The 72,089-nt window shown below is 36.4% G+C and overlaps 1 protein-coding gene across 1 annotated transcript; it reads right to left on the bottom strand.

Annotated features, from left to right (window-relative positions):
• Nucleotides 1-28,450: 28,450 nt before the first annotated feature.
• NAA11 (N-alpha-acetyltransferase 11, NatA catalytic subunit) lies at nt 28,451-29,155 on the bottom strand. The gene has a single exon (XM_059924012.1). It carries the CDS (start codon nt 29,138-29,140, stop codon nt 28,451-28,453), a length of 690 nt encoding a protein of 229 aa, XP_059779995.1. The 5' UTR covers nt 29,141-29,155.
• Between the last annotated feature and the right edge of the window lie 42,934 nt (nt 29,156-72,089).

The following is a 72,089-nucleotide window of genomic DNA, read 5'->3' as shown; positions in this document are numbered from 1 at the left end:
CCATTATTTTTTCCCTAGTAATTTACACATATCTCTTCTTTATACCCACTTTGAAATCAATTAGCAGATACTGCTTAATGTCTCCTTCAGTTAACTCATTTGTAACAGATTTTTCTATGTAGAATATGGTTTCATGCTTTCTGTACGCAGCTCTGGCAAGCCCCTTTCCAACTAGTTATGCGACATTTCACTCTTCTTAATAGAGAGAGTGTGATGGGAGAATATTCACAGCCAAAGTTTAAGCAATTAAGGGAACATTGATTTCCATATGTAACCACTGAAAAACTGGATGTTTATACCAAGTGTCAGGATTTTGTCTGAGCACGGTAGAGATGGCTTAACTTTGGGCCTATCTTCATTTCCTTATTTACCTTTAAAAGAGAAAGAGAAGTGTGTTTGCTAGGGCTGCCACACCAAAGTACCACTGACTGGGTAGCTTAAACAAGGGAAATTTATTTTCTCTGGAGCTAGAAGTCTGAAATGAAGGTGTCTTAATAAGTTTAGGTTTCTTCTAAGGTCTCTCTTCATGGCTTGCAGATAGCCATCTTCTCCCTGTGTATTCACGCGGCCTTCCCTCTATATGTGTCTGTGTTCTAATCTCATTTTCTCATAAGGATTAGGGCTCAATCATATTGATTAGGGCCAATTTTAATGACCTAATTTTAACTTAATTACCTCTTTAAAGAGCCTGTGTCTAAATAGAGTCTTATCCTGAGGTACTATCGGTTAGAACTTCAACATATGAATTGCGTGGGGCCAGGGGGGTTGCATAATTCAGCCCATAATAGGAACCATGCCTATTACTTTTATATTTCAATAACAGTACTTTAAAAAATGACATTGTTTCTCCTTCTTGCACTTTAAAAGTAATGGAACATGTCTACGATTGTAGGACATCTACATAGGTAAGTATAAATCTTGTTGGCATTTTAATTTTCTCACTGGAAATCTTGTTTCCATGTGCAAGTACTAAAGGTTCTGGGAGATTTTTTTCATTATTGCTCTCCTTATGAAAGCAGCTGTTCAATGAACACGGCATATTTTGTTACCTCATCAAGAAGCAGAGGAAGATTATGTTGTGATCAGGTTTTGTATGGCTATAGTCAATGCTTTTCTGATTGTCTGAGCCCCAGTGATTGATTTAATAGGTCTACTCCAGGGCAGTTACTCATCCCTGGTATTTGTCCAACTCAAAGCTCCACGTTATTTATGTAAACGATGCTTTATATGCCTTCCATGAAGATAAATCCAAGTTGACAGAACTGTTTAAGAGATGAGTGTGCCTCCCAATTGGGATTACAGTCACAGAATTTATCTTTAACTTTTATGTCACTTCACTGGCAAATTGGGAGCTTTGGAGGATAAGAGGATAAGATATGACTGGGAGAATCTATTTTCTGCCCTGAAGGTAGTATTTTGACATTCCAGGAGACTGTGCATCTAGGAAGATCTTGGAACACAAATAAAGAAAAACAGGCTTAGGAACAGATGACTTATCTTTGAAAAATGAAAACACCTCTAAACCACGGGAGAAATCTTAAACCAGAGTCATTTAGATATACTCGGCACTTGGAAAATGTTCTATGTTTAATGAGTGATACATTTTTAGCTTTGGCTAGGGATTTTTTCTTTTACATGGTAGAACATGAGCCTCATGTGTTCTTTACATATGTGTTTGTTGGAAGATCAAAGGGGTACGTGTGATTTCTGGTTTGAAAATGATGGAGTGAGTCTATGAATTCTTTTATAAGAAATCCTCCAAAAGCCAAAAAAGAAAGAAGAGAAAAATTAATGCAAACTTGACCTCTGATGGGACTGGGAAATATATGAAACCTCCAAACAATCATAGCAAAGTAAGAAAAAAAGGAGCTGCCAAGAGCAATAAAGGCCAACTGGGACAGATGAATATGTAAAGAGAGGACATGTATAGTGACAGAGCTCAGCAAAAGCTCTACACAAATCTCTCAAAAAAGTATGCTACAGTGAAATATAAAATAATTCATATTTTATTTACAACATTGGGAATAGGGAACATCTCTGGATACTTGGAAGTCAGAGTCAACTGAGGAATCACCTGAACAATCCATATTTGCAGAAAGTAACCTCTGGTTGTGGGAAAAAGGAGGAGAGACACTTTATATCGTTAACAGTGCTGCAGTGTGTCAGCAGGGAAGATATAATAGCTAAAATCACTCAGGCGCACAGGCAATTCTGTCATTAGCAGAATTGCTGGGAGCCTGCAACACAGTCTTATCCACTCTGCCACCCAAACCGTCTTCAAATGGCTGATGGGGAGGTTGCTCATTTAAAAGATGAGTGATCATAACAGGAACAAGCAGAGGCTTTAAACAAAGCGATTACAGGGGAAAAAGAGAGGTAAAGAAATAGGAAAAGCAAATATCAGATGATGAACAGTCACCAAGAAAAATATAGCACGGAGGAGATAAAAATTATAACCACATATGTCATCAAGAATTCCGAAAAACCCTTAATGAGACAATTATAACTGAAACAGAAATGGCCACAGTAGAGCAGAAGAGCTCAGGAAAGATGCCCCTCTAGATACACTCCTTACTCTTCTCTATCCTGATCTGTTCCCCAGGAGGCTGACCTCTAAACTATTCTAAAGGTTTTCTAGCTTCTAGTTGGCCTTGGCCAACTGAGAGTACTAGCAGAAGAATGGAGGGGGAGAAGAGGTCAAGTTATTCCCTTGGGTCCCCCTCTGGGGTCATGCTGGGCTGGCAACATCCCTTGACTAAGGAAGGGGAGGCTTTTTTTTTTTATTGAAGGGTGTTACTTTTTATTCCTTCTGGTTTACAAAAAGAAAGCTCAAGGTGCTGCTGGAGGCCACAGTTCAAATCACCTCTGCAATCTGCCTTAACCCTGAGTGTCCTGTTCCCAGGGGCCCTGCCCAGGAAGGCAGCAGCTCCCCTGCATCTCCATCTGGGCAGCTGAACTTCGTGTGGAGCAGTGCTGTGGCCGCGGGGCCCAGGCTGGGCGTGAGCCACAGAAGCAGCATTAGAAAATGCCAATGCACACGAGATTGCGGTCCTAGTTATGGACCTGTCGTGGGGCCCCATTCTCCACCATGGAAATACCAAGAAAAGCAGAGGTTCAGGAAGGAGAGGCTTTTAAACGGCTCTCTCTTTGGATTCTAGTTACCACTCCCTCCCTTTGCCCCTTCAGACCTACAGTCAGTAACAGTGGCCCCCAAGGAGGTACTGCACTAACCCTTGTGAGTTCCCTACATCTGCTTTCACCTTTGTATTCAATCCCTTTATTAATTCTCTTCAGTTTGAGTGTGCCGTCTGTTTTCTGCAAAGATCCTAACTAAGATGATGAAACTGGCAAAACCCAGAAATGAAGTAGAAGGAAGAAAATTAAATACTATAGACATGAGCCAGATTGGAAGAAGCACTAAGGAGGATAGGTTCTTCTGAAAACACAGGCACAATTAATGGTAGGAATTAGAAAAGATGTAATATGAGATCAGAATAAATATAGTTTAAAAAGGCAAGAGAGAAAAGAATAGATATGGAAGACAGGCAAATCAGTGTCATGGTCAAAGAGAACCAAAATAATGTAACCAAACACATATTTAAAGATATAACCCAAGATAACTTACCAACAATAAAAGACTTGAATCTATAGATGGGATACATATGCTATATCCAAGAGAAAAAGTGAGACAATGATCAACACCAAAATCCATCCTAGAAAAGTTTCATAGTTTCAATATATATTGACATGTAGTCTGCATCCAGATAAAAAGATCAAGAGACTTAAAGGGGAAAAAAATGCAGGATAACCTCAGACTTCTCTATATCAATACTCAAAACTGTGGAACAATCAATGCCAATTAAGGCTTGAAAAAAGAGTGACTCAAGAATCTTTATAACTAGACCAACTGCAGTTCAACATCGAAGCAACAATTTTGAACATATAAGAATTCAAGGAATATAGTTTTTCGAGTTCTTTTTAACTTCAGCCTTCCTTTGATGAATGGAGAAACTACAACAAAAGGACTGATGATGAGAATTGAATCCTTTGTCCCTGGAACTAAGATCATAATGTGAGAATTATGGTAAAGATTAGAATGTAAATGTTAAAAATTGGACAATATAGAAATTATATATCCAACAAAAGTGAGGAGATGAGAGGGAAAGCAGTAAGAGGTGGAATAAATATGCTGATCTCTTTGTATCATAAGATGGATAGCAATATTATTTAAAGCTGATAAAGTAATGGAAATATAAGGCTATGTAGAGATATAAAGATGGATTGATTTTGGTGGTGTCAGGGAACAGATGACACACTCAAAAGGGTGACTGAAGACAGAGAAAGACAAATATCATATGATATCCCTTACACGTGGAACCTAAAACAATCGTACAAATGAACTTATTTACAAAACAGAAACAGACTCACAGACTTTGAAAACAAACTTATGGTTACCAAAGGGAGGGAGGGATAAATTAGGAGTTTGGGGTTAACGTATACACACTATTATATATAAAACAGATAATCAACAAGGACCTACTGTATAGCACTGGGAACTCTACTCAATATTCTGTAATAACCTATATGGGAGAAGAATCTGAGAAAGAATGGATATATGTATATGTTTAACTGATTCACTTTGCTGTACACCTGAAACTAACACAACACTGTAAATCAACTCTGCTCCAAAATAAAGTTAAAATTTTTTTAAAAAGGGGGTGACTGAAGAGAGTTAAATGAGGGTCTGATTATAAAAACCTGAGAAGAACAAAAGAGATGAACAAGGGATGATGTAGCAACATCAGGAAGCTGCTACCATTCCTGGGACAGAAGGGACAAGGGGAGGAAGGTACTACCAGAATATGAAGAAAGAAGCACTCATGGGAGATTATCTGCTGGACAAGAGCTGTTGCCATAGGTAGAGGAAATAAATCAACACTCCAAATTGTGGCTGGGGAAGAAGAGCTGGGGGGTAGATATCCTGTTCTCTTTTTCTCTTTCTACTTGGTCGCATTGACCCATCCCAGCTGGAAACTAAGGGGCAAAGGAATCCAGTCAAGGTGATCAATAGGGGTCAGCCTTCCACGGTATAGAGCAGTATATCTTAGCCACACTAAGTCACACCCTTACACTATGCTCCCCTTTCCCTCTGCTGATCCTCAGCTAGTTGAGTGCTTTACCTGAAGATGACCCAAACCTTTATGCCCATAGGATCTAAGTCATTCAGTTACCACAGTTTGGGGAAGGTACTTTTAAGCAAGAGAGTACTAAGATGTGTCTCAGTGAAACTCCTAGGTTCTAGACATAGTCTTCTTTGCCTGAGTATGTGACAACAACCCAATTTTCCTTCTGGAAAGTAGCATCAATCATCCTGTTCAAAATGGTTTGCTGGTTTAGAAGCATGAGGAACCCAAAACGGCCAGGGACAGTCACAGGTTCCAATTTAATACACCTGGTATAAATATTCCTCTCTAGAACACTAGGACCACTAAACCCACTGAGCCAAGACATCAGGGGTGACAAGCAGAAATTGCTTAAGTGGGTTATTAGGCACAGTATGAGAGGGCTTACTACCACCCCACCTCCTGGCTCCCAAACCTGTACATGCTGACAGTTGGAGACATAACACTATACACTGACTCCTGGTTTAAGGCATATAGAAAGTTTCCCAAATTCTCAAGGTTGAATACCACTGAGCTTTCAGTTCAGTTATTGTTGTTTTATAGCAGCCATTTCTAGAAGATGAGGCATAGCGTAAGACGAGTGATTCCACAGGCATGAGCCCACTGCTACATTTCCTTTGTTGTAAAATGGGTTCCTTGTTTGTGTAGCTTTATATGGCAATGAATAAGGCATTCTTTAAGTTCGCAAATAATGGTATTGGCAGAAGTGCTGTAGACTAGAACAGAAATTCATATATTTCTATAAAGGCAAATTGCTATACCCTCCATGAGAGAAGGGATACAATGTGATCAACTTGCTACACTTGGCACTTGGCGGTGGTGGTAGTCATATCAGCTTCGGTGATAGGTATATGTAATATGTTTTCTAGTTCTAAAAAATTAGAAAATTTAGGAATATCCTAAATATTAGAATTTTGAAAATAAATTCAGCTGTCTTTCATTGTAATGAATTTCCAGTCATTGAAGTTGTTCAGGTAAATGCTAATGGATGCGATATTAGAGATTCACACCTTCAACTGAAGATTGTATCTTTTCCTTTGAGGCTCTTACCATTTACCAAGTTATACCTCACTAGTCTCATTCATTTTTGTAAATGCTTGTGAACTCCATTCCTGCGTTATGTGTCAAAGTCCCTCTCATTTGCTCTGCCTTTACAAATGTTGTACTATCCCATTTTATCCGTCACTATCTTTGCTTTGCTAACCTCTTCATATCTTTAAATCTCAGCCCCAGTGTCACTTCTTCCTGGAAGCCTTCTCTGTTTTTTTGGTTGTTTGTTTGTTTGTTTTTGTTACAAGTCTTGTTTGTTTTTGTTACAAGTCTATCTCCCTACTAAGTCATGAATTCCTTAAAATACTGTATATCCTGAGTATATCTATCACTCTGTACAGTGCTTGACACAGTGGATGGATGGATGGATGGATTAATTCGTTGATTAAGACTTGTATCATTCTAGCCTAATCAGAGACAAGACGTATAGCAGCATTTCTGCAAAAGGAGGCAAGGCATGTAGAAAGAAAGTGGTCAATGTTAAGGCATATTAATTTTGCTCCAGGAAGTAAAGTAGCTGTAGGACAATAACAAAGTAACAACAGGACAAGTTACAATTTTTAGATTGAAAAGCTGTAGAAACATTACTTGAAAGGAGAGAAAAAATATGTGCTTGTGAACAAATAATTTCCCCTCTTATTTTCTATGGTCAATTCAACTCAAATAGTCTCCGATTATAACAATTTTGCATGAAGATTCAATTTTACTTATGATGTAAAAGACCAGAACAGTCTAGAGAGAAAATTCTATTTTATTGATATATTTCTAAAATATTCTATTCAATAGTACTTTACTTCTTTTACAATGTGAAAGGCGTCTGCATTCCATATTGGAAATATATGGGCCCAGTTTCTGTGTGACCAAATAAATCACTACTATGTTCTAGTTTGATAACTTTGCCCCTGTGTAATCCTATGGATGTGAAAGTATATATGAGAAGCATCAAGATAATTGTTTTGTGAAGGGAGACCAGTGTTCTCTCATGCCCTATAGCCTTTAAAAAAGATAAAAAGAAGGAAAAAACCTTATTAATGCATGCTTGGAAAACAACTGCAGTCATTTTCCTGGCTGAAGATTAAATTATTGTACATTATAGTGTGCATGTCTGTGATAAGTAGATTACTATAGATCATTCCAAGAGAAGGTGGAGGGAAGATTGCACTAACATTAGCTTCTCTGGTATTTGCAGGCTGTAAATTTCTTTAAATGATAGATGTAAAGATGGAAGACAGATGGATAGAGGAAAAGACAGACTCAGATACTGGATGAGTTAGTACTGCAGCCCGCGCTCCAGCGCTGTCTTATTACCACAAGGCTAGCAAGCATCAAAGTCCCCCACATCCCCCCGCTCCCTCCCCCTGAAATGTACCGATTTATATGAAAATTAAGATTACAAATTAAAGCTTGGCTATCCTGGAGTTTTCCAGTTCATCAGCCATCCAATAAAAATGATGTCAAGCCTGTATGCATAATTCCCAGAAGATTACTTTGTCCTTACAGCTAAGCCCTGTCCCTGATATGAAAGATCTCTATCCACTTTTATTGAAATAAAGAACTAACATTCATAATCCCAATATTGATGTATAATCTTCATTATCTCCTGACCCTCTTGAGGTTCCCCCAATCTATATTACTTCAGATTTGTTTATTTATAATCCTTATGTATTTACCTTTACTGAGATAGGATTAAAAACTGAAAAAAAAAAAAGCTCCAAAAAATCCTTATGATCTCATGATTGAGTTTCAGTTCACCAACAATCAACTAATGTGTTAGACTGAGTTTGTTTGTTTGTTTTTTTAAGTGGCTCTTATAGTTGTCTAGTCTAAGCTTGAAAAGGCATTAATTGGTCCCCTGAGTGTCCCTGTTTCATTAAATGAATTATTGCCAATCCAACCTGGTTTGTGAAATGATGGCAGCATCCTCTTTTCCTATTTGCTAAAAAAGGTGGGGGAGGGGTGCATGAAAAGAGAGACACAGATAGAATAATCCAGATTAACTTTTATCTCTTCGGAAGTTTTGATTCATAACTATGGTTAATTACTGGTAAACCACAATCCACCAACTTTTTCCCCCCCCAAGAGCCTTAATGGCCTCTGGCTATGCCTCGGGCTCTTAACTATCACACTAGTCATTAATGCTGGTCAAGATGATTTCTTGGAGATTATTGCTCATTTTTTTTTGTAATAGACAAATCAGACTGTTCCGCACAAAGAATGAAATGGTAGTCATTTTTTCCCCTTTCAAAAAGCATAAACACCTATGACAACCACATTTTACTGTACTCTTAAAACATTTCAAACATTATTTTAGTTTTATTTCTAAAGTGAAAACCAGGTTTGCAATGTCCTGGTTTTCACTGGTCATCATACTTTCTTACTTTAAATGAATTTTTGTTATTATATTTGGAGAAACACATCTTGATTAAGAGATTTGCTAAGTGTTCTTAGTTATTTGTACTTCTTAGTTTACCTTTTGTGCAAGGAAATATTAGGATAATATTATTTGGCTTTTAGATTTGAAAACAGGGAAAATAGAAGTACTTTACTATTGGCGCAGAACTGCTCTGGAGTGTTTCTTCTTAAAATAACATTTATTCTTTGATCGTAAAGGATTCTTGCTTTACCATTATTTGATATAAAGTGGGATTTTGTATAATCTTCATTGGTTCAATTTTTCCTCATCTGTGAATCCTTTCATTTCATTCATTCGTGCTTTTACTTGAGCACCTGTTATTGCTTGGGCATACTCAGAGATAAATCTGAAGAGAATGGAGAAGACACTGAGAAGACAGAAACAGCTTATGATCACTAAATAATTTTTTGCATAACAAGATATTCAAATGTAAAGTTCTGTATTAGAATTATTAGCTTTATTAAAATGTTTACTCACCAATTAGAAGGGAAGTAACTGGAACCAATATTTATTGTGCACCTACTATTTTCTGGATGGGTGCATAATTTACATGAATTATCTTACTTAACCCTTGCAACAGCTTTATAGTCCTTAGAGCAACCCTACAATTATTCCAGTTTTATAGGTGTATAAATTGGGACATTAATATTGTTGAAGATGTGGGAGAAAGAATAAAAAAGAATTGGAGGAAAGATGAAGAAAAGAAAGTTTCAAGTCTTAAAAGCAAACATTGCTTCGTAGTACTCTATGCCTTCATTTGCTCATAGATAAGAAATGCATTTACTCTTTCCTTTGAAAACTGTGGCCCAAGGTGGCAGGACACCTCATGGAGCCCTAGTTTAGATCTTCCAATAGACAGGATAAGAATATTGACGAAGCAGGTTTATCCTACCAGAGATTCATTTGAGTTAAATATAAATATTCTTTAGAGGAGCAAGCCTTCCAGTTATGAATAATTTTGTGTGAATTTTAAAAAATGCTTATTACCAGCTATGATGTAGGATCGCTCTATCTACCTATCTATCTATCCATCCATCCATCTATCTACGGGAAGTGGGGACAGAAGGGGAAAAGGTATTAAAAAAGTGATCTGAGTGTAGGTTATTTTGAAGGAATTCTGGTGCAGGTTAGAGGTGTACAACTTAAGCCAGAAAAGAGTAATAGAATACTGGGTATCAGGGATGGAAGAAGAATTCAGGGTGAAAAAGTGAAAATTCATTTATGCCCTTGGCTTAACCTTGCCCCGTCTGACATAAGACAGTGTGTACCCTGTCCTGGAAAATGTTTATAATTTATAAAGCTCTGAATTCTCAGGGATAAGCCATGAATTACAGAGTGATTCTAAAAGCTTTACATTCTATGATAAGCCACTATAATGTTTTTTCCTCATCAAAGACAGGAACTTGTTTTTTAACATAAGTGACCAAAATGTTTTCCAATTAGAATTGTACTGGTATACATAATTTTAAAGTACAAATACCGCTTACTTTTTTTATTCAGGATGTCCAATTATTCTGAAACTACTTCCTTTCAATGCCCAAATAAAATTCTAATCAGTGATCAACAAAATGATCTGTATTTTTTCTGGACAAGGATAAGAGCGGACCTAATAGAAATTTCATAAACAATATTTGACTTTGTAACAGCTGACACTTTCACTCCTAAACTGATTTTCTAACTCTGACTCTGGATTTCTACCATCAGCTGACAAATGGCTATCAGGTTATTTCATGAATGTATCATTTCGACATGGTTGTCATCCTTATAAAGCAGGGTATATGCAATTATTTAAATATTTCTAAAGCAGGTGCTTCAGAGACTCCAGGTATAACCTAGAATGTACGGGCTTAACCCCTATGTAATATTACCACCCATTAACTTGAAACAGTTGAGACAAAGATGCTAATCAATTAGGCACACAAAAGCTGTGATACTTGAGCCTTAGATGCTTACTGGATATAAAGTAATCTACCCACCCTGTCCCCTCTGATTCTCCCAATTATAAGGAAGAGAATAAAATTAAAGAACATGTATGAAGTGGTAGAAAATATATCATGGATCTTTGTTTTTCATACTTCAGTACTTTACAAGGGATATACAGTAGGGGCAAATTTTAAGGGGCTCAAAATCTGTATCTTCAGCTTCCAAATGTACGTCTTCCTAGACTGATGTGCCTTAGAGCCCTTCTGTGGTGTTGGTTCTTCTTTCTCAACTTTCCTTCGCACTAATCATTCTGCCACTTTTTAAAGAAAGGCGTATCTCTCACTCACTGGGAATCTCACTAAGTAGGGCACACTTATTTACCAAGACACAAAACTGTCTTGGATGCCAAAGGAACAATTAGAAATATTTATTTCCTAGAAGCCTCTTCATATAAGGGAGTCCGTAACTTTTCAGAATTCTTTATAACATCTATTATTTAACAAAGTTTAACTTATGTACCTCCTTTAAGCAATAAAAGTAGGGACTGTGGGACTTAACACTACTTAGGGCTCTGGTGATGGAAAATCAGCCAGATGCTAATGTACTACTATAGTTTACTAAAGTTTTTGAGTATGTGAAAACTTTCATCACTTTCTTTTTTTTTTTTTTTTTTTTTTTGGTGAATCTCTTTTACCTAAACCATGCAAATGGGAGAACAAGTACAATTTGATTCACATGAATAATCTTATTACATATGAATGCCTAGGTCATAGAGAGCAAGAGATAAACTTTTATTAAGCCTCTTTTCTTTTTAAATGAATATATAGACAGTTGATTTGCTACATTTACAGGAATTCACTCCCTTCTTCATACGTCATCCCTTAAAATATTCACACACGCACACATTCGTCATTGCTGAAAAGCTGATTTTTTTTTCTGGATGGCTAGAGACGAAAAAGAAAATGATCAGTTATTTTGCACCAGTTTGAATTTGGGGACAAAAATCTCTGAAAGTAAAAATGTTAGCAAAGTAAAAACGTTAGCAATAACATTTACACGTCTTCTTACAAATTACAGTGCAGTTTTTCTTATACTGTCTCATTACACAATAACCCAGAGGGCATGGAAGTTATTTTTCCCTAATTTATATATGAGAAAATTGACATGCCAGAGGATATCCAGGTAGTAATAAGCCAAACTGGGACTAAAATTTAAGCCTTTGGAGTCAGGTCTGTGATCCCACTCTATTAAACCACCTCTTGTGAAAATTGCTCAATTTGCTAAGGACTGTATTCTCTAAGTAAGCTTTTATAATATGTAGTTGAGGTGATGACCTTATACCAAAAGTGCAAAATCTATCTTAATTTTGGTTAGGAAAGCAATATATGTATGATTTATAATGAAAGGACTTTTTTTTTTTCCAGAACTTCACAAAATTCAATTCTTATATCCATATAAGGAAACAAGCTGTTGAAATAACCCTTCAAGTGTGCCTCAAGGAAATGATCTGTGTCCTTTAAGATTTCAAAGAAGCATTCATGTCTAGGAAAAAGTATAAAGAAGGGCTGTGATAAGTCACTTGGTCTGTTTCATCAGTTTTTTGGCTGAGTACTGTTAATAAAAGTTCTAACTCAGAACACCCAGATGATGAAGGGATATGAGAAGCTAATGACACATGAGTAGAAAGGCATGTGATTCCAGACTGGCCTGTTGTCTGATTCTTAACTGAACATTGAAATGTTTGAGCTTTTTGTTCTGGAAACAAATTAAGAAAAATTCAGTGTGATTTGTGAGTGTTCTCACTCTTCAAGCTTGTGCTATATGCCACTACTGCCAAATTGTAGCTATTGTTTGCTTGACTAGAACTTGGAGGAAAAAAAGGATAAAACTAGGAAATGGGGAGTGGGGCATTGATGTGGGAGGACTGGGGAAAAAATGGGCAGGCAAGTAATGACAAAAAAAAAAAATGCTTCTTTGGACAAATAAATTTAAATCTGGAGAGCATCACCATGGAAAAAGTGCCCTTCAAATTACCTTCACGAGGAATTCAACACCTTACTAGTCTGTGATTTTCAGATGGCAGCATGTAAAACAATCACCTGGAGGCTTGTTAAAAATAGAGGATCTGTTTTGTAAACAGATCTCTGAGCTGGAGTCAAAGAAACTATAATTTTAACATACCACCTGGGTGACTTTGATGCAATAGGTCCATGAACTATACTTTGAGAAAACCTGGGCTAGAAATTCTTACCCCTGGATAGAAATTTTCTCTTGAAATTGTTTCCCACACCACTTTAATCCACATACAGATCTCATACTCCAGTTTTTAAAATGCGATCATTTTCAATTTCTATGTCAAATGTCAGCATGGGAAAAATTCATAGTGTCTAGGGTAATCTATGGACCAACGAACACAACAAATTAATAGTTCAAAAATTTCATATACTGTTAACTTGTTTGGAAGTCAAAGATGAGGAAATATTAACATATCAAGGCATTCTAATAATAATAGATGATGTAATGTCAATTATTATCAATGTATCTCATATATTGTATATACAGTATTTTTGTTTTACACATTTTGATGAAATATATTTGGAATTTTTATTAAAATTATTAGGCCATCAACCTTATACGACAAAATTCCAAAGACAAACAGGATTTGTATGTGTATTTAAGAATGGGACTCCGAATTATTTAGGTTCTAATCCAAACTGACCTAAAGGCTAGTCACAGATATTTTCGACTAGGTCCAGGGTTGCAGATGAGTGTTAAGACCCTTACTAGTCAAAGTGTGGTTCCTAGCCCAGCAACATCAGTGTTGTCCAGGAACTAGTTAGACATGTAGACACTCAGGCCCCACCCCCGACCTACTGAAACAAAATCTGCATTTTAACATGATCCCCCAGATGACTCATCTGCATGTGAAAACTGGAGAAAACTTCCTTTGAGCTATTTCAGAGTCCTTATCCTTTCCAAATTTTCCCAGCTTTGGACTAACTTCCAGCACCACTCCCCACTTTTCCCACACATCCACATACCCCATTATTTTTAGACAATCACCTCTTGTTTGTCCCTTGTTCTTATCTCTAAAGGGAAAAATCACACCGATTCTAACTAGGTAACTCACAGACTTCATTCACAAGTTTCTCTCTATTAGCCAAAGAAAACTTTGCATCTTGATAATATTTCTGAACAATTTGCTAACAGACCTGAGCCCACCCAGGTAGTTTCTTTAAAGCAGCAAGTAAAGGAGAGGGTGTGGGTCGTTTTCTACAGCTAGTCCAATGGTATTCACCATTAACTATCCTATATCCTTGCTTCAAAGCCCTGCTTTGGCCTCTCTAGGTTTGTACTTAAGGAAAAAGTGGTCAGTCCATTAAAAAGTAATAAAAATAATTTGCCCCATGTAAAAAGAACAACGCTATTACATAAAGCAGTATCATAGGCTCCCACAATTTCAGTGCTGCAGAAGCTGTTGCCGCTGCTAAATCACCGTGATCACCCTGGAACCACTGAGAACATGCTAATTTATGCCCAAAGTATTATTGTTTATTTTACTTCCATTATCTAAGTAGGCACAGTCCAAATTAGGTAGGTTGCTATAACTCTGTCTTCTCCTGGTATGAGACTGGGAAAAGGGATATAACAGTAACAAAGAAAAGCAGCCAACGGTTTTAGTAAATAACACTGCAAAAGTCAGGTATCATTTCTTATTTTCCAATTACTCCAGTTCCTATCATCAAGTTGAGTAGAGACAGTAATGTGCTTGGCGCTAGAGAGAAATCATTCAGGTAAGCTGAGGCTACTCCTTCTGTTTCTCCATCTGCTAAGCTGTTCACACGAAGACATATTGACAAGGGCTCAAGGAAAACATGGAATATTTCATCAGTAAGATTATGCTGCCCTAGAGACAGATGTTAGAAAGCTGTTATATTTAAAAATAAAGAGATAAGCAGATGCTTGAGGGGAAGGAATAAAATAGTTTTAGAATTGGGAAAGAAAATTAAAAAGAAAAAAAGGAAAGATGGAAAGATAGATGAGAGGTTTGTATTGGCATAGGAAATGGCAAATCCTTATTGTGTAGGAAAAAAACTTCTATGTCTGCCTCAGGCAATCATTTACTATTAGGTAGGCATTCTTAGAGTGCATTCTTAGAGAAGATTTGTAAGAAGAGCTTAGCAGGGCTGATCATGATTACAGAGAACAGATTTATCTGTTGTCATAAGATGGTTAATGTCAGGGCTTTGACTTAAAACCATATACACTAGTTTTCATAAAAATATAAACATGAGAAATGTTATATACTATGGTAATTCACATTCAGTGAATATAAAAACATTAATAATAACTCTGGATTTATCTGGTGACTTTCACTGCACTTTGTCAAAAGCGGTCAAAACACTTTGTCTTCACTTATTTTTACTGGGGAAAATAGTAAATAGGATTATAATAGAGGGTTATCTAAATATTTACAAATGACATATAGTTGTCATGTATTAAGTCAACACAACATTTTAAAACAGTAGATTCTCCTTTTTTTGCTATGGTTTTCACACTTTTATAAATAAAATGCAAAAAGTAGCAATAGGAAAGTGAAAGGAACTTTGGCTTTGAATTCAAATAACTTGGGCTCAGATCCTAGATATTTACTTCGCCTCTTTGAGCTTCAGGTTCCCCATCTATAAAACAGGGATAATAATACCTACCTCCTAGGGTTGCTGAGAGGATTAAATATATTGTTAATAAAGGCCCTAGCATTGTGCCTGAACATTATAGGTCCTCAATAAATGGCAAGTTATGTCACTAACAAAAAAACAAATTGATACAAACAAGCAGATTAGATATTCCAATTTAATTACTGGTTGTCCTTTTCTTGAAATCTCCAAGTTCTGATTGCATAGTAGAAGCCCTTACTCACCACTTCCTCCCGCTGGGAAGGAGAATGAGAATACCTCCTCAAGAAAGGGGAGGACATGACAGAGGACAGGTTCCCAGAGAATGGAAGAGGAAACAGAAAACTTCTACCAGAAAAGATGAAGAAGAAAGAGGAAGGGGGCATGAGGTCTGACTTGATGGTCCTGACTACCCCCTCAAGAATGAAAACCCAGATAAATAATGGCAAAAACAGAAAGCAGAGGAGATTCAGAAGTTTGCCCTGCTTTCTGTTCTGCATTCTCGGAAGAGACAACCTTGCAAGACAAACTACTACAAACAGAATAAAACGGCAGCGTGGTGTGAGTAGGCCAAGGAAGGTTCTGTGATGGAAGGCCTCAAACTTCCTTGGCTCTTGTGCAGCAGGCTCTTGTGTCCACGTAATCCTTCACTCCCAGCAGGGCATGTGGAAGGTTGAGAGCTGACAGTGAGAAACCATTGGGGTCTCCTTGAGACGACCCCAGAGCAGATGCTGCAGAGCTCACAGGCTAAGCCAGGGCTCAGAGGGCAGACGTGGCCGAGACATGAAGACCTGCAATGCTGTTGAGAAGTGAAAAGAGAGCAAGTGAGCAAAGGAGGGCTACAGGCTCCGACAGAATAAAATACTGGTTTAACCAATGACAGACTTTGGCAGCAGATCAGCAAGGCATTAATAGCCACTTTAGACTAGATATATCTCCATGGAAGCCAGTGAGAATTGAGTGGACAACACAAAGATCCACATGTGGATCTGGGGCTCTTCTCCTCTCCCTGCCGTGAGGACACATGAACTTTTTCTAACACCTAAAAGCCGTTTCTGCCAGGAGAAAGGGGAGGAGGGAGGACAATGAAAGGCTGAGATCTACCCCAAAGATCCTATTTTTTTTTTTTTTTTCACACACACACACTGTATTTTATTTTTACAAGAGATAGACTGACACCAAGCATTGTACATGGATGACCACAACAAAAGCAACAATGGTTGCAATTACCAAACATGAAACACACTCATACTATGTCATAATATTGACATTCAGTCCAGTAATCCTCCACTGTAACAGCTCCTTTACTTTGCAGTGAAAATTGATTTGTATATTCTTTGCCTCTGAGTCCTTGTGGGATTTTTTTTTAATTCAGACAGAAAGTCACAAAAATTATAATCATCCTCATCAGTTCACTCAGTCCCATGTAATTAATTTTTTTTTTCATCTTGATCTTTTGTTAGCACTTTTATGAGTTCATCAGTTTTTCATTAGAGTTCTGAAAATGCTTCTTCATTCAGTTCAGCAGTACAGTCAGTTACCAGAAACCTGTACTTGTCAGAGTCTTTTCCATGAATTTCTTGAAGATGAAACCCTTTTATACGAACATATTTGCAAAAGCATCGGAGTACACCCAGAACTGTCTGTAAATGACAAAAGACTTAAAAATGACCACTGTTAAAGATTTGATGAAAGCTCATAATAATGCAGTTGACAAGAAAATTAGTTATTTCTGAGATATACATTTTAAAGTAATAACTAGGATTATTATAACATTATACCAGAACATATAAGATTTTTAGAAATTTCATGTAATGTCTGAAACATTTATATTAACATATTTCCATACAAATACAAGATTTTTAGAAATTTCATGTAATGTCTGAAACATTTATATTAACATATTTCCATACAAATAACCCAATAAAAGTTTAGTATTAGTTGTTTTGTTTGTTTTTTTATACTGCAGGTTCTTATTAGGCATCAATTTCATACACATCAGTGTATACATGTCAATCCCAGTCGCCCAATTCAGCACACCACCATCCCTACCCCACCGCAGTTTTCCCCCCTTGGTGTCCATATGTCCATTCTCTACATCTGTGTCTCAACTTCTGCCCTGCAAACCGGCTCATCTGTACCATTTTTCTAGGTTCCACATACATGCATTAATATACGATATTTGTTTTTCTCTTTCTGACTTACTTCACTCTGTATGACAGTCTCTAGATCCATCCACTTCTCAACAAATGACTCAATTTCGTTCCTTTTTATGGCTGAGTAATATTCCATTGTATATATGTACCAACACTTCTTTATCCATTCGTCTGTTGATGGGCATTTAGGTTGCTTCCATGACCTGGCTATTGTAAATAGTGCTGCAATGAACATTCGGGTGCATGTGTCTTTTTGAATTACGGTTTTCTCTGGGTATATGCCCAGTAGTGGGATTTCTGGGTCATATGGTAATTCTATTTTTAGTTTTTTAAGGAACCTCCATATTGTTCTCCATAGTGGCTGTATCAATTTACATTCCCACCAACAGCGCAAGAGGGTTCCCTTTTCTCCACACCCTCTCCAGCATTTGTTGTTTGTAGATTTTCTGATGATGCCCATTCTAACAGGAGTGAGGTGATACCTCATTGTAGTTTTGATTTGCATTTCTCTAATAATTAGTGATGTTGAGCATCTTTTCATGTGCTTTGTGGCCATCTGTATGTCTTCTTTGGAGAAATGTCTATTTAGGTCTTCTGCCCATTTTTGGATTGGGGTGTTTGTTTCTTTAATATTGAGCTGAATGAGCTGTTTATATATTTTGGAGATTAATCCTTTGTCCGTTGATTCGTTTGCAAATATTTTCTCCCATTCTGAGGGTTGTCTTTTCGTCTTGTTTATGGTTTCCTTTGCTGTGCAAAAGCTTTGAAGTTTCATTAGGTCCCATTTGTTTATTTTTGTTTTTATTCCCATTACTCTAGGAGGTGGATCAAAAAAGATCTTGCTGTGATTTATGTCAAAGAGTGTTCTTCCTATGTTTTCCTCTACGAGTTTTATAGTGTCCAGTCTTATATTTAGGTCTCTAATCCATTTTGAGTTTATTTTTGTGTATGGTGTTAGGGAGTATTCTAATTTCATTCTTTTACATGTAGCTGTCCAGTTTTCCCAGCACCACTTATTGAAGAGACTGTCTTTTCTCCATTGTATATCTTTGCCTCCTTTGTCATAGATTAGTTGACCATAGGTGCGTGGGTTAATCTCTGGGCTTTCTATCTTGTTCCATTGATCTATGTTTCTGTTTTTGTGCCAGTACCATATTGTCTTGATTACTGTAGCTTTGTAGTAGAGTCTGAAGTCAGGGAGTCTGATTCCTCCAGCTCCATTTTTTTGCCTCAAGACTGCTTTGGCTATTCGGGGTCTTTTGTGTCTCCATACAAATTTTAAGATGATTTGTTCTAGCTCCGTAAAAAATGCCATTGGTAATTTGATAGGGATTGCATTGAATCTGTAGATTGCTTTGGGTAGTATACTCATTTTCACAATGTTGATTCTTCTAATCCAAGAACATGGTATATCTCTCCATCTGTTGGTATCATCTTTAATTTCTTTCATCAGTGTCTTATAGTTTTCTGCATACAGGTCTTTTGTCTCCCTAGGTAGGTTTATTCCTAGGTATTTTATTCTTTTTGTTGCAATGGTAAATGGGAGGGTTTCCATAATTTCTCTTTCAGATTTTTCATCATTAGTGTATAGGAATGCAAGAGATTTCTGTGCATTAATTTTGTATCCTGCAACTTTACCATATTCATTAATTAGCTCTAGCAGTTTTCTGGTGGCAGTTTTAGGATTCTCTATGTATAGTATCATGTCATCCGCAAACAGTGACAGTTTTACTTCTTCTTTTCCAATTTGTATTCCTTTTATTTCTTTTTTTTTTTTTTTTTAAATTAATTTATTTATTTATGGCTGTGTTGGGTCTTCGTTTCTGTGCGAGGGCTTTCTCCAGCTGTGGCAAGTGGGGGCCACTCTTCATCGCGGTGCGCGGGCCTCTCACTATCGCGGCCTCTCTTGTTGCGGAGCACAGGCTCCAGACGCGCAGGCTCAGCAATTGTGGCTCACGGGCCTAGTTGCTCCGCGGCATGTGGGATCTTCCCAGACCAGGGCTCGAACCCGTGTCGCCTGCATTAGCAGGCAGATTCTCAACCACTGCGCCACCAGGGAAGCCCCCTTTTATTTCTTTTTCTTCTCTGATTGCCGTGGCTAGGACTTCCAGAACTATGTTGAATAATAGTGGTGAGAGTGGACATCCTTGTCTCGTTCCTGATCTTAGAGGAAATGCTTTCAGTTTTTCACCATTGAGAATGATGTTTGCTGTGGGTTTGTCATATATGGCCTTTATTATGTTGAGGTAGGTTCCCTCTATGCCCACTTTCTGGAGAGTTTTTATCAGAAATGGGTGTTGAATTTTGTCAAAAGCTTTTTCTGTATCTATTGAGATGATCATATGGTTTTTCTTCTTCAATTTGTTAATATGGTGTATCACATTGATTGATTTGCGTATATTGAAGAATCCTTGCATCCCTGGGATAAATCCCACTTGATCGTGGTGTATGATCCTTTTAATGTGTTGTTGGATTCTGTTTGCTAGTATTTTGTTGAGGATTTTTGCATCTATATTCATCAGTGATATTGGTCTGTAATTTTCTTTTTTTGTAGTGTCTTTGTCTGGTTTTGGTATCAGGGTGATGGTGGCCTCATAGAATGAGTTTGGGAGTGTTCCTTCCTCTGCAATTTTTTGGAAGAGTTTGAGAAGGATAGGTGTTACCTCTTCTCTAAATGTGTGATAGAATTCACCTGTGAAGCCATCTGGTCCTGGACTTTTGTTTGTTGGAAGATTTTTAATCACAGTTTCAATTTCATTACTTGTGATTGGTCTGTTCATATTTTCTGTTTCTTCCTGGTTCAGTCTTGGAAGGTTATACCTTTCTAAAAATTTGTCCATTTCTTCCAGGTTGTCCATTTTATTGGCATAAAGTTGCTTGTAGTAGTCTCTTAGGATGCTTTGTATTTCTGAGGTGTCTGTTGTAACTTCTCCTTTTCATTTCTGATTTTATTGATTTGAGTCCTCTCCCTCTTTTTCTTGATGAGTCTGGCTAATGGCTTATCAATTTTGTTTATCTTCTCAAAGAACCAACTTTTAGTTTTATTGATCTTTGCTATTGTTTTCTTTGTTTCTATTTCATTTATTTCTGCTCTGATCTTTATGATTTCTTTCCTTCTGCTAACTTTGGGTTTTGTTTGTTCTTCTTTCTCTAGTTTCTTTAGGTGTAAGGTTAGATTGTTTACTTGAGATTTTTCTTGTTTCTTTAGGTAGGCTTGTATAGCTATAAACTTCCCTCTTAGAACTGCTTTCGCTGCATCCCATAGGTTTTGGGTCGTCGTGTTTTCATTGTCATTTGTCTCTAGGTATTTTTTGATTTCCTCTTTGATTTCTTCAGTGATCTCTTGGTTATTTAGTAACGTATTGTTTAGCCTCCATGTGTTTGTCTTTTTACATTTTTTTCCCTGTAATTCATTTCTAATCTCATAGCGTTGTGGTCAGAAAGGATGCTTGATATGATTTCAATTTTCTTAAATTTACTGAGGCTTGATTTGTGACCCAAGATGTGATCTAACCTGGAGAATGTTCCGTGCGCACTTGAGAAGAACGTGTAATCTGCTGTTTTTGGATGGAATGTCCTATATATATCAATTAAATCTATCTGGTCTATTGTGTCATTTAAAGCTTCTGTTTCCTTATTTATTTTTATTTCGGATGATCTGTCCATTGGTGTAAGTGAGGTGTTAAAGTCCCCCACTATGATTGTGTTACTGTCAATTTCCTCTTTTATAGCTGTTAGCAGTTGCCTTATGTATTGAGGTGCTCCTATGTTGGGTGCATATATATTTATAATTGTTATATCTTCTTCTTGGATTGATCCCTTGATCATTATGTAGTGTCCTTCCTTGTCTCTTGTAACATTCTTTATTTTAAAGTCTATTTTATCTGATATGAGTATAGCTACTCCAGCTTTCTTTTGATTTCCATTTGCATGGAATATCTTTTTCCATCCCCTCACTTTCAGTCTGTATGTGTCCCTAGGTCTAAAGTGGGTCTCTTGTAGACAGCATATATATGGGTCTTGTTTTTGTATCCATTCAGCCAGTCTATGTCTTTTGGTTGGGGCATTTAATCCATTCACGTTTAAGGTAATTATCGATATGTATGTTCCTATGACCATTTTCTTAATTGTTTTGGGTTTGTTTTTGTAGGTCCTTTTCTTCTCTTGTGTTTCCCACTTAGAGAAGTTCCTTTAGCATTTGTTGTAGAGCTGGTTTGGTGGTGCTGAATTCTCTTAGCTTTTGCTTGTCTGTAAAGCTTTTGATTTCTCCATCAAATCTAAATGAGATCCTTGCTGGGTAGAGTAATCTTGGTTGTAGGTTCTTCCCTTTCATCACTTTAAGTATATCATGCCACTCCCTTCTGGCTTGCAGAGTTTCTGCTGAGAAATCAGCTGTTAACCTTATGGGAGTTCCCTTGTATGTTATTTGTCGTTTTTCCCTTGCTGCTTTCAATTATTTTTCTTTGTCTTTAATTTTTACCACTTTGATTACTATGTGTCTCGGTGTGTTTCTCCTTGGGTTTATCCTGTATGGGACTCTCTGCGCTTCCTGGACTTGGGTGGCTATTTCCTTTCCCATGTTAGGGAAGTTTTCGACTATAATCTCTTCAAATATTTTCTCTGGTCCTTTCTCTCTCTCTTCACCTTCTGGGACCCCTATAATGCGAATGTTGTTGCGTTTAATGTTGTCCCAGAGGTCTCTTAGGCTGTCTTCATTTCTTTTCATTCTTTTTTCTTTATTCTGTTCCACAGCAGTGAATTCCACCATTCTGTCTTCCAGGTCACTTATCCGTTCTTCTGCCTCAGTTATTCTGCTATTGATTCCTTCTAGTGTAGTTTTCATTTCAGTTATTGTATTGGTCATCTCTGTTTGTTTGTTCTTTAATTCTTCTAGGTCTTTGTTAATCATTTCTTGCATCTTCTCAATCTTTGCCTCCATTCTTATTCCGAGGTCCTGGATCATCTTCACTATCATTATTCTGAATTCTTTTTCTGGAAGGTTGCCTATCTCCACTTCATTTAGTTGTTTATCTGGGGTTTTTCCTTGTTCCTTCATCTGGTACATAGCCCTCTGCCTTTTCATCTTGTCTATCTTTCTGTAACTGTGGTTTTTGGTCCACAGGCTGCAGGATTGTAGTTTTTCTTGCTTCTGCTGTCTGCCCACTGGTGGTTGAGGCTATCTAAACAAAGATCCTATTTTAAACCTAAAGACGCCACGATACTTTTGCTTGTCATCTTCAAATTCTATCCCATCCTACTCCACTCAAAAAGAAATTTATCTCAATTCTAATGAAATGAAAGGCCTTTTTAGCTCTTGATAAGCTAGACGCAATGTGTCTAATTCTATAAGTCATATTTTCTTTCTGTGAGACCTGGAGATGAAACCAAAATACCAACTGTCTCTTTATTCATAACTTAAAAGTGTCCTTATTACATTAGGTAATAGGAAGTAGTACCTTATGTACATTTTCTCTCCTTTCCATTTTTAAATTCTGCACTGGTAATTTGGGAGGGTCCGTCTTTCCTTCCTTCCTTCTTTCAGTGAGTATGTACTGAGTACCTACCATGAATGAATAATGTGCCAGGAGTTAAGGAAACAAAGATAAATGGGACATGGACCCTATCCTTAATAAGGAAGAAAGGTTTGTGTGATATGTAAATGGAATATATAAATTAAAGAAAAGCTAGTGCAGTATTGCTTCCCATTGCTGAGCAACTGCAAACATAACAAAACAAAACAACAGAACCTTACAACTGCAAACATGCATTCTTTACCCATCTATCAAACGCACACAGAAGTAATAAAAGTTGACTGTTAGGCACAGAGCAGTTAAAAAGCATTTTTGTACAAAATCTTAATTACAGAGAAGTCAGTTCTCAGAATAACAACAGTAAATCAAGGTGCAGGACATTCAGAAGCATATAATACAAAATCTTGTTTTTTTAAAAAAAGTGTATTTGCTGTAATGGAAGAGTAATAAGATGTGGGAGAATAGGCCATAAAGTCTATCATCACCTTTTTCAAGTTGTTTCAAATACTGTTAAGAGAGGCCTGCAAAAGAAGTTATATAAAAACCAAACATTCTATAGTTCTTTTAGTGTTCTCAGTAAATATTCCTTGGTATGTTTAAGACATTAAGATAAAATATGAATATTACAGTCCTTAATTTATTAGCTTATGAAGTACAAATTTTTACATTACTACGATTCCTTAAAGGAGGGCAACAGCAGCCTGAGAAATACATTGTTATCATTACTTTCTGAAAACAAAACAGACTTTTATGACCTGACTTTAAAAAAAAATTCCTGTGATGTTCTGAGGATATCAGTCTAAAGAAATAGCATTGCAGAATGTTTCAGGAAGGCTCTTTGAACCACTGCCATTCACAGAAGAATGGTTATTATCTTCTCTTTCTTACTTCTTCCACCATAAAACTCCTTAGCATGGAAAGAATACAAAATTTAGGAAAAGCCTCTGCTTTTATCAGTTACCTCTGACAAAGTTGGTATTTCAGTCATCCTAAATGTACATCATACACTGATTGAAAAGTGACATTACTGGAGATTATAAATTAATTCAACAAATGATACTATCTGATTAGTATTTCAAAACAATATTTTCTCTCTTCCCAACCCCCTCCCCTCTATATCTTCATACAGTGCAGCTACATTTGAAATCTATGGTTTCTGGCATATCTGGGGTAAGGTTATACTAGGAATTTACCAGACCTGTCAGTCTCTAACTTTCTTCCATATTTCATTATATCATTCCAGCTATAATTAGTTGTCTGGTAAAATTAAGAACAGTCTATTTCAGTGAATGCTCATGTGAACATTTAACAACTTTTTGTTAGGATGACAGCTTAGCGACAGAAAGAATAAACCAAAAAAGGAGAGTCACTGAAGTAACCTTGGTTAACTCAGTATTGCCAGCTCAATGGAAAATTCTAAGATTTTGCATTTTTTCCCCTTTTTTGTTATTAATCACCCACATATTTCTTGTCAGGAGCGTCAATTTGATGGCATTCCTGCCTCAACTAGCATGTTTTGAACTGACCTGTCTTCATTGCTACGGCTCCCTAGAAACTCTGCTGTTGATGAGCGTTGATTCAGCTGAATGCTTTGACATTCAGCTTGTCAGTGAAAGCTATTTTAATCATTAAGATGCATCTCCCTTCCAAGACTGCAAACCGTTGCTGCTCATACACAACATTCTATCATTTGATTAGTGTGGAGAAGAAAAGAGCCTAAATAGTTACTACTACTACAGATTATATTAAGAGCTAAAATTTACAGAATAAATAAGTGTGTGTGAGGTATTGTGCTAAGCAATTTACAGGGACTGTCCATTTAATGCTCACTATGGTGGAGTCTCACCATCTGAGTTTGCACCCCTGTTCTCCATTCACTGTCTGAATGACATGCAGTTCTCATCTGTAAAATGGAGTAATAGTACCTACTTCAGAGGGAAATTAGGAGGACTAAGTGAGACAATTCATACACAGCACCTAGAATAGTTCCTATGACATAGCGTTCTCATAGTGTTATTAGTGATTTTTATTACCATTTTGTAGATGAAGACCTCCAGTTTCCTTCACCAGCTGCCCTACTCACCATCACTTCTAAATCTTCTAACTTTAACTGTCTCTGGTGCCCAGACCCAAAAGAAGATAAGGGAAAATGAAAAGTTATTTCTTTCAGAACTTTCTTCTGTAGGTATTTTAACTCCAGTTCCACATGAGGAATGACACAATTGTGGCAAGATAATACTTTTGTAGTATTAACCTTTTTTTTTTTTCCCCCTTTCTTTCTTTCTTTCTTCACAGTAGCCTTTTCCCATTCAGGCAGCTAGGTGTATGTCCTAGTAATGCCCTGTTGAATGGGATGGAGGTGAGGGATGGTAACTGAAGCCTTAGACAATTTGGGGGATTTCCAAGTAGAGGGGTCATTTCGTCCAGGCTTTAACAAGAGATCTAAAGGCAGCAAGGTGGCAGGATCCCAGTTTCCCATGCCGAGGTCTGTGCAAGAGCAGAAGACCTATGTGTCATGTGACTAAGCAGACAGCCTTAGACAGCTGCACAGAGTTCCCTGTGCCATGTTATGGAGGGCGGGCAGCAGAGTAATCCCAAGCTCCTAGCTGGACATGGAAGCAGAATTTCTCACAGTCCAGAGCACCACTAGGATGGTTCCCATTGTTGCAGAAACTAAGCTGTGTGGTTCCCAGAACTCCTTCCTCTTCCTCCTGGGCATACAGCTAAACTACATTACCTAGCCTCCCCTGCAGTTAGTAGGGAAAATAGGACTGACCTTCAAAACGTATGTGAACCTCTGTGTGTATTCTCTTCCCTTATCTGCAAGCTGAATGTATGTGAACCAGTAGAGGACATACGATTCTAGAAAACAGCATTGAATCAGCGGTTCTTCACCTGGGATCCATTAATCAAATTGAGGAGAACCATGAACTTGGATTTGGAACAAAAATAATTCTGTATTTTCCCTAACCTCTAACTGAACCTTAGCATTTCCTTCAGTTATGAATGTAGGCCCCAATGAATAGTAATATTTGCAATACTTGTGACTTTATCACCAATACAAATCACAGGTATTTTCATATTATATTACAGCTGTTGGAGGTATCTCAAAATACAATTCACACTCAATTTGCTTTTAAGTAACAATATTAGACCCACTGCTAGACTTTTTTTTATTACATATGCTAATAAAAAGGCACATATATAACATAAGTTTATTATAAAATAATTTGGTAACAGTATTTCAATAAAATTGGTTTCCTTTGTGATCTCACAGATTTTCATGCCATTAAAAGACAATTTTCTGAGGAGTCCTTAGGCTTCACCAGATTGCCAAAGAGGGCTAAGGAAGAGATGGAGTACTGAATGACTTCATGGAGGAGGGCCCTTCTTTTCCTCTCTCCTTCACATCCCCACCACCCTGCTGACTCATATTGGACTGTGATGTGAGAAATTAGCTGCTATTGTATTAAGTTATTGAGATTTGGAGGTTAATTTTTAGGGCAACTAGCCTAGACACACTAATACCCTTGCTACCAAAATGGCCCAAACATGGCAGAGAGCACCCGAGACCTGAAGAGGCCTCTGATTGGAAAGGACCCAGAAGGGACTCGTGAGGACCAAAGATTAGATGGAGCCAGTGAAGATGTCTCAGAGGATACTAACATGGAAGGACAGTTTTGCTAAGTACAAGGAAGAACTCCTTCATCTTAGAAATAAAGTTCAATTACAGTAATATAACTGCCACACAATAATTTTCTTACTACTATTTATTATTTTCTTTTTCCCTACTAGGGTGACAGTTATTTTTGTTTCTCACATCAGATATTAAGTGCTTTTGAATTCATCAAATTATATATATAATATATAAAACTATATATATACAGTGTTAAAGCAATCTCCAATTATCTTCATTTACTTAAAATATTACTCAGGTAGAGTGTAACAACTGAAGAGAAGCCAATAACCACGAAGATAAGATGCTGTATAATGTAAACATCAGCCTGTCCTAATCACTGGTGTATACCAAGCGCCAAGCCTCATGCCAGTCATATACACATTTTTATGAATGAGTAAATTAATCAAACAGCATTTATTTTAATTATATGCAGTGTGTGTCACTCATGACTGGACTTTGTTATGAGAAAGTCGCTGCCTTTTTCATATGTAAGGGTAAGGAGAGTAGGTTTGGAAGTTAAAGCTTCTACACTGAGCCTAAGGGAAATTAGTCTTTTTAAACTACTTTTCAGTGTCTGCTTAGTATTAGTATTAGGGTGTAGTCGGAAGAACCATAATTGTTTTTGTTCTTTGACTTTTCATGTTGATTTTCATACATTCAAGAGTGAAGAATAGCATAATGAACCCCCCAAGTACCCATTACCCAACTTCAGCAATTATACATGTTGCCATTCTTATTTTATCTATTCCCCCTGCCTTGACCTTTTTTTGCTGGAGTATTTTTTTTTTTTCTTGCTGGATTATTTTAAAGTAAATTCTAGGCCTCATATTCTTTCAACTCTAATTATTTCAATATATATCTCTAACAGATAAGAACTTTTTTTTTAACATAATACTACAATACCATTTAGCTCACTTAACAAAATTATTAACAATTCTTTAATAGCATATACAGTCCATGTTCAAATTTTGCCTGGTCATCTCAAAATGTCTTATATTTGGTTTGTTTAAGTCAAACAGTCTCCACAATGGTTGTGTTTGGTCAACATATCTCTAAAGTTTAATAGATAAATTCCTCCTCCCTCTTTAAAACATTTATTTGACATTTATTTGTTGAAGATACCAGGTTATTTGTTCTGTAGAGACTGTAGCTTAACATGTCCCTCTATTATTATTATCATTATTTTATTTTAATAAAAATGGTAGTTAGATCTAAGGCCTTGTTTGAATTCAAGATAAATTTTATACACACACACAAAATTTTCTTTTGGCAAGAATATTTCATAGGTGTCACTGTGCACTTCCTATTGCATTTGGAGGCACATAATATTTGTCTCTTTCATAGTGATGTTACACTTGACCAGTGACTTCAACAGTTGCCAGTCTGATCCATCATTGCAAACTGCTCCAACTTTCACCTAATGGTATTAGTCATTGACAATTGGCTAGATCTATTATTTCAAGAGTTGCAAAATGGCAATTTTATAATTCTGTCATTCTTTCTGTCTTTATTAGCTGTCATTCTATAAAGAAGAAATTTCTTTCATTGACTATGTGGACACCCGGAAATACAATTCATACCGAAAAGGCAGGATAAATGCTTGTTTCTTTTACTGAATGTAATCTACTTTCAGCATGGAGTCCTATTAACTTCCAATAGTGAGCAATGAGTTTCCCCCAACCCACTCTACACTCCTCCCCAAGGTCAACATGTGGTTTTCACAGTGAAACCCATCAGGGCTAGAATGGGATGGGATTGGGCTGACCCAGGTATGGTGCAGGAATTTAGGGGAGATAGGGACTGGGTCAGGGAAGAGAGAATACGTACCTTAAGCAGGCTCTAGGAGGTGGAGTCTGAGTCTTCTGAGCTGTCCTGGGCACGGGGGCTTTCCGTGGACTCGCTGGGTTCCTTGCTGTCACTGTCACTATCAGTGGCCAGGTTCTTCTCTTGACAGGCCTCTTCGGAACCAGGAAGTGTGCTGCCCTGGACCTCCTGGTTCTCCCTGGAGCCCAGCACAACATACCTGCCCTTCTCCTTCAGCTCCAGCTGCCTCGTCAGCTCATCTGCCATCTGCGACAGACCCGGCTTCATAGCACAAGCATCTTCTCCATCTGCATAGTATTTGGGTTCCACCTCACTAACCTGAAAGTTGAGAGCGTTAGAATAGAGGTGCAAGGCTGCCCGGTTACTCTTCCTGACATGCAGGGACACGTACTTGGCATTAAAGTTCTCTATCATGGCCCTGGAGGCCTGGCCCATCAGCTTCTGGGCCAAGCCGAGGCGCCGGTGTGAACGCTTCACAGCCAGGGAGCTGATATGTCCGTGGGGGCCATCATCTGGGTCCTCCTCCAATTTGGCCAGGACGTAGCCCACAGTCTTCCCGTCCTCATCCTCAGCGATGTAAGAGAGCTGGGGCCAGGAAAGGCCATGGTAGAAACAGTATTTCATCTGGTAGTTCTCCGGAAGGCAAAGGAGGTTGCAGGGTTGCAGGTTCATCAGGTCGTCTGGCCGAGCACTGCGGATGTTCATAATGGCGGCGGGTAGCGAGCCGGCTCTGATGGCGGAGACTGGGAGAGAGGGTACCGCCAAGCACAAGGGACTCTGCCTCGGGGGCTTGAGTCCAGGGGGGCTGAAGCTGCGAGGCCGGATGGCGTGGAGGCTGGATGGCGGGAAGGCAGGATAACCAGCAGACGGAAGGGGCGGTGCTAAGATACGGCTTCCGGAAGTGTCCGCCTAGTCCCAGCCAATGAGGTTTTCACTTCATTGTGCGTGTGCGCGCGCATGGCTGAGGGGGTGGGGCAGTGGAGTTCATTATGCTCTAAATGTTTTTTTTTTTTTTTAATTTTATTTATTTATTTATTTATTTATGGCTGTGTTGGGTCTTCTTTTCTGTGCCAGGGCTTTCTCTAGTTGCGGCAAGCGGGGGCCACTGTTCATAGCGGTGTGCGGGCCTCTCACTAACGTGGCCTCTCTTGTTGCGGAGCACAGGCTCCAGACGCGCAGGCTCAGTAGTTGTGGCTCACGGGCCCAGTTGCTCCGCGGCATGTGGGATCTTCCCAGACCAGGGCTCGAACCCGTGTCCCCTGCATTGGCAGGCAGATTCTCAACCACTGCACCACCAGGGAAGCCCCTCTCAATGGTTTTAATACAATGTTTGATCCATTGTCGTCATTATTCTTTTACTTGTTTCAATTGTAACGTTTTAATTTAGATACATCTGTATAAATGTTCACGAACTGTATAAACCCATGTAACCTGAGTTTAGAGCAAGAACTAGAACACAGCGAGGACTCCAGAAGCCCCCCCTTGATGCCCCCTTCCAGTCCTCCTTGCCTCATGTCCCAAGAGTAACTGTGACCTAGATTTCTAACAGCCTTTATATACATGGACTCATAATGCATACACTGTTTTTGTGTCTTTTTTTTTTTTTTCTACTCGATACTTGTTTCAGCTACCTTGTTGTGTGTAGTTGGGAATTCTTTATACTCTTTCCTGTTTGATATTCCATTGCCTAAACATATCACAACTTATTCACCCATTCGACTGTTGTTGGCCATTTGTATTATTTTTAATTTAGGAATAGTAGGAATAGTGTAGCGAAACGTTCTGGAGCATGTTTTTGTTGACCCATGCATATTTATCTAGGATTAGAATTACTGGGTCAAAACATAACGTCATATTCAACTTTTATGTAAATACTGCCAAGCTATTTTCCAAAATGGTTGCTGCACATTTTCATCAACATTTGGTATTTCTCATCTTTTTCATTTTGGCCAAGGTGGGGAGGTGGGGGAGAATGGTAGTATTATATTGTGGTTTTATTTTGCATGTCTCTAATGAAGTTGAGCACCTTTTTTACATGCTTATTAGCCATTCTAAATTCTTTTTTTATGAAGTGGTTGTTCAAGTCTTTTGTTCATTTTTCTATTGGGTTGTGTGTATTTTTCTCATTGATATTTAAGAGTTTTTAAAATATATATATTCTGAATATGACTCCTCTGTCAGATATATTTATAGTGAATAGCATCCTCCCTTACTGGTTGATTTTTCATTCTCTTAATGGTTATTTCTGACACCAAGTGGGAATTTTAACATAGTCCAATTGTCCACTTTTTTACATTTCATGGTTAATGCTTTTTTGTGTCCTGTTTAAGAAATCTTTGCTAACTCCAAGGTCACAGAGACATTCTTCTATGTTTTCTCCAGAAACCTTTATTGTTTTACATTTTATGTTTACATATGCAATCTGTTGGTATTTATTTTTGTGTATGTTGTGAGGTAGAGGTTCAGCTGTTTTTGCTTCCATGGATATTCTAACCATCTAGCACCATTTATTGAAAAAAATCACCTTTCCTCCACTATATTGCATTCTTGCCTTTGTCATAAATCCTAAATTGCATTTCTAGATACATTGTAAAAATTTTATACCACCTTGATATAGCAAGGTATGTGGTATTTCTTTAATAGTGCAAAGAAGTCATATTTTATTAGTACCACTTGCATGTAACCTGACTGTAAGCCTTAGAATTATCTATGTATCTTATACAGTCTTCCTTTCCCATTTCCTGTCATATCATTACCTGGAAACTCAAACACCAAAATTAATTCTGTTGTGATTAGATGGTCTCTTTTCTTGTACCATTAGCTAGGTCATGGTTATACTCTAACTCATGTAGAAAATGTGTGCAGCATTCTTTCCAATAAGGTTACACACTCCTTTACTAGCTGAAGTAGTCTACAGCCATGTGATTTGTGTAATATAGCTTGAAAAGCCACTATTTTTTGTTGTAATTTAACACTTAGTTGTGTTTTCATTAATAAGTTTTTAAGATTTAAGATAAGACTTTATATCCTTGATGTTTTGATTGACTCTATACATTGAAAAAGTTATTTCCCAGTATTATTTCCATTCAGAAATTTCTGTTTTATGTTAAACGTCACTCCATGGGCAAGGATATATGTTTTGAGATGACATGGCTCTAAAAGCTTAATCCAGAAAGTCATTTGGTTCTTCTATTATAGGTTCTTCTTTAAAAAGCATGGACTATCAGAATTTGAGTTCATTGTGGTCTTCTATAGAACAGCGTATCTTTACTGGACTTCCTAAAGTGTAGGCTTGACAAATGAGGCAGGTGTGACAAGATAGACGAACTTAGAAAAACTCAAAACTCACATATCAATTATGTATCTGTCATTTATGTTGTCATCACTTTTATTTACCTTTTTCATTCCATAGGCCATGAAAGCAAGATGAAGAAGATCCTTGGGCCTGTACAAATTTGGGAAAAAGAGTCACCCTATTAGTAAGTTTTGTTTGTTTGATTCTGTTTAATCCTGAATCTGAGGACTAATCTTAGAGTAAGGCAACAACAGAAAGAGTTTTCAGAGGCAACTAGTTGGACCCAGAAAGAGAAAATGGCATTTACTTTGGCTGTAGTGGGAACCAAAGCATTTCCATGCCTAAGTCTTTTAGAGAGCAAAACACTTTATGACAGCTATATGATAATGTGTAAGAGATCATCAATGAATGAACAAATAAACATTTTTTATACCTACTGAGGTGATGAACTCTCATTGTTTCCTGCATTGTCCATAGTCATAAATAAGACCAAAAATTATAAATTCAGCCATGTGGGTAAGCAAGAATAGACAGCAAAGAAGAATTTTCTACGTTCTCATGTTGCTGCATATTCCAAACCCACCTTTTTTCTGTCCACCAACAGGGCAAATCTACATAAAATATGAGGTCAGTAATTTTGAAAAAAAAAAGTTTTTGAAGTTAATACTGGATTTGAACAGTAGACAGGGGCTGTAAGACAGTTATGAAACTCCCCTCGCATTGAAATGGGAGCAAACAGAATGGATTTAATATGAGCCCAGCCTTCTCTGTTTGCAGAGAAGAATAAAATTGCATATTTTGTTAGGCTAATATTAGAATATGATTGTGTCTTTAGAAGTGCTGTGACTGTGTGGGGAATAGCTATAGTCAGAGAGGTCGGGGCAGAACTGACTCATACTAAAGAGTGGGCCATTCTCTGTTTTCATGAATCTGTGTTCACACCTAAAATAGTTTCTTTTTCCTCACAATGTAAATATATATAGGCTTATCATTACCAAGAAGATTTAGTGCTAGGGTTCTCTACAAGGTTTGTTTAAAGAAGAAAAAAAGACTATTTGGCTTCTTGTGACAAAGGTCATGGCTCTGGGATGTTCGTTTAAATTGGATGCAATAGAAGCTTTGGGTTAGAAGCATATCCAATATGCTCTGTAAGTTGTAGCTAGCTGAGCCCAAGAGGGTGGACATTTGTGAAATTTAAGTGGACCTTGGGACCATGAGACTGGTTTTTATCCTAGAAGATGACCTCACTTTTATTGGTATAGGTATGTAATGTCCCAGGTAACGAAGCTGAGACAGGCATCACCATATATATATTTTTAGAAGCTTTGTAACATATGGTCTACACGAGTCGTAAGATTTAGGTATCTCATCTTTCAGTGAAGGAGTGGATAACAGAAGGTCATCAACATCTTGGATAAGGGCAGAGTTTCCAATATATAAAATGTTATCTAAATCCCTTTCCAAATGTGGGAGTTCAAAGAAAATCTTTCAATATAGTCTCAAGGAATTTGGGTCAATGTGAATTGCAGGTCTATATGGCTCTTGGGTTGTACTGGAAAAGAAAACAAATTAGAACAAAGATCCACTGCTATAAAATATTCAGTAGTATATAGCAAGCAGGATCAGGATAGCAAGGGGACAGTATTGGGAATGACAGAAAAAGAAGGTAACACCATAGCATGCAATGCTGGAAGATCTTTAAAATTAAGAATATCTCTGCTAGGTTTCTTGCAATGTCTAGTGGATAGAAATGTGAGGGATTCTTTTTAAACATGTTCTTGAAGTAAGCGGATGATTCAGCATTGTAATTGATCCAGAATGTGATATGTAAGCAATGCTTGTAATGATCATTGTGTGTATGGGAGAAGAGCCTGGGAAGCCTTCAGAGAAACATAGCATTTGCTTTGATTCTTCCTTATCTTTTCAGATTTGGTTCAAATATCCTCTTTTTTATGTAGTCTTTTTTGGCTCCTAGCCCCCTGGAAAAATGAATTACTTTCTTATTTGTGTGCTCCTCTCAATCATATCTATGTTTTATGTGTTTCATTTACTTTATTCTTAATTCCTATCTTATTGGGTTCTTGAGGATATGACCCTGTCTTATGAAAATAGTTTTTTTCCCTAAGGACTAGTAAATTGTATGCCTCATAGTAGGTCTTGAATGGATGCTTATATAATGGATATGTAATTAGAGGTATAAATATATTAAGACAGGCTAAGCAAATCCTTTATGCAGTCCAAATAAATTGTATGATTATAGTACATATTTTTATGTAATGATATCCATTATTGTTGCTAAAGTGTGTAATGAGAAAATATGATGGTACTTATGCTGCATCACTTTCTATACTTAGCATTATTTTCCCTAACCAACTACATTATGTACCAAGTGCTATAATGTCTAGGCTACTCAGAGATGTGCAGATCATTTTCATTATATAAAAGAAAAGTAAATTGAACATAATTTAGCAATCAGTTTACAGCTCTAGATTTCTCTTTTATGCCTGGGAAGTGAGTTGGTCATTGTCTATTGTACTAATATTCATTTTCGACTCCTCACCCATAAACTATGTGTCTCAGACTTACTTTCCAACTAGCTTCCAGGTAGATTTGCTCCATTGGAGGCCCAGGAGGGGGTAGGGGAAGGGAGATGGGAGAGAGGAAGAATGGGAGAAGCCAGGGTATTTCTCCCCTACTAGCTTATCCTTGGGTGGCATCTTCCTGCAGTGGCTGGTTTCCACTGTGCTTTTAGCTCCCCACTAGACAGCCTCTGCTTTCCCACCCGGTAATCATGGCTTCTAGTCTCTGGTAATAAGACTTTCTCCTTTGTCCCTCCAGCCCTAGAAGTGGTAGTGGTTTCTTGCCATTGCTAATCTTTTGGTTGCTTCACCATCCCCTGTTGGCTTCTCAGCTCTTCCATCAGTCATTACCTATGTATTAAATTTCCTCAATTTAAATTACCTGGAGGGGTTTGCTAGCTGGTCCCTGACTGATAGAAATTATAGTAATTGACTATGGTTTTAATGTAAATTAAAATTTTATGTTATTTTTCTCGGTCTGACATACAGAACCTAAATACTGCAGTCACTTAGAATGATAATAAGACAAAATATTCAGAGACAGTCATGGATTCACTGTTCTCAGGTATGGGAAGGGAAGACCTCTTTAGACTAATTGAATTCCTGCTGGCAGAGGTACCAGAAACCTGTTCCGTCAGTTCCATATTATTACCATGTAAGTGTCCCAGTTGTTTCTAAGTACCAATAGGAAGTCAAGCACTATAAGGGTTTTGGAGATTGTCAGACGTCACTTGTAGTTAGTATTGTGTCAGAAGCAATTTGTATGCAAGCTCCTAAACATCATTGCATGGAAATAGAAGTAGAAGTGAAGATGGCAATAGAGAAGGAGTGATGACCAGAGACTAACTGATTCATCTGAAGAGAAGAGCTCTTTAAGAAATCATGCTGGGCGTAGTGAAAAGAAGTTTGACTTCCATTCTTGGTTCAAATATTTATTTAGCTGTGATCTTGGGCAGACCACTTATCTTTTGGGAGATTTTTCTTTTCTCCTCTAGAGGATAGAAATCTAAATATTAACCCTGCTACTTTGTTTTGAGAATGAAATGGGATAATGTATATAAGAGCTTCATGCAAAGGACTATTATTATTATCAAATATAAATTTTTTTTAATGGAAGAAGTTATCTTGAAGCCCTGAAAGTGCTGACTGATAAATATACTTGATGAGAACAAAAATTTGGGGCAAGGTGAAGGAAATATAGCAGACGCAGAATGGCAGACATTATGAATACGTTTCAAAATAACTAGATTAAGAAAAGTAGTACTGGAGTGACAAAAAAGCAAGGGAACAATAGTCTCTAGGTTTTGAAAGGACACAAGAGGAAAAACTAATTTATCTCACATTTTCCCATTTAAATCTTGTAATTTGTTCCATTGTTAGTTACAGAATCAGCCTTTTTAAAAACCTCACTGACACATTTTATTCCATGATCTCTTTGGAGCATTGGATGCAACCAAATGCTCTCATCGTATTGTGAAGTTAGAAGTAGAGTGATTAAGTGAGAGAAATAAAGCTACTTGAGAAATTAGTCATGGAATTTTAGAGAGAACTGAGGATGCCAAATTCCTACATAAATTGCTTTTGGTTTCCTGGTGTGCAACTAGTTGCCAACATTTATAAATGCTGTTGCTTTATAATCTCCATGCTGCATGGTCCTGTCACTTTGAAAGTAGCTGATTTAATTATTATTTTGTGTGTGTGTGCGCGTGCAGAATTCAGCCACTTAAAGAGTGACTTCTTTCTCAAACTCAAGGAGCTAATAACCCTTCTCAATAATTGTCTATGGGGAAAAGCTACTTTTGTTTTTCTAGTGTTTCTTTCAAAAAGAAATTTCATTTAACAACCATGCCAAATGTAGTTTTCTTGTTGGGTTGAACCACATGATATCTTGAATCTTTTCTAGTTCTAAAGTTCTGTAACTGTTAGTCTAGCACAGATGAATTTGGCTGTTGTTGGAGTGGGCTGGTGGGACTCAAAGAGGAGAGGGATGATGTGGTGACATGATCCTGTGATATTAAGTTGAAATTCACTAAATGAAAATCATTTCTTCTAACCTAACAGCAATAACTATTAAAATGTTTGCACCAAAAGGGGAAAACTGGTGGATTCTCTTTTCCTCAGTGTTAGTGAAAAGTCTTTGTAGCAAACAATTTGCTACCTTTCTCAAGCCACAAGAGTAACATATAAACAGTACCACCCTGTTTACAACCATTTCTGTAGCTCTAGGTTACAATTAATTCGCATAGTAGAATGTGTTAGAAGTGTCCAATAATTTAGGGATACACAGTGATTCTAACTGATTATGAGAATTAACACTTTGTGAAACCTGATTTAGCATCAATTTGTTATAAGTGATGAGTGTGCAAGAGACATGGGTACATCTGTACAAAGTCTTACTGCAAAGTGTAGTTCCCGTCATAGCTCTAGGTCAAATAATTGGCTTTAGCTATTGTGGTCATCAAATTCAGGACTAGCTTTGGAGAAGCATAATTAGATTTGGAAAAACCAGTGTAAAAACAGAGAACTGACTTACTTTCCAATATTTCATCCAGAAAAATCATGAGTTCAGGTTTGATGGAGTTTCTCAGGACCCTTAGTACAGTAATTTCCCAGATTCACCATTCAAGATGTGTAATCAAAACAGCTCCATGTTATGAACATAGGTTGTGTGTTTCAACTGGATAAATAATTCATCCACAGTCAAGTTGTAAGTTAAACACTGGTTTATGATTCACTTTTTTAATTAATTCAAGAAATGTGAAGCATATTTAAAATTTTTCTCTCCCTCAGTTTTCTGCCTCTGTGTCTTTCTCTCTCACTTTTGTTAGCACTTGGGTTTTCTCTCGGCTTCCCTTCCCCAACACAGCACAGATTGAACATGCAAAGCACACAACACAGAAGAAAGACGACACCTGGGTCACTAGTCTCCTGGCTCACTTTGCTAATCTGCCTCAACTGCCATCACTAATTAGGTTGAAGAGATGACTACAGCCATGGCTGTTACTGCTGTTGCTGTATTTAAATGCAGTTGGAGAGCCATACATAATTTTTTTTCCACTTGATGAACTTATTATTCAATTTCTAATCTAGGAAGACAAGAGATTAACTTTCTGGAATTTGGGGACCTTTTTACAGGATTATGTACTCATAATGGTGAAATACATCTTCCATTATAAAAGGGTGTTTGTAACTTATCTGCAGAGTTTGATAGATAGTAAAATAAACACTCATGTACTCACCGCTGAACCTAAGAAATAGGCTAACGCCAATACCTTTGAAACCACTTTTATAACCCTCTCAAATATCTTCCTCCCCCAGAGGTGATCTCAACCTTGACTTGTACAGTATTAACCATTCCTCATCAATATCTGTCCTTAAATGACCTATTATTTGACTTTTCCTATTTTAATAATTATATAAGTAAAGTCATAGTGTGTATACTTGCGATTTGCAATTTTTTTGCTCAGCAAGCTTTTGAGACTCATCCATGTTGGTATATTTTATTTAATTTTATCATAGTCTAGTGTAACATTGCATGACTACAAAGAATTAATTTATTAATTCATTTGCCACCCATGGAGATTTGGGTTATTTCAAGGTTTTCTGTTGTTTTTTGCTATTACAAACTGTGTTATTTTTCTATTGCTGCATAACAAATGACCACAAACTTAAAGACTTAAAACAGCACAAATTTGTTATAGTTTTGTGGGTCTGGAGTCTTGGTGCAGCCTGGCTCAGCTGGTTTTCTTTGCTTAGGATCTCTTAAAGCAAAAATAAAGATGTTGGTCAGGGCTGCAGTCGCCTCAGAGGCCCACTGTCCTCTCCCAAGTTTAGTTCAGTTGTTGGTAGAATTTAGTCCTTTGTAGTTGTTAGACCGAGGTCTCCAATTCCTTGCTGTCTGCCAACTGCAGACCTTTCTCAGCTTCAGGGTCCACCCACCTTTCCCTGGCATGTGAACTGTTGCACAACATGGCATTTTGCTTATTCAAGGCCAGCAAAAGTAATATCTTTAGTTTTGAATCTTTTCTACCTCTTTTCAAGGCTCCCTGATTAGGTCAGGCCCACCGAGAGTGACATTCATTTGGATTAACTCAAAGTCAACTAATCAGAGACCTTAATTACTTCTGTGAAATCCACTCCTCTGTCATATAATGTAACACAATCATGGAGGTTATATCTCATCATATTCACAAGTTCTGCTCACACTTAAGGTGAGGGCATTATACAGGATACCAGAGAGTGGAAATCTTGGGGGCCGTTTTAGAATTCTGCCTACCACATAAACAATTCCGTAAATGAATAATCTTGAATATGTCTCTTGTTTATTTTCTTGTAATTGTAGAAGTTCTTTATATGTTTTCTAACTCTTCTAAGTTTGGCTGAATTGTTTCAAAATGGTTTTAATCTATGCAACCACCATTAAGAGAGTTTCTCTTCTATGCATGTTCAGTAACAATTAGAATTTATATTTCAATTAATTTTTATAATTTTCTTTATTAAAGTCTTGTCCATTTGTTAGACTTATTCCTAGATCACTCATATTATAATTTTTAAATTACATTTACTAATTCTTTCTTGCTAAAAACTTTTATGTATTAATCATATTCAGTGAACTCACTAGATTATCTTATTGTTTTTAGTAATTTGTAGGTTTAAAAAATTCTTCTATGTGGACAAATGTGTCATTTAACTAATAATGACAACTTTTCCCCCTTTTCAATTCTTCTGTTTTGTATTGCCTTTTCATATCTTATTGAGCTGGGTAGGTCCTCCATATGATGTTGAATAGAAGAAATAATAAACATTATCTTTTCTTTATGATTTTAGAGGTAAAGCTTTTAATGCTTAGCCATTGAATATGATGCTTACTATATGTTTTGGGTGGATGTCCTTTATCCTTGTCCTTGTCTTCACAAATTGATGTAAAATTTCAAGGGTATTCTAACAAAACCTCAATAGGGACTTTGAGGAATTCAACAAGATGATTGTTAAATGTATATGAAAGATGAAAAGATTCAGAATAACCAAGATACCACTGAAGAGAAAGAAAAATATGTGGGAACATGACCTACTAGATACCAAAACTACTTATCAGAGATAAAGAGGGTCATTTCATGATGATAAAAGATCAATTCATCAACAGGACAACAGGATAGAACAATTCCAAAGGTTTATGCAACTAATAACAGCTTCAAAAATACATGAAGCAAAAACTGATAGAACAGAAATAGTTCTCAATTATAGCTGAAGATTTCACTGTCTTGCTCTAGTAACTGATAAAACATATAGACAGCAAATCACTGAATATATAGAACACGTGAACAGTGCTATCAACCAACTCTATCTAAATGAATTTATGGCACAATTTATCCCCAAATAGCAGAATCTATAGTGCACATGGTACAGTTACCAAAATAAACCATATTCCGGTTCATAAAACAACTCAATACATTTAAGAATATTTAAATTATACAATTCCATTTCTGACCACAATGGAATTAAGTCAGAAATAAATAACAAAAGATACTGGAAAATAACCAAATATTTGGAAACTATACAGCATATTTCTAAATATCTTATGGGTCAAAGAAGAAATTACAAGGGCAATTGGGCGGTATTTTGAATTGAATGTGTTAATACTTAAAAAAAAGAGATGTCAATGGTATTTCTAATGTTATCATTGTTAGATTGGGTGGTGGGTTCACAAGTGTTTGCTTGTTATTATTCTTTAAGGCTTTAATATATGTTACATATATACTTCAGTTTATTAAAAATATACAATTAAAAGATAAATGTAAAATTGTCTGAAATAAACATGTGGAGAATGCTCTGAAGAAAGACCGTATAGGCATAATCCAAAGTGGATTGGGGCTAAATATACCCATATGATAAATTTCAAGCTTTCAATAATAAAGAACATTAAATCTCAGGCTATATTACATAGAGTCACTTGGTTAATTGTTGCTATTTTTACTTCTAAAAACATGTGACCTTGAATAACACTTGAGAACATACCACATCCCATGCTTGTTGCAAGTTCAGGTTCTCTGTAGTCTTTGTCAAATAGAAAAGGAACATATGTGCTCCGTGCAGTTGCTTGTATCATTAGGAAAAAAAAAAAAAAAAAAAAATCCACAGCATCTGCAATTCCTTGTTTAATTAGATCCTGAAGCAATGGCTGCAGCTGAGCCATTTATTGCTTCTGTAAACCAGAGGCAATAGAGGGAAGATGATTTTCCTAATGTCACTTTTGAAAGGGGAATATGATGGTAACAGCATAGGTGGGAGAACCCAGAGTGAAGAACTTAGACTGACCTCTGATGTAATGGAAACAACTAAAGAGAGGCAGCATGTTCAACATCTGGTAGCAAGGCATATGAAGTGGGGATAAAAACTGTGATGTCAAAGCAGGAAAAACTCAGATTTTACTAGAGTCACCAACCAAAGGATAATTATCAGTAAAATGTCAGCTCCTAATTCAGTTTTTATCATAATATAATGAGTAAATACCTTCATTCTTAAATCATATTTTAATTTAATATGAGATATTTTTTGGAATTGTGTGTATAAAGAATTTTCCTGAGATATGCTCCTCAACACAAGCACAAATTGAACCATTGTTAATCTATTAGATTTTTCTTTGAAGTCAATAGTTACATGTTTTTTTATTGGTAATTTTTAATTATTTTTGGATAAAAAATATAGTCTTCAAATAGCTGTAATTCCCCCAGGCGAATATTTACCATAACAAAATATTTGCTGCCCAAGATCATTATATGTATTTTCCTAGTCCTTGAAGATTAAAGTGTAAATAATCCTTCCTTCCCAATATTGATAAACTTGTTTTTTAGATTCAAAACTTGCTTTAAAAAAAGATTATGTCATAAAGATTGCATAGAATATTTTTACTATTGGCTATAAAATATATCTTTAAAAACTCTTAATATTCACGGTACCTCAGAAAAATGACATTTTCATAACACTAAATGGAACCAGAAAAGCGTGTCAGATTTATAAAACTGTTTATTCCTACAGAACTATGAGAGTGGAAGGCTTTTAAAGAGGGCTGGCATGAGGCACTTCATTATTTTGAATGCCCGATTAATGTTCATAGTTTTCCGTTGCTCACTTTTATGTGGAGGTTGGTCTGAAATGCAGTATATTATGCAATGGTTTTGTCATGTATCAGGGATGATATTAACAGTCTAATGCTAAACAGGTTCTGAGGAAATGAAGAGGGAAAAAAATGACTTACTATATTTACCCTGAAACAAGATTCAATCTGCCACTGTGTTTAATGCTATATTTTTCATTATCTCACAAGCATATGTTGAAACCGCTACAGATGATGAAGTTAGCTGCTGGGCAGAGTTATCACCAATGCTTTCCATCTTTATTTTAATAAGAGGAATGAGCAAATTGTTTGTGACCTTTGTCAAGGGCTTCCTGGAAGATAGGAAACCTAACCACAAAATCACTAGCCTGGAGCCCTACTGAATATTCAAAACCACCATTCCTAGAATAAAATGTCTTATAACAAAGCTATTGTTTCTGATAGAGTCTTGTCTTGAACAAAAGGTCCAGCTAAAGGTAAAATATATTTTCTTTTAAAATATTACATGTGTAATATTTGTTAGTGGTTGTATTGGGTCTGTAAGGAAAACACATTTCCCTAAGGTCAACGGATCCTTAAAAATAACAATGCCTGCTACCAGTCAAGATACTGGAATCTTAGCTAACCCTGGCACATTTTAAAAATCGAGCCTCCTGGGTTAGACGGAATCACCATATCTAAATAGCAATACGTAGTAGCATCTATTGAGCACTTACCACTGTCGCTGTGCTAAGCTCTTTACTTGGTTATCTCATATAATCCTTACTCTGGAGATAAATCCTGTGATTATCTCTGTTTTATAGATTGCTGAACTGGACAGAGAAAGACCAAGTAATTTGCCTAAGGTTACCCAGTCAGTGTTGGAGCTCAGATAATGAAGCTCAGACCCAGCTCATCTGATTCTGGGTGCCTCATTACTGCACTATACTGAAGGAATCTGGATTTCCCAAACTGCTGTCTTTTGGGATGATCTTAGTTATTATATAAATGGTATATATGGTATTTCTGTCAATTAAAGGATAAAAGTCTTTGGCTTCTGTGGCACACACTCAATTATCCCACTAAATTTGTAAGAGCAATGGATAGCCTATGTTTCCCTGTAGGAGGATTGCATTTCCATCCAAGAATTATCATAACCCACCTCTACCTTGAAAATATTTTAGACATATATTTGGTACTGTCTGGAGAACAATATATTAGATGACATTCACTTTACTGCTATGGACTAAATGTCTCCCCACAAAATCCTAACCCCCAGTATGATGGTATTTGGAGGTGAGGCCTTTGGGAAGTAACTAGGTTTGATGAGAGAATGAGGGTAGAATCCTCATGATGGAATTAGTGTCCTTATAAAAAGAGAGCAGAGAAACCTCTCTCTCTCTCTCTCTCTCTCTCTCTCTCTCTCTACCAAGTGAGGACACAGTGAGAAGGCAGCTCTCCGCAAACCAAAAAGATGACCCTCACCAGATACTGAATCTGCTGGCACATTGATTTTAGACTTCTCAGCCTCCAGAACTGTGAGAAATAAATGTTTGCTGTTTGAGCCACCCATCCTATGTTATTCTGTTATAGCAGCCTGAACGGAATAAAACAGATGTCATTCACTTTATTGTCATTACACAAGCGAGAAAGTCTAAGCTAATATAAGCAGGTGTTTGCAAGTTATCACGAAGAACTCTGAACTAGGAGTCCAAAGACATGGCTTGGTTTCTTCTTTCATTGAATAGCCACGTATTGCTCACTCAATCTCCTTATGAATTGATTTCTTAAAAAAAAAAAAATGAAAATCACTTTTCATTTAAAAATAAAACATAGTAATTTCTTTTTAAAAATATTCACAAAAAATATCCTTTTTAAATGCACTATAAATACACTTTTTAAATGCACTTCCATATCACTATTTCATAGGAACTCCACTCTCTCATTATTAAATAGATATTTCAAGAGTTATATTATGAACCAGTACATTGAATTTGCCCAAACTAAATGACTAAAGCCCCTGACACTGAATTTCAATCATATAATTTTATGTATGTGCATCTGTTAGTTGAAAAATTGGATATACACTGTCAAAATTTTTTAAACTGAAAGCTGTTTTGTAACATATTTTAAATGGAAAAATGGAATACAGTGTTATTCTCTTAGCTTGTTTCATTCTTGTTTGTTTTTTTTTTTGTGGTTTTTTTTTTTTTTAGCTTCAGCAAAGAATTCTTGTCACCACATTAAAGAAATATGGACAGTCTTCAGCAATGAAATTGATAGTGAGCAAAAATGAAAATAAAACCATGGTTAATCATAAAAGACATAGTGAGAAGAGCAAAATTAGGGTTTGGAAGTGAGGAAAACCTATAAGCATTACTTTTTAAGAGTTATATCATTGGAACAATGTTGTTTAGTCCAACCTGACAATCCTATAAGCGATGACATACCAGTGGCACCTACTGATTCAGGTCCTCTTTACAGGGTTAGTCCTGAATGGCTTGACCTAATCTGAGCATGACATATCTTTTCAGCTGTCTTAAACCTCTCAGGTCCATTTTTACTGATCATTATTCAGTTCTGATCTGGCCTAGCCTCTTAGGGGCTAAACATGAATCTTTCTACCAGTGGCCTCACTACCAGAAGCACATTCACGGAAGAACATGACAAATAGCTGTCCTGGTATGAACTGGCCCCCAGGTGGAGTGCCCACGTGCTTTGCCTTGGGCTAATGGTCAGGACTCAAACAGATGTGATGGGAAGTCTCATTGCTGTTTTATCAATTTATGCCGATTGATTTAATACTATAGTGGCTGCTACAAGAAGTTTGCAAAGGAAAATACATCTTGAAGATAATAATAGCGATATACTCTAGACTTCCATAAAGAAATTCTGAGAGAAGGAATGTTACCTGAAAGTGGTCTCCTACTCGTATGTCTTTTTGTAAAAAATTGAAGTAGAGTTGACTTACAACATTATATTAGTTTCAGTTGTACAAGAGTGATTTAATATTTTTACAGATCACGCATCATACAAAGTAACCCCAATATTGCCTGTGCTGTACATTACTTCCCTGTGACTTATTTGTTATCTAACTGGTAGTTTGTGCCTCTTAACCCCCTTCACCTATTTCTCCCATCCCCCGCTGCCCTTCCCTCTGGCAACCACTACTATGTTCTCTGTGAGTCAGTTTCTGTGTTGTTATGTTTGTTCATTTGTTTTGCTTTTTAGATTCCACATGTAAGTGAAAACATGCTGTATTTGTCTTTCTCTGTCTTAACTTATTTCACTAAGCATAATACCCTCCAGGTACATTCATGTTGCTGCAAATTGCAAGATTTCATTCTTTTTTATGGCTAATATTCTATTGTGTGTATATATATATATATATATATATATATATATATATATATATATATATACACACACACACACACACCCCACAACTTTTTTATCCATTCATCTGCCTTCTTGTGTTATCATAGACGCTATCTTTGGCTGTCGGGATTGTAGTCTGTTTACACTAAGGTAGAAACCATTATTAAAGGAGTAAAAGTGATGTAAAATAAAAGGAGTGGAATTTGGAGTCAGGAAAGCTAATTCCAGGCTACCCATTGGGAGGGTCCAGATAAACCTCTCTCTGAGACATTTGTGGTTAGAGTTCTGCAAAACAGGGCTCTTAATTCCTACTTCATAAGACACTTTATAATATTAGAAAAAGATATATTAAAGACAGCATATATCCTAATAGGCATTAAGTGATCAATTAGTGCTTGAATATGCTTTTGTCTAGAGGCAAACATATTTATTCTTGTTTTATAAATGTAATTCTGACTTTCTGTAACATACTGAAACCATTGCTGATCCTAGTATGAGTGTTACACCTATTCATTCATGCACGTTGCATATTCAGTAAATATGTGTGCACACTGAAAAGTATGCATAGGAACACCTACATCCATATTCGCCTCTAAATTCAGATGCTTTATGGACTCTCTGAAGCCCATTTGTTTTTTTTCCTCTATGTCCACAAATCCTAGAATAAGACATTTTGATTCAGAGCCTCTATTTCATGACATTTGTTTGGATGATTAAATTGATATAGCAGCACTAATAATGCTATCTGCCAAATGGTCTGCATTCCTTTGTCTTCTTTGATTATGCCACTGTTGGCTAAAGAATCAGGGAAGAAACTTCTAAAATTTGATTTTCTTTGTAAAAGCTGACTGGCTATATTCCAAGGGAGCAAAGCCAGATTATCTTTGGAAATTGAAACCAAAACCCTGGACTTGAGATCAGAGACCTTAGTGCTACCATTCAGTAATACTGTTTTGATATCCAGCTCTTGAAAAATACTCTGTATGAACAATTGGGGAGTCTAGCAAAATAGTTTTGACATTTTGCTAACATTAGTGCTTCAACACTGAACCATCTGCTGGAGAGTTCTGAGTCTGAATGAAAGGTGTAAACCTGGATTAGCATCGATATGGTTTTCTATCAAGTTTGGCTTATTCTCATCTCACTGGATGTTTTCCAGGTCCCTTTGGAAGCCAAGATTGCCACTGTAGAGTGTAATGCCATATGTTAAGATTCATATGACATATTACCTAAAAGTCATGAATTATCATACCGTGTCTCTTTACAGAGCTGTGATTAGAAATGTTTATGTAAATGCACCTCCAAAGAAAAATGGTACCCACTGTTAGGCAACACTATGCATGGTAGAAATGACGACATTCCCTGACTCAAGTGTATCTTGAAAATAGTCTAATCCTGGCATAATGAAAAGTCAGTGCCTTTTCCTAAATGTACTGATCTTAGAGGGGAGAGGACAGATCAGAGAAGTCACTAGGAATAAGCCAGGAACTTCTCTGAAACAATAAAATTACCAAGAATAATGACTCTAAAAGCTAAGTGATATGTCTAAGAGCAAGTCAAAAATTGCAGAACATATTGTGTTACTCAAAAAAACATAAAGATGAATGTTTTGTTCTGTTGAATATTTCAAAATGTAATATATATACAAACACACCCGTATTTATCCACACATACAAACGTACACATGGTATTCTCTAGTTGTTAATCAAAGATTCTGCAGGTTATAAGTAGAGCTTGACATTTTTCCCTAATGTTATTCAAGAAATGGATAAATGGAGCTCATCTTGGGATCTAAAAATATGACACAATATTTTGACTTTTAAAAGGCTTTGGAACTGCTCACTCTGTATTTCTTTATGCACAAATGGAAGGTAAGTATGTCGAGCTACTATTGCTACTAGTAAAAACAATAGACTTGCACAGCTCCAGCTACATCTCTTATTCTAGTCCCTTGCTATGAAACTTGTTATGGGTTAAGACATTAGGATTAGACTAACTTTGGGCAGGGAGACTGTTTCTATATTCTAACCAATGTTCTATATTTTATATTCTAATTAATGTTCATAGATACTGACAGATATACATTTATACTTTTCTTAGAGTATCTAGGATAGTTGTTTGATTACTGCCAAATGTTAAAAGAAAATACTAATCATTGTAAGAAACAAAGATAAGTCTTTGAGAACAAAACATCAGGCTTGTTTAATCTTCTGGATGTGTGACATTAATTTATTCTATACATGAATTAGTAATGAAAGATTAATTAAGACTGGTAATTCTAGGAACTTCCCTGGTGGCGCAGTGGTTGGGAATCTGCCTGCCAATTCAGGGGACACAGGTTCGAGCCCCGGTCCGGGAAGATCCCACATGCCGCCGAGCAGCTAAGCCCGTGCGCCACAACTACTGAGCCTGTGTTCTAGAGCCTGTGAGCCACAACTACTGAGTCCACACACCACAACTACTGAAACCTGCGTGCCTAGAGCCCATGTTCCGCAACAAGAGAAGCCACTGCAATGAGAGGCCCACACATCTCAATGGGGAGTGGGCCCTGCTCGCTGCAACTAGAGAAAGCCCGCAGACAGCAAAGACCCAAAGCAGCCAAAAATAAATAAATAAATAAATTTATTAAAATAAATAAATAAATAAAAATAAAATTGATTGGATTTGTTATTAAAAAAAAGAAAAAGATTGGTAATTCTATACATCAGCTGTAGGAGAGATATACATTTCTATACATAACAATAAATAATTAATTTTGTCAGTAACATTTTCTCTGTATATTTTAAATGATCTAATATATACGACATTCAAATGTAGGAATGTTTCCACATATAACTAGTCCAAATTATAAAGATTTCCAAATCTTTAGGAAATTATATGGAAGTAAGATTTTTTTATACATACATACATAAAAATATGTACATTCATGTAGCTACAAAATGAATAGCTACACCCAAACTTGCTGGCCCATATTTTACTCACTCCAATCAGACTTGGAGGGCATGTACTCAAGGTTCAGTGTCACTGTGGGATCAGCATGATCGGCTGTCACTGGTTTCACTGACATCTGTCCCCACAGTGAGACAAGCTGCAACATGAATTATTGAAGACATACACATGCAGATCTGTGTCATCATTATGCCAAATAATACACGTTGCCACACTCAAAAGCTGAAAGAAGTCATGGCCGACATTGTCTTTAACCTTTTTGATGATCTGCTACTGTATTACAGGTATAAAAGAGAAATACAACACATTTTGTGATTGGCTTTTGTTTCAGGTTAAAAAAAATCATCTCCCCACCTCCACCGAAGAGTTTTTATCTGCTCTCTTTAGCAGATATTTGCCAAATGGTTTGAACATGCTCATTTTGTTAAATCTTTCTGTTTCATCAGATGATTAATACCCTATAGTTAAATGATAAAAACAGAATTAGTCTCCTCATTTGTAAAGTGATTTCAATTTGGCAGATTAGTAGATGTTACTTCACTGAAAAAATGTCTCTAATTGGGGGAGTTTGAAGCACCCTTATGAAAAATAATGCTTATATCAGTAATCTTTTCTAAAGTTATTGGGGAATTTAAACAAGAACATTGTGGATATTCTTATCAAACAGGAAATATACTCCAGAATAACAACTCTAGGGTCCATCACTTGAATATTTTATACTACTCTGAAGCAGTGCTATTGTAATACAACCCCCCAAAACCTCACAAAATTATATCTCACACTCAAGTTTTACCTATTATTTTTTATAGTTTTATGTTTATCTATTAAGGGTTGAATGATATATAAATATTTGTAATTCTGGGGCAAATGTGATTGCTATGTACTAATGATGTTACTATTTAATTGAATGATTCAAATATAACTCCTGTGGTTATATTTGAACAAGTTGCTTTAACCTCTCTGTGTCTCAGTTTTATTCTGCTGTTAAATGGCATATTTGCCTGCTGTGCAGCGTTGTTGTATAGGTAGAATAAACCAGTAACTGTAAAAATGCTTCACAAATTCAGAACACTTATTTAATATCTACAATAGTTGTTTATAAGCTAATAGCTCTTATAATGACATTCCTCTGGAGATATTTATTTGCATTTTAACAACAGGATCTAGGAAATTTCCCAATAATTCTAGCTATCCTGTCTTATTTTCCACTCCATTCTTATTTCTATTTCTAAGTTGATTGTCAAACACTCAGAAACTTGAATGGTGTCTGTGGCTCTTAGAAAAAAATTTTTGGTACACTCACTGCTTAGAAGAATGGAGTTGGATATTATTGGGAGAAAATTCTTCTTGGCTCTCTCATGTTTCTTCACCTCTTGTGGTCAGAGGAACTGACTGCTTTTGTTCTGGGCCATTATTTAAAGAATGTTTCCATAGTGAATAGCCTCGGAAGATAACATTTTCCTCCAGAGCAGTGGGCATACGTGCTTACTGTCCCGTGTAAAAGATTTGGGTTTTCTGAGCTCAGAGTTCCTCTCTGTAATGCAACCCACTGCACATGCAGATATCATCTGGCCCTTTTTCTGTGGCCCTGTTGGAACTGGAGCTCAACACAAATAATAGTTCTATGACCGCTGCTGTTATTGCGAGTAATAAACAAATCCTTCATCTTTGACCCAGGACGCTTTTACTAGCATTCATGAAACTGTAGTAGGCTAACTTGTTAGATTGCAAGTACAGTAAAATCTCAGACCCTTCACGATTCTTGGTAGATACTTCTAGAAAAAAACCCCCACTGTCCCAAAGTAGTTACCTCTTCCATGAGGAGAGACTGGGGGAAACTGACCTTGAAATAAAGGAATTACAAGGCAAGAAAGAATGAATGGAGTGGAGTCTAAGTTCACTACTCACTCCTGCTGATGCCAGGCTGTCGATAAAGGAAGGATTAAATGAAGTACAAACCTGATGATGTTGGGAATAGGAGTTTCTTGTGGAGAGATATAGGTAATGAATTCCTGATTCTGTACCTTTAACCTGCCTTCACCCACCACACAGCAAATATCTTCTGATCATAAACCAAAACAGTTCTGTTATGGTTCATAGCTATTGCCCAGAAAGTTGCTTGTTCTCCTGCTGACTTGCTCCCATCCATCTCCCATCCAGTTCCTAGATCTTAACATTATCATCTGGTTAATTCCCTGTTTCTTCAGTTTGAACCTGATGTTTTTCTGACTACGAACATCAACACACTTTGGTTAAGAGGTGTTCTTTCATTTCTTTCTTGGATATTTTCTTAGAAATTAGTTGGGATTTTTTTGTTTGTTTTTGTTTTTGCTTTGGATAGCTGGTATATTTCTCTCTCTTTCTCTCTCTCTCTCTTTCTGTCTCTCTAGCTCTCTCTTTTTTTTTTTTTTTTTCTGGTAAAAATACTACATGCTTAGCCTTGACAGATCATTCTCCCCTTATTCTCAACTACATACTTGGATCAGATCAATTCCATTCCAAGTTCCTTTTGTGAAGTTAATTAGCATATTTTACCCTTCTCTCTACAGTGATTCCAAGATGGACATAACTTAACCAATCCATTAATCTCAAGTATTTTGCTGGTTATTCTGAATCAGATCTTGATGGAGCTGAACAAGTAGACACAGTTTTGGTTGCTGCAGCAGCCATAAACAGACCTGATGGGATAGAGGAGACAAATAGAGAAACAGGTTTCTGGTCACATAATTTTTCATGCTGGATCAAGGCTTATTGTCTGATGCTATTGATGGACTTTTCATTCAAATAATACTGTAACATTCCTTTTTGGGATTGAGTTTTCTGATATAAGCAATGGAAAATATCCTAATTAATAAAGATAATATATACTGCCCTGGATTCAGTCCTTTAAGGCTCAATTCTTGGTATTGACAGAATCATTGTTCTGGTTGAGCCAATATAGATCTTCTAAAGTGGTGTTTACAATATTCTGGAGAAAGATTTTTTAAAAATGGAAATAGAAAAAGAGTATTGGTAAATACCATTGTTTGGGAATGCAAGTTGACCCAGTAAATTCATGTTGCCTCTGCCTGGATTGAGTAAAATTTTGAAGCCAATTAAGTTGGTCCTATGGATTCAGTATCTTTTTTATGTGCCCTCTTTCTTTGTCTATCAGAGTTCTGTAAACTTTGACTCCTGATATCTTGCTTAGTTGCCAGGCACCTTATATTCTTTCTTTCCAGACCCCTGTCCAATCTAGTTCTCAAAGACTTCACACTGAAGTGTTGGTTCCTGTGTGTGCGTGTGTGTGTGCATGTGTGAACTCCCTGGAGAATATGTCAGAAATCTATGAGTCCTTTTCCACCAAATATTCACCCAAATGCATTTAAACAAAAATTTGCATATAGTTTAAGAAGGCTTACTATTTCTCTAAATCTTGTCTATGGTACAGGAGTCCCAGGTTAAGAGCCCATTCATTAAGTTATAAATAACAGATAATACCTTTATGTGTTAACCCCTCCCCCAAATATTTTTATTTGCACAACAGTTAGAATCTTAAATAAAGGATACAGTTCTAACTGTGTAACTCTGTGTACTATCCAGTGGTTGGTATAAGGTAATTTGGGTGAAGGCACCTTTTGTCTTTCCTGAAACCTCACTGGTTCAAAACCTTACCTACTGTATTCTTACTGGTCTAGTATGTGAAACTGGGCATTAATGGGAATCAGAGAGCTAGTTCCTAGTCATTATATTGGAGTAATAGTCTTCTGTAATAATGTAATAATGTACTACATTAATAATGTAATAATGCTGACTCTGTAGCAAACAGATTTGACAGTTGTCTATATGGAGTAATTTTTGCATTGTGCTCCATTATTCCCCAGGCTAGTGTGAGACCAGAATAAACCTTGGAGAAGGTTAGTTTCCTTTCAAACTCAAAGAGTTGAGGGCATACAGTTAATTAAATAAAAAAATCATAATGCACTTCTAGGTACTTGACTAGGGTGTGTAAATTACCAAGATTGCATTAAGTATAAAGTTGTTTTGTGCCAGAATAAGAGAAAAAGATAGACATCTATCTTACTCCATATGTCTTCATACGTCTTATAATCCAGGGTATGCATATGTAACTATAAAATTCCATTTTTTAGTTTATCATATATGCCACACTTTAAATATTATTTGCACACAGCTGCAATATATTTCATTTCTGAATATTGAATCAATTTGTGCTACCTTGCATTTCTGAGGGCAGGATAAAGAATATTGGGAGGGAAAAATCTTTATAAAGAATTCATAGTTTCATTTAAAATGTGATTGAACGAGAAAAAAATAATTTTTCAAAAAATCTGTCTTTCTCTGCTCTAATCCAGTTATAAAAAGGATATATGGAAAATACTTGCATTGTTTGCAGATGATATACTTGTCCCCCCAATGTTAACTTATTTATGAGTATGCAAATTTTATGCAAAATTAGGATACTCCCCTGGGGGTATAACATTCTACTGTCAGCAAGATATTCCAAAAACAGATGTTTTAATATAGTCTTTAGGACTTGATGAGGGAAATTATGAAATGCTATGTGAAGCCAGTTTTTTGTAATTTGACAAATTTTCAAAAGCATATTGAAATCTACTCTAATGTATATCATTAGAGTAGATATACAAACCCTCTTTTACTAGTAATCAGAACACAAAAGGATTTAGTATGGCAAAAAAATAATAATAAAGATGTGTCATCTTAAAGGACTTTTCTGAATTCAGGCATTTCTTTCCTTTTATGGCTATGATTATATTCAGTTTTTTGTGTGTCCTGTACCAAAAACCTGCACTAATTTGAGCTTTGTGAGAATGGATCATTTATTACAATATACTCCAAATACTAGTTTAGCTTGTATAAAGCAAGTTAGGATTACAGATTCTTCACAATTTTCAGAGATTGAGAGCCTTTATAGAATTACTCTAGGTTTAACTATAAGATAAATCATTTATTTAAAATGGGACAGAAAAGCCCACTGATTTGATATCTCTCCCGCTAGACCTCATTTAATTAGGAAAATAAACAAAAAGCCTTTCTCATTTCATCTCACAGAAATTTGTGAAGTAGTGGCTTGACATATGGCATGTCAGGTGTGCGGGACAGTAGCCACTTCACCTCCTATTTCCATTTCCTAACCATCCATCCCCGACTTCTCCAGCTAAATTCTTAAAGGTACAGAAATATGTTTGTTCAATAAGGAGAACTAGGTCAAATACACCAAAGTTGCTAATTTTTGCGAGCTTCTCCAACATGAAATATTATATAAAGTTGTATTGGTATCGTTTGTAGCCAGAAGTTCTGATTAAACAATGAAAACTCTTTTAAAGAGCTACAGCACAGTAGGCCTGTGAGAAGAACCTTTTTTTTCCCTAATGATATATTCCTGTTTTAAAAAAAAATCTGGGCTTTTGGCTCTCAATACCAATTTGCATGCTGTTTTGCATACATTTACATATGACATTCCTGAGCCCCTAATTCCAAATATGTGAAGTAAAATAAAATTAATTAAATAGGGTACATGACTACAGTTGAATTCCAACTCGATGGGAAGGGCATGGCACACACTTACAAAATATATAACAGATTTAAAAACCAATCATTCTAATTGCATTCCAGATGAAGAGCCAGTAATCCTGAAGCTGAAGATGGCTATGCCTCAATTCTTCTTGGCAGAGGGCTTGCCAGGGACTCCTTTGGCATATCCTGCCTTTCTGACTCTCCTAGTCACATCTATTAGAGGTCACGTCATCGTCATTATTATCATCAGTCTGCATTTTTAACATTTGTACATGTACATACATGATCTTATTTGATTTTCACATCAACCCTCTGAGGGAAACAACAAGAAATGATTTTCCTTAATTGAGAAATGTAGAACCTGAGAGCAAGAGAGGTTAAATAATTTCCCCAGAAATATATTTATAGTAAGCAGCAAAGTTGGGGGGGAAAAAGCTGGGATAGTCTACAGTTTACTTCAAATTTGGTGTTCTTTTCTCTACTCCAAGATGCTTTCCCTATCTCCTCCATCCTAGCTTTGCAAATTAGATCACAGCTGATCAGTTTTTTTGTATTTATTACCCCTTTCCCCAAGCTCTTCTGGGGCTCCCTTATGTAGCCTTTTTCCCTCCATCACTTCAGATTCTTAATATTTTAATTTCTTCTCTATTTCACTTCTTTGACTTGTCTTAAGAAAAAGATCTTATAAACTCATTTGTGCTCCAATGTTTATGACTTAATGTACTACAAAGTAATCTTACTTCAGCAAACCTAATGGACACATATTTATGAATTTATTGAGAATCTATTATATGCCAAGCACTTCTCTAGATTTTGGGTACAACAACACGGAACAGAACAGTTAAAATATATTGCCCTCTTGGAACTTAAATTTTAGGGTCAGGTGAAGTGGAGATAGGCAATAAATAAACTGTAAAGTATATTGAATGCTATAGTATATTGATTATAAAGCTATAGAAAAAACACAAGAAGAAAGAGGATAAGGAGTACCAGATTTTGGTTGAGATTTGCTCCGTTTTAAATAAAGTATTCAAGGAATGCCTTGATGAGAAAGTGACATTTGAGCGATGACGTGGGGAGGTAGGAAGTGAGCTCTCTAGAAGTCTGGGGGAAGACTCTTCTGGTCATGTGGAAGAGCAAACAAAGTTTCTGAGACAGGAGTACAACTAGCATATTCAAAGAACAGCAAGGAGACCATTGTGGCCATATGGAGGACTTGTGCTTTTAACCAAATGGGGAGAAGCAAGTTCCTTCTTCCTCTGACTTTGCAGTCTCCCCCTAGGAACCTCTCTCCCCTACTGACCAAATCTAATATCATCATCTGCTGTAACCCAGCTCTATCACCACAAACTGGAGTATAGAAGAGTGAGTTGAGATCTGAGAGAAAATTGCCCACAATCAACGCAACTCTCTTTCTTCACCCTTGAAGCTGGGCTGGCTACATGACTTGCTTGACCAATAGAATTTGGCAAATTATATTATTTGATTGTCAAAGGTAATCTCAAGAGGCAGCTTTTGCTCACTTTGGTTGCTACCTGGAGATCACCATGTACTGAAGCCAGTCTTAAAGTCTTAGAGGATGAGAAGCCACATGAGGGAGAGCCAAGGCATCCCAGAGGCCATCTTGGATCTGTCAGTTCCCATTGGGAACTAAGAGGTATGTGCTCAGCTATATTTCAAGATTGCTATGCATGAGGACTGCTGTGTGATTTCTGTTATTCTCCTCAATGAAGAGGAGTGTCTAATGCAGTGCTCCTGTCTCTAGCTCACCACTGTATGAGAAACAGATGTCTTAATAATTTGAATAACTTGTCTTTTTAGTAAACAGATCTCTGGATCACAAGGAATGCAGCTAAGGGGTCATATCTATATCTGGACCAGGTGCAGATTGCGGGATAGTGGAGTTTGAGCCTGATGCTGTAGTAATGGGATGAGAGTTAGAGGAGAGGGGTGAGCAATTTTTTTGCATGTGTGAGGGATGGAAATAATTGTAATCAGAGGGTAGACTGTGATCGATTGAAAAACATGGCTGCATTATTTTGTATCGCCTTTCATCAACATGTGTGGTCTAGCTAGTCCAGACTACCAGAGAATGAAAGCTGTGTGGAAAACTGAAGTTCCCTAACCAACAGCTATACCAACCCTCAGACCTGTGAGTAAGACTGTCTTGGATCTTCCAGCCCAACTGGAAGTCTCCAGCTGAATGCAGCTGCAGGAGTAAGCCCAGATGAAACCATCAGAGGAACAGCCCAGCCAACCCACAGAATCAGGAGAAATAATAAATCATTGTTGTTTTAAGTCACTAAGTTTTGGGATGTTTTGACTCACAATGGCAGCCAATAAGCACCATTTTAATAGGATCACTCTAGCTATTTTGTTTAAGGTTGTCTATAAGGGGCAAGGGTAGGGAAAATATGATAGGAATTGGAGAAGGTAGAGAAGCATAAAGACAAATCAAACATAATCCCTTCCCTCAAGCTTAAACTGTAAATTTAATTTTAAGAGACATACAAGATTTAAAGCAAAGAAATGGATCTATGACGGTGGATATTAAGGCAACAAGAAGTGAATAAGAAAAGGTGATTTTTAAGGCTAGGCTCATTACCAATGTCCCTAAAATTAGACAATGCATAAACTATGCATAAAAAACTGACTACAGTTTCTGGAAAAATAGCATAATAATAAAAATTATATATATCATTTGAATGTATTAACTCATATAATCCTCACAATACCCTGTATGAAAGAGTATATTATACTCTATAAGAGTATATTACACCCATTTTATAGGTGAAGAAATGTGAGGTTAAGTAACTTACCCCTGTTTTATAGCTAGTAAGAATTGGAGCTGGAGTTCAAACCCAGGCAGACCTGAAATTCTAGAGTCTGTGTTCTGAACAATTCACTACGCTATACTTCAAAGCCAAAGAAGACCTTGAGGGAAGGTCTCAGTTAAGTAACTGACATTTATTGAATTTTAATTTTTACTGGATTACTATTAAGCATATTACATTTTATTGGATTCTTGATGTGTAGATACAAGCTCTTTATTTTTTGTCCTTAAAATTATCCCATTTAATAGTTAACTGTGAGACTCAGTCTACCTATAATGGGTAGAAAAAAGTGACGAAAAAATTTTCTAGAGCAGCTGATACTCGAGTTAGGTATTGTAAAAAGAACAAGTGAAAAATATCTTTGAAACTTCTATGCACATCCAAATTCCTATCTAGCTTTCAAATCCCAATATAGAGATGTTTTCTATAAAGACAGTTCTGATTTTCCCCACGCTGAAGTAATTGCTTTCTTCTGAATTTCCTGAACAATAAATGTCTTTTAGAATATATGTGCTGTTGTATCTGATGTTTGCTTACAGATATGCTGTATCTCTTTTCAGATGGAATCCAGGTCTGATTTATGTTTGTATTCCTTTTGTTGCCAATGGGATGAGTGGATAGATGGGTGGAAGAATGAATGTATGATTAGAGGATGGATGGATGGATGAATCAACAAATCTCATGCTTTTGAACTAATTCACACTCTTAACTCAGGTTTTCAACATTCCTAAGGGAATATTTTCTGTAAAAATGTTTTTCTGATGTGCTGAGATAAATTAATGGGAAGGTACTGAAACATATCCTAGAATTGTGCAGGTAGGAGGCATATGCCATATTGTTTGGCTTGATTACTTATCTTTTCACAAAATCTACCTAATAATTATTCTCTTCTGTCTCAAAATTGCCATTTTTTAAAAATCAATTCGTTTTTGGGCATCTGTTTTAGTGTCCATATGTAAGGCACTATTTTACTGAACTGCTGGGCCTTTATTATTTCTAAACAAAGTCTCTCCTACCAAAATATAAGTTTCTTGCTTCTTAATTTCTACTATGGAGACCACTTCATATACTTAAAAAAGGTAAATGAGTTACCCAGGACTATCACATAGTTTGCAGGGCCCAGTGCAAAATGAAAATATGAGCCCCTTGTTTAAAAATTATGAAGACATTCAAGATGGTGACAGGAGGGCTTCCCTGGTGGCGCAGTGGTTGAGAATCTGCCTGCCAATGCAGGGGACACAGGTTCGAGCCCTGGTCTGGGAAGATCCCACATGCTGCAGAGCGGCTGGGCCCGTGAGCCACAGTTACTGAGCCTGCGCGTCTGGAGCCTGTGCTCCGCAACAAGAGAGGCCGGGATAGTGAGAGGCCCGCGCAATGCGATGAAGAGTGGCCCCCACTTAACACAACTGGAGAAAGCCCTCACACAGAAACGAAGACCCAACACAGCCATAAATAAATAAATAAATATTAAAAAAAAAAAAAAAAAAGATGGTGACAGGAGAGCATTAAATCAAGTTCAGGGCCCTTCTAAGTGAGTATGTGAGGGTATGGGTTGCATACCCATGAAGTGGGCCCTGGAGTTACCCACAGCCTTTTCATTTGTAGCCTCAATAAGTAGCTCTTTTACCACATAGGCAGAGTGAAAGACCTACCTACTCCACTTTCCAGTAGAGGGGAAAAAAACAATTGATGATAATCACGAAGTGTCACTGAATATGCACACTGTGGGGTGGTTAGGTATGTATATATCTGCTCTGGTTATTGAGATATTAGGACTTTATTGAATCTATTTCTACTGGGTTTATGCCGAGGAATGGACTTGCTAAGTCATGGGTATGCATATGTTCAGCTTTAAGGGATACTGCCAAACAGTTTTCCAAAGTTATACAAATTTACACTCACCAGCAGTGTATGAGAGTTCTGATTGCTCCACATTCTTGCCAACACTTGATATTAAAGCCTTTTTTATTTTAGCCATTCTGGTGTGTGTGTAGTAGTACCACATTGTGGTTCTAACGTTCACTTCTTGGATGACAAATAAAACTGAACACTTCTCCGCATGTTTGTTGGACTTTTAGATATCCTTTTTTTGAAGTGTCTGTACAAGTCTTTTGGCTATTTTTCTACTGGGTTGCCAATATTTTTCTTATTTATTTATAGGAAGTCTTTATATATTCTGAAGATATGGGTCCTTTCTTGGGTATATGTGTTAATATCTTTTCCCTCTCTGTGGGTGGCCTTTTCATTCTCTTAATGGTGTTTTTAGATGAACACTGGTTCATGTTTTTAAAACACATCTCTTTTTTTTTTGAATTTTTGAATTTTATTTCATTTATTTTTTTATACAGCAGGTTATTATTAGTTATCCATTTTATACATATTAGTGTATATATGTCAACCCCAGTCTCCCAATTCATCACACCACTCCCCCGTCCAACGCCACTTTCCCTCCTTGGTGTCCATACATAAAACACATCTCTTAATGGAACATTATCAGAAAAAGAACCTAAAAGGACAAAAAGACTGTCTATGAAAAAACATATGTATCAGCATTTGTGCAAATGATACTAAATTGATAATGACGAAGATAAAAGTAATAGACATGTATAGCCAAACAGCAAGAATAACACTGATGATTCATTAAAAGCAAAATCAAAGAATTCTCTATGAAATTGTGGGAACTCCAACTATCTGCATGTGTATGCACAGTAGGATCTTTGTGATATTGCCAAATGCTGTGTGGCAGCCAGACTTCTTAGCAGAATACTAAACGTTCAGTAAATTCTAATAACACTTTAATTTTGATTCACGAGTACTAAAGTTTAATAACACTTCTTAATTAAGCAGGTTATTGGTATTTAGTTTTTAGACCTTTTTCATACTTAAAAGAGTCTCTAACACAGGTCTGATTAATTCCGAATAATGAATAACAAATGCAAATTTCTTTCTGGCTTTTTATCTGCATTCAAATTTGCCTGTGGTCAACTGTAACTTTCAGACTTTTTCCTTCTATAAAAACTTGTGTTAACCAGTCTTCCCCAAATGCATTTGTATTATTGCTTGCTGCCCCCTAACATAACACAGACTTGCTTGTGATACATACCTTTCACAGACATTTATATTTTGTCATCAAAGGGTATAATTTTGTTTGCTGGCTGTTTGTGTTCATTCATTTTTCATCCATTCATTCATTTATACATTCAATAAATATTAGTTGTACATCTGCTAGACACTAGGAGAACAGCAGTGAACCAACCAGACAAAAAAATCCCTGCTTACATGAAGTTTGCATTCCAGTGGAGGAGAGACAGATAAGACACTATATATATATATATATATATATATATATACACACACACACACACACACACACACACACACACACACACAGTAGAGAGAGAGAGAAAGAGAGAGAGAGAGTTGAATGATAAGAAACACCATGGAGAAAAATAATTTTGGGAATGCAGATGGAGAGTAGGGGTCGTTTGCAACTTCCATTATTGTGGTCAGAAAAGACCTTAGTGGGAAGATAATATTTCAGCAGAGACCTGAAAGATGAGGAAGGAGCCCTAGCTACATACAGATGAGCACTCCAGGCAGGGGGACTGAGGGAGCACAGATCTGTAGGCAAGGGAGCGCTTAGATGGAGATGACATCAATGTCATTGTTGTAGACACTACATTCATTAGACGTTGAAAGAGTTCTATGACGATTCTGAGACAATTTGAAATCACAGGCAAAGTTGTGACCTGTGATCAGGAATGAGAGATCAATTGTTTCCACCTTTTCGCACACACACACAATGTGGGGGGTTACTTTATTTCCTGGGCACTGAATTATTCGTAGTTTAAAATTAAGAAAATAATTGTGTCAGAGTCTGTTAGAATTCAGTATGTTAGTATTCCAAAGTTCACAAGGGAGGCAAAAAGCCCTGTGCTGATTATGGTGACGTGTAGCCACAGACAGATGCTGATTACCAGGTGCTGTAGCTTCCAAGGTTCTTCTCCTCTTAGTGTTCTTTTTCATACCTTAATTATTTGGGTAAATGAATAACCTGTTAACAAAATTAGCTATTTATTCAACTGATACAATTGAGTATGTTAATAAATGTGATCTTCATAAAGAAAGAAGCAATAAGACTATTGGTCAGGATTCTATGAACCACTTTTATTACCTTGAAGGTGGGATTTTTGAAAATTATCATGTCCATGTAATTGATATTAATCTAGCTCAGAGCAACTTTTCACTATCCTTCTAAAAGGGTAATGATTTTCTGAGAACTCCAATAAAAATATTTTCATAAACATTTGCAGGAGTGATTATGAAACATGTCAGAAGAACTACAGTGATTACTGAAATATACCATGATGAAAATTGATTAGCAAGAGTTATTAGAACAGTTTGGAAAAAATCCATCTGCCTAAATAGAAAAACAAAGCATCAGATTCACTGCACTGAAATCATTATTCTTTTTCTTGTTGAATTCAATGATATTGAAATCTTAGTTCAATAATTCTCAGCAAATTATATGTGACATTATTTACTTGTGGATGTATTTTTCTTACAGCTAATACATTTCTAGAGCCTGCCTTCCTTCCCTTTTTCCCTCCTTTTCTTCCTCCCAGTCTCCTTTCTTTTCTTCCTTTTTTCTTTCTTTTATGTGTTTTTCTTTTTATCTGTGCAACATACCTGATTTGTTTAATCTTTAGGAGGGCAGCTATATGGACTACAATCTCATGACTGGCATGCACTCCAGCATTGTGTATTTAGCGATATTCTAGGATGTTCCAAGAGCAGTATCCCATAGGAGGTGAGCTAGGCAATCAGTACCCTTTAACCAATTGATAATTGTATAAACAATAAATTTTAATTTTTTCCATTCCAACCAATAAGTTTACCTTTCTACTTGATCAAATATGATAGCTTCTTTTAAGCTTCTAAAAACCTCCTCAAAATTAATATAGGTCTGAATTTTGATGGTAAAGTATCTTGTTTGTAGAATATGACAAAATATCTTGCCAACCAGAATAATACTATTGGGTGTATGATGTTAACAATTTTCAAAGTGATTTCTCTTTTGACCTTCTTAGTTATTTACATGTAATTTAATTATTTGAAGTTACGTTTTGAAAATGAGATTACCTTTCCATTATGTTTATTTGGTTACATGGGATATCCCTAACACTTTAAATGGAAAAAAAAAAAAAAAAAAAAAAACAACCCACAGGGATTTGGATGCTTGTATATTAATGAAAAAGAAGTAGATATAACTAGATAATTCATGTAACAAATTTTTATTGTGCACCTACAGACATGACTCTTGTCCTCCTCGAACTCAGAATAGCATATGGAAGACAGACTGTTGTGATATTAGCAAAGACACAAATATATAATCACAAATTGTGATGTGTGGTGGGAGGGAAAAGAAACAGTTTCTGTGAGAGAGAATGGGCTGGAGAGGACTTACTTTAAATCTGATGGGTAAAAAAGTCTCTGAAGCACTGACATTTAAAGAGACCTGAAGCCAGTCACTCTGAAGGGTATTCCAGGCAAAAGACCACAACGTGGAAAGACCCCAAAGCAAGTCTTACAACCTTTTTGTTATATTTCCAAGGAAGGCTCACATTTCCATTTCTATTTCACTCACGGTGTGAGACATATCTGGAGCAGCTAAAGGACTAATTTGCCTTCATCAATCCTTTTTTCATGGCTTATCCTATTTAAAATGTCAGTGTGGCCTCCAGTGTTAGTGACTCTAGTTCAGGACTCAATATGTGGTTTAGATATTTTCCACTACCGATATTAGGTTGAACTAAATGAAGTCACCATTTTTTGTGGGTCAAAACCAGACGACTGCTGGCAATTTCACTTGGTTTCGTCCGCATATCGCCTTTTGTTCTATGGATCCTAGAAGATCTCTAGTAGTAATTAGATCACTGGGATGTTTTTGGAGAATAAATTGGAGAGCATAGACTTATTTTGAATGTTATTCGCCACCTCAATTTCTGAAAGTATTGATGTTGCAAAGAAAATGGGCTCTGTGGAAATACTTTTACCTAACTGCAGATCATCAAATTATGGAAGGGAATTATGCGTACTTCTTACTTTTTATATTTTCGATACATTAGTTTATCAAAACTCCAATATTAAAACATTTTAAAAGCATAGTGTTTTGAAATATTTTTAATATCTCAGAATATGATATTTTTAATGCAATGTAAAATAGTTTTGAAGTTCTATAGTTTTGTTGTTTAAAATTATTATTATCCTTCATTTCTACCACATTTCTACTTTATTGTTATTATTATGTCTTTATTTATACTAGAAATCATATCTCTATCAGTATATCATAATCATGTAGGGAGCTCTTGAAAGATAGATTCTGGGTTCCAATGAATATATAATTGATATCAACTAAATCAGAATCATTGGGAATCTGCATTTTTCATAATCATCATAGGTAAGTCTTCCTTACTTTAAAGTGTGAAAAAACTTCTCCAACCATACTACTCAGCCATAAAAAAAGAATGAAATAATGCCATTTGCAGCAACATGGATGGACCTAGAGATTATCATACTAAGTGAAATAAATCAGAAAGAGGAAGACAAATACCATATGATATCACTTATATGTGGAATCTAAAATATGACACAAATGAACTTATCTACGAAACAGAAATAGACTCACAGACATAAAGAACAAACTTGTGGTTGTCAAGAGAGAGGGGGTGTGGGGGAGGGATGGACTGGGAGTTTGGGGTTAGCAGATGCAAACTATTATATACAGAATGGATAAACAAGAAGGTCCTACTGTATAGCACAGGGAACTATATTCAATATCCTGTGATAAACCATAATGGAAAAGAATACAAAAAAAGAATGTATATATATGTATAATTGAATCACTTTGCTGTATAGTAGAAATTAACACATTGTAAATCAACTATACTTCAATAACATAAATTTAAAAACAAAGAAGCAAAAATTTCTCCAACCAGATAAATCATAGATGATTGTATATTGGCTTTTCTTTGTTTTAAGTACTTCTGCGGTGTCACTGAAGAATATATGCAGGTGAGGATTAAATACAGTAGCAGCTATAGATGATAGCAAAAAAGCTTGCTCTACCACTTCAAAATGTTATTTGTTTTTGAATTTTATTTTATTTTTTTTATACAGCAGGTTCTTATTAGTTATCTATTTTATAACCACTTCAAAATGTAAAGATATATGTATGTTTGCACTTATAAAAATAAAAATATGATATATTATGGGATGTATATTTCTAAAACTAAGTGCCTGAAAGTGAAATTCTCAAAAACACAGGAGTAATTCTTCCCAGAGAGAAAGTATCTGTGGTCAATTTTACTGTTACATACCAACAATTAAAAAAAAAAAACTGAATGAATACAATTATAGCAATAATTGTAGTAGCTTGTAGCATATACACTTTGCAAACTGCTTTGTTATACATTATTAGATTTTTGTTTCCTTGTTTATATTCAGTCTAATTCCTTATTTGTATTCAGCTTAATTTTTTACTTGTGAAATCACTCATGGTTTTATTAAATTTGTGTTCCTTTTAAATTTCTTTGGCTCTCAGACGTTGTTAACCTATAACCAAAACTCCACTGAGAAAATAAGTTTTGAGTTAAAGTAGATAAAGTTTACTGTGATTTCTATTTCTGACTCTTTCGAAAACTTTACCTTTATTTGTGGTATCTATGTTTGGCTGAAGAAAGCCATATGGTCAACGAAAACACTCAAAAGTCGCCTAAAACGAATCCCCAGAAAGCTGGTAAACTATAACTTTGAACTGTGATGGTCACGTACTGCTTTTCACCAGCCAAGAAGACCACAACAGCCAAGCTTTTTATAATGATTAAAAAAATAAATAAAAAACTATAAACCCATGATTGTATCTTCTCTCAGGAAGTCCTGGTGGTAATACCTGAATCATGGGTACAAGCCTCATTGATTCATACTAATAGGGAGTTCCACCACACCAACTTTTTCTTAAGACCCTATCTTTCCTTTCATTTAGGGGGTCGTTTCTAGTGGTAGTTGAATCAGCGTTGCAAGTCAGTCTTAAGGATTTAGTTGATCCTGCAGCATTGAGATTTTATCTGAAAGGTCTTCAAGACTTTCATTGTCTTCCAAATGTCTTCCCCTCATTTTAGTTTCTCACATTGTGGGTTCTCTTAGTGAGAATATCTTTTCCCTGTAACAGTTATTCACTTAAAAAGCCTTCAAAATATTACGCTGAAGGTTCTTTGAAGAAAAATACGACTGCTCGTGTAAACAATTAATGGTTGTTAAGCATGGCAGTGTATATTATGACAAACAACACATGCTACATTATGCCAGCTGGTGTAATGATGTGATAATGGCTGACTCATTAACTCTGGCACACAGTTTACGATGCCCTTCTATGACAGGATTAATTGATTCACACATACATTAAAACAAAAATAACTGCACTGAAATTCAGCTGGAAGCCTGGCTCCTCATTTGTCATAAACAATGCCATTGGTGATAGCTGACAAAGACCCCAATACTGAATGGGGTGAGGTTCCCTTACTGACCTCACCTTTGTTTCTGACTGAGAACAAGAGCCTTGGAAACACACCAGAATGCTTCAAGGTACAGGCTTTCCCTGGAAAAGAGTTCATGTAAGAACAAAATATATACACACATATGGTTTTAACAGTGAAATTGTTCAATGTACTTTTTCTAAAGCAAGTCCAGCAACAAAACAACCATTGTTAAAGGGTGTCATCTACTAGAAATATAGTTTAGATGATTTCTCCAAATTATTAGATATTTAAAGAATTTATTTCAGATACCTAATCAAAAACTTCTTAGAGAGATTTTTGGAATTGTAACAAATTCTGACTTATATTAGGCAGTAATAAATAGAGGACTCACCAGGGCGCTAACTTTTCTGCTTTGCCTCAGCTGCCAATTTTATCTCTTCTTTTAAGTGTGAGGATTGGTAATGCTTAAAAATCGAGGCTAGGCAACTTTTTTACCTAAAACCTGGAAATGTAATAACAATCTTATTAACTTGGAAGGTTTACTCATTTTAATATGTCTATATTATTATTCTAGGGCACTTTAAACTCAGAACTAAATTATTTCTTTACTAAATGTTTTTTGTTACAACTGAGACCATATATGTTACATTTAACAATTTCTAGTTGGTTCATTAAATAAAAACTAAATTGTATAATATGATTTTCATTTTAAAAGTGCTTTAGACATGCTGTATTTATTATTATTGTTGGTATTATTATTACTAGCAATTATGGCATAAATGTTGGAGGATATAGAAAACACAAGAGTTTACCTGAGTATATTTTATTCAGTATACTGAAAGATAAAATGTAATAGAGGAAAAACATGCTAACATAAAAAAATTATAATTCCTCTGATTATTTTCATTAATTTTATTCATTTTACCATTTATGTTTTCAGACCTAAAGAAGGCATGTCACATCTTTACGTTGAGCTTGAATATTCTTCTAGCTGGTCAAGTAACAAAGTGATTTGTTAATGTTAATGAGCGTTAAAGCCTAAAGAGAAGCTCACCTGTCATCTTGGAAGAAAGAAATGGAGTAATCAATTTACCTTTCTTTTTACCTTGCTAATTTCCATTATAGCATTAAGACACTAATTCCAAACTTCTTCATTATCAAGGGATATTTTTCCATTTTTTCTTCCATAGATCACTTTTTATAAAATTTTATGTCTTTATTATCAAACCCATGTATAATGGTGACAACTTAAAAGATTCAATGAAAACATAAAGAATATAATTAGAGATCATCCATAATTTCATAACCCAGAGATATTCACAATTAACAGACTAACATATTTCTTGTCAGAGTTACTTTATGTATAGAGTATATATTTTTTTCTAAAGTTGAGATATTATAAATATGACTTTATATCTATTTTTCTTTCTTCTTATGATTATATCCTGAAAATTATATATTTTATTAAGTGTTTCAAAACCAGTATTTTTAATGGCTATTTAACATTTGCTTCAATACCTTCAATACCAATAAAATTTTATTTATTTATTTATTTATTAACATCTTTATTGGAGTATAATTGCTTTACAATGGTGTGTTAGTTTCTGCTCTATAACAAAGTGAATCAGCTATACATATACATATATCTCCATATCTCTTCCCTCTTGCGTCTCCCTCCCACCCTCCCTAGCCCACCCCTCTAGGTGGTCACTAAGCAATGAGTTGATCTCCCTGTGCTATGTGGCTGCTTCCCACTAGCTATCTATTTTACATTTGGTAGTGTATATATGTCCATAACACTCTCTCACTTCATCCCAGCTTACCCTTCCCCTCCCCGAGTCCTCAAGTCCATTCTCTACATCTGCATCTTTATTCCTGTCCTGCCTCTAGGTTCTTCATAACCATTTTTTTTTTATTCCATATATATATTTTAGCATATGGTATTTGTTTTTCTCTTTCTGACTTACTTCACTCTGTATGACAGATTCTAGGTCCATCCACCTCAATACAAATAACTCAAATTCGTTTCTTTCTACAGCTGAGTAATATTCCATTGTATATATGTGCCACATTTTCTTTATCCACTCATCTGTTGATAGACACTTAGGTTGCTTCCATTTCCTGGCTATTGTAAATAGAACTGCAATGAACATTGTGATACATGACTCCTTTTGAATTATGGTTTTCTCAGGGTATATGCCCAGTACTGGGACTGCTGTGTCATATGGTAATTCTATTTTTAGTTTCTTAATGAACCTCCATTACTGTTCTCCACGGTGGCTGTATCAATTTACATTCCCACCAACAGTGCAGGAGGGTACACTTTTCTCCACACCTTCTCCAGCATTTATTGCTTGTAGATTTTTTGATAATGGCCATTCTGACTGTTGTGAGCTGATACCACACTGTAGTTTCGATTCACATTGCTCTAATGATTAGTGATGTTGAGCATTCTTTCATGTGTCTGTTGGCTATCTGTATATCTTCTTTGGAGAAATGTCTATTTAGGTCTTCCGCCCATGTTTGGATTGGGTTGTTTGTTTCTTTGATATTAAGCTGCATGACCTGCTTGTAAATTTTGGAGATTAATCCTTTGTCCATTGACTTGTTTGCAAATATTTTCTCCCATTCTGAGAGTTGTCTTTTGGTCTTCTTTATGGTTTCCTTTGCTGTGAAAAAGCTTTTAAGTTTCATTAGGTCCCATTTGTTTATTTTTCTTTTTATTTCCATTACTCTAGGAGGTGGATCAAAAAAGATCTTGCTGTCAGTTATGTCAAACAGTGTTCTTCCTATGTTTTCCTCTAAGAGTTTTATAGTGTCCGGTCTTAAATTTAGGTCTCGAATCCATTTCGAGTTTATTTTTGTGTATTGTGTTAGGGAGTGTTCTAATTTCATTCTTTTACATGTAGCTGTCCAATTTTCCCAGCACCACTTATTGAAGAGACTGTCTTTTTTCCATTGTATATCCTTGCCTCCTTTGTCATAGATTAGTTGACCATAGGTGCGTGGGTTTATCTCTGGGCTTTCTATCTTGTTCCATTGATCTATGTTTCTGTTTTTGTGCCAGTACCATAATTGTCTTGATTACTATAGCTTTGTAGCATGGTCTGAAGTCAGGGAGTCTGATTCCTCCCACTCCGTTTTTTTCCCTAACGACTGCTTTGGCTATTCGGGGTCTTTTGTATCTCCATATAAATTTTAAGATTTTTTGTTCTAGTTCTGTGAAAAATGCCAGTGCTAGTTTGATAGGGATTGCATTGAATCTGTAGATTGCTTTGGGTAGTAGAGTCATTTTCACAATGTTGATTCTTCCAATCCAGGAACATGGTATATCTCTCCATCTATTTGTATCATCTTTAATTTCTTTCATCAGTGTCTTATAATTTTCTGCATACAGGTCTTTTGTCTCCTTAGGTAGGTTTATTCCTAGATATTTTATTCTTTTTGTTGCAATGGTAAACGGGAGTGTTTTCTTAATTTCATTTTCAGATTTTTCGTCATTAGTGTATAGAAATGCAAGAGATTTCTGTGCATTAATTTTGTATCCTGCTACTTTACCAAATTCATTGATTAGCTCTAGGAGTTTTCTGGTAGCATCTTTAGGATTCTCTATGTATAGTATCATGTCATCTGCAAATAGTGACAGCTTTACTTCTTCTTTTCTGATTTGGATTCCTTTTATTTCTTTGTCTTCTCTGATTGCTGTGGCTAACACTTCCAAAACTATGTTGAATAATAGTGGTGAGAGTGGGCAACCTTGTTTTGTTCCGGATCTTAGTGGAAATGGTTTCAGTTTTTCACCACTGAGGACAATGTTGGCTGTGGGTTTGTCATATATGGCCTTTATTATGTTGAGGAAAGTTCCCTCTGTGCCTACTTTCTGCAGGGCTTTTATCATAAATGGGTGTTGAATTTTGTCGAAAGCTTTCTCTGCATCTATTGAGATGATCATATGGTTTTTCTCCTTCAATTTGTTAATATGGTGTATCACATTGATTGATTTGCGTATGTTGAAGAATCCTTGCATTCCTGGGATAAACCCCACTTGATCATGGTGTATGATCCTTTTAATGTGCTGTTGGATTCTGTTTGCTAGTATTTTGTTGAGGATTTTTGCATCTATGTTCATCAGTGATATTGGCCTGTAGTTTTCTTTCTTTGTGACATCTTTGTCTGGTTTTGGTATCAGGGTGATGGTGGCCTCGTAGAATGAGTTTGGGAGTGTTCCGCCCTCTGCAATATTTTGGAAGAGTTTGAGAAGGATAGGTGTTAGCTCTTCTCTAAATGTTTGATAGAATTCGCCTGTGAAGCCATCTGGTCCTGGGCTTTTGTTTGTTGGAAGGTTTTTAATCACAGTTTCAATTTCAGTGCTTGTGATTGGTCTGTTCATATTTTCTATTTCTTCCTGGTTCCGTCTCGGCAGTTTGTGCATTTCTAAGAATCTGTCCATTTCTTCCAGGTTGTCCATTTTATTGGCATAGAGTTGCTTGTAGTAATCTCTCATGATCTTTTGTATTTCTGCAGTATCAGTGGTTACTTCTCCTTTTCCATTTCTAATTCTATTGATTTGAGTCTTCTCCCTTTTTCTCTTGATGAGTCTGGCTAATGGTTTATCAATTTTGTTTATCTTCTCAAAGAACCAGCTTTTAGTTTCATTGATTTTTGCTATTGTTTCCTTCATTTCTTTTTCATTTATTTCTGACCTAATCTTTATGATTTCTTTCCTTCTGCTGGCTTTGGGGTTTTTTTGTTCTTCTTTCTCTAATTGCTTTAGGTGCAAGGTTAGGTTGTTTATTCAAGATGTTTCCTGTTTCTTGAGGTAGGCTTCTATTGCTATAAACTTCCCTCTTAGCACTGCTTTTGCTGCGTCCCATAGGTTTTGGGTCGTCGTATCTCCATTGTCATTTGTTTCTAGGTATTTTTTGATTTCCCCTTTGATTTCTTCAGTGATCACTTCGTTATTAAGTAGTGTATTGTGTAGCCTCCATGTGTTTGTATTTTTTACAGATCTTTTCCTGTAATTGATATCTAGTCTCATAGCGTTGTGGTCGGAAAAGATACTTGATATGATTTCAATTTTCTTAAATTTACCAAGGCTTGATTTGTGACCCAAGATATGATCTATCCTGGAGAATGTTCCATGAGCACTTGAGAAAAATGTGTATTCTGTTGTTTTTGGGTGGAATGTCCTATAAATATCAATTAAGTCCATCTTGTTTAATGTATCATTTAAAGCTTGTGTTTCCTTATTTATTTTCATTTTGGATGATCTGTCCATTGGTGAAAGTGGTGTGTTAAAGTCCCCTACTATGATTGTGTTGCTGTCGATTTCCCCTTTTCTGGCTGTTAGTATTTGCCTTATGTATTGAGGTGCTCCTATGTTGGGTACATAAATATTTACAATTGTTATACCTTCCTCTTGGAACAATCCCTTGCTCATTATATAGTGTCCTTCTTTGTCTCTTGTAATAGTCTTTATTTTAAAGTCTATTTTGTCTGATATGAGAATTGCTACTCCAGCTTTCTTTTGATTTCCATTTGCATGGAATATCTTTTTCCAACCCCTCACTTTCAGTCTGTATGTGTCTCTAGGTCTGAAGTGGGTCTCTTGTAGACAGCATATATATGGGTCTTGTTTTTGTATCCATTCAGCCAGCCTGTGTCTTTTGGTGGGAGCATTTAATCCATTTACATTCAAGGTAATTATCGATATGTATGTTCCTATTCCCATTTTCTTAAATGTTTTGGGTTTGTTATTGTAGGTGTTTTCCTTCTCTTGTGTTTCTTGCCTAGAGAAGATCCTTTAGCATTTGTTGTAAGGCTGGTTTGGTGGTGCTGAACTCTCTCAACTTTTGCTTGTCTTTAAAGGTTTTAATTTCTCCATCACATCTGAATGAGATCCTTGCTGGGTAGAGTAATCTTGGTTGTAGGTTTTTCTCCTTCAGCACTTTAAGTATATCCTGCCACTCCCTTCTGGCTTGCAGAGTTTCTGCTGAAAGATCAGATGTTAACCTTATGGGGATTCCCTTGTGTGTTATTTGTTTTTTTTCCCTTGCTGCCTTTAATATGTTTTCCTTATATTTAATTTTTGACAGTTTGATTAATATGTGTCTTGGCATGTTTCTCCTTGGGTTTATCCTGTATGGGACTCTCTGTGCTTCCAGGACTTGATTAACTATTTTCTTTCCCATATTAGGGAAGTTTTCAACTATAATCTCTTCAAATATTTTCTCAGTCCCTTTCTTTTTCTCTTCTTCTTCTGGGACCCCTATAATTCGAATGTTGGTGCGTTTAATGTTGTCCCAGAGGTCTCTGAGACTGTCCTCAGTTCTTTTCATTCTTTTTTCTTTATCCTGCTCTGCAGTAGTTATTTCCACCATTTTATCTTCCAGGTCACTTATCCTTTCTTCTGCCTCAGTTATTCTGCTATTGATCCCATCTAGAGTATTTTTAATTTCATTTATTGTGTTTTTCATCATTGCTTGGTTCCTCTTTAGTTCTTCTATGTCCTTGTTAAATGTTTCTTGCATTTTGTCTATTCTATTTCCAAGATTTTGGATCATCCTTACTATCATTATTCTGAATTCTTTTTCAGGTAGACTACCTATTTCCTCTTCATTTGTTAAGTCTAGTGTGTTTTGACCCTGCTCCTTCATCTGCTGTGTGTTTTTCTGTCATCTCATTTTGCTTATCTTACTGTGTTTGGGGTCTCCTTATCACAGGTTACAGGTTCGTAGTTCCCGTTGTTTTTGGTATCTGTCCCCCGTGGGTAAGGTTGGTTCAGTGGGTTGTGTAGGCTTCCTGGTGGAGGGAACTAGTGCCTGAGCTCTGGTGGGTGAGGCTGGATCTTGTCTTTCTGGTGGGCACGTCCACGTCTGGTGGTGTATTTTGGGGTGTCTGTGGCCTTATTATGATTTTAGGCAGCCTCTCTGCTAATGGATGGGGCTGTGTTCCTGTCTTGCTAGTTGTTTGGCATAGGGTGTTCAGCACTGTAGCTTGCTGGTCATTGAGTGATGCTGGGTCTTGATGTTGAGATGGAGATCTCTGAGAGATTTTTGCCGTTTGGTATTACGTGGAGCTGGGAGGTCTCTTGTGGACCAGTGTCCTGAAGTTGGCTCTCCCACCTCCGAGGTACGGCCCTGATGCCTGGCTGGAGCACGAAGAGCCTTTCGTCCACACGGCTCAGAGTAAAAGGGAGAAAAAATAGAAAGAAAGAAAGAAAGAAAGAGGCTATAATATAGTGAAGTAAAATAAAGGTATTATAAAGCAAAGCTATACAGACAAAATCTCACCCAGAAGCATATACATATACACTCACAAAAAAAGGAAAAGGGGAAAAATTAATATATCCTGCTCCCAAAGTCCACCTCCTGAATTTGGGATGATTCGTTGTCTATTCAGGTATTCAACAGATGCAGGCACATCAAGTTGTTTGTGGAGCTTTAATCCGCTGC

The sequence above is a fragment of the Balaenoptera ricei genome, chromosome 5 (assembly GCF_028023285.1).
Source record: "Balaenoptera ricei isolate mBalRic1 chromosome 5, mBalRic1.hap2, whole genome shotgun sequence".
NCBI classification, from domain to species: Eukaryota; Metazoa; Chordata; class Mammalia; order Artiodactyla; family Balaenopteridae; genus Balaenoptera; species Balaenoptera ricei.
This window is presented reverse-complemented; position numbering and strand designations above follow the sequence as displayed.

Excerpts from the sequence above, each read along its gene's own strand:
- NAA11 (XM_059924012.1), bottom strand. The coding sequence starts at position 29,140 with ATGAACATCCGCAGTGCTCGGCCAGACGACCTGATGAACCTGCAACCC.